The following is a 72,089-nucleotide window of genomic DNA, read 5'->3' as shown; positions in this document are numbered from 1 at the left end:
GGATATGACAATATTTCAAGTGTGGTGCAAAAGCTGGTGTATTCAATTGCCCACAACAGACACTTGAATGTTGGTCTGCTGATCCTGGAAGAACTTGCAACCAGGCTAACTATGCCCCTGTCAGCTAGAGGTAAGGAAATTTTCTTCCTTAGATTTATTATGTCCACTTTAAATAATAAAGTAGATGACATACACCTACTGAATGGTATAGATAGTACTAAAATAGGCAATTGTAAGCAAGTGTCCAAAATAATATTTGGCTCACTTACTATAAAGAATAAGGTCAATGTAAGTCTGAAAATCACTTCATTTATGTAGGAGAGGTTTAGGACTTACCCTTATCATATGCCGGGCATGAGATCTAGTACACAATATATCACAGCTATGATTCCTGAACCTGTGGAAGTACAAACACAGGAACTCCAACAGGGATCTTCCCAAGAAGCTTAGCTCACCACCCAGACACGCCGTTTAGATGGTGAGAGGCTACATACTGGGGTAGACCTTGATGACACCATCACAAACATGGGGGATTCATCAGTTTTTACTAAAGACCTCATGGATGCTTCTAATGCACCTTCATGTGCAAAACAGTCTTCACATACTGAAAGGTTCGAGGGTAGTACTCCTGAGGGGGAGCTATCTAAATCCTCTCCAATTCAATTGGAGGTTCCTCAAGTAGAGACAACTCCCCTCACAACCCTAGCATAAATTTCCTTGGCAGTTGAAGCTAGGAGTATAATTTCCCATGATCCTGTCATAGGGGAGGCAAGCATAGCACATTCAAGTGCCAGTGTGTTGCAAGACACACAAGGGTTTGAGTCTGGTGTACATAACAGTAACCCAGTCAAATCTCCTCCAATTCAATTGGAGGATCCCACTACAAGTGGAGCACAACACACTGTCAAAACCACAGAGCAATCTGTGAGTCAAACTGTGACCCCATTCATAGGTGTTTCTGATGAACCCTTCACCTCACAACCTCAACAACCTCACATACTCTCTCAGTGGCTACAAAAATCTGCTTCTCAACCAAATTCTATAGATGATCTACTAGTAGAGCAGATATCTAGACTGGCCAACATCGCATAATATAATATTCGGGAGATCGCGTGTAATTATTTTTATCAATAAATAATTTTTATATGATTATTATGTGATTTTTGGTGAATTATGTGATGACTGGTATAGATATGTGGGTGCTTCTATGTGATAAAATATAAGTATGATAATTTTATTATGCCCAGAAGAAAATATAGATAATTACGGTATTTTTCCGATATTTTTTGGACTGTTATATGATTTTATATTGATTTATGAATTTATTAATTATTTTATGAAAAATTATAAAATTATTTTATAATGCCGGGAATCGTCCAACTTCAACCATTTTTACGTTTTTACAACCCAAAAATTTTCCAAAAACTCCTTTCTAACCTAATCTCGTAATTCCGGACATTTTTGGTGTTTTGACTTTTTCAATTCGAATTACGGTTTGAACCGTGCGCGACCCGGTGTAAAATTTTCGATACGATAATCATTTCGGTGAATCAACAAAACCCGTATTCTCAAAGTACGGGATAATATTATGTTATTTTCGTATAAAGTTTTTATAAGAAGCCCGGTTTGGATAATTATCCAATACGGGTATTAAATCGTATCATTTTTACAGTTACTTAGCGCCTAAGTAACTAATTTATCGATCCAAAACGATCCAAAATGAACCAATATTCCAAAAATATATATAGCCCTTTTATTATTTCATTTTATTCGTATAATCATAATCAGTCAGTAAAACCCCATAAAATACAGGGAAAATGTCGAATTAATATCGTGTTCTTGAGAATCAAACGTACGAACGAAGGCGTTATCGAACTCCGATTCGGGCGTGCAATATATCAAAATGAAGCTCTCGAAAAGTACTTTCATAATCAATCATCCGTTTTTACGCAGAAATCAAGGTATTTTTGTTATTTAATTAATTTATTATGAATTAATTAAAGAATAAATTATGAAAATTTTTTCTTGATGTTGTTGATATAATTTGATGATTTCATCATGTAGATAATATTTTTCTGGTCAATTTGGTATATTATATGTCAAAAACCGAGTTCAATAACATGTAGAAAAGGTGGTTTGATTCTTGAAAATAAAAATTAGGGTTCTTGATATGAATGTTCTAAATTGAAAATTGGGTATTTCCGGTTTAAGGGTTATTGTTTAAAATTGATGTTACCAGCTTGTAGATCGTCCAAAGACGATTTGATTGGTATGTAGTAGGTTAACAGAGGGTGCCAGGAAAGACTTCGCCGGAGTTCGAAGCACGAACGGCGGCGAACCTTTGGCCCGATTTTCCGGTCAAATCGTGCACTGGTTGTTGAAAATGGTTGTACAGATGAGTACCTGACGTTGAAGCGAACAGAACCCGTGAATCTTGTGTTGTTCTGGGTCAGTTTCCGTTGGCCGGAAAAAGCTCCAGGCGGCGGCTATGGCTGCCGGCCGCCGGAGTTGACAGAGGTGGGGAAGGAGGTAGAAAATTCCACTACTACCCCCATGACTTTTAGGTTATACAATTCAGTCCCTATAGTTTGCAAAACTTGCAAATTCTGGATTCCTTTTTCCTAAACTTTCAAAAATTATACTTCCTTTTATTTTAATTTCAGAAAAATGGTTTTTAATATTTAAAAATTTCACAAATCATTATTTTAATTCCAAAATTCCTTTTTGTTATTCAAAAATAAATCTAAATTATTTATTTAATTAATTTTAGTTAATAATTAATTAATTAATTAACTAGTCAATTGATTTAAATATTAATTGATTAATTAGTTTAATTATTTATTAATTGATTTTAATTACTTATTTAATTGGATTTAATTATTTAAAATTGATTTAAAAATTTTGAAAAATAGTTTTGAGCTTTAAAATACTATTTTAAATTATTTTAAAGGCTCGATAATTATTATAAAATTATTTTAAAGTCAGATTCGGGTGTTCGAACCATATTATTTAATTATAAAATAATTCGGAGACCCGTTTTACTTCCGAAAAATGTTTAAAAATTCATAATAAATACCTGGAAAATCATTTTGACCCAGAATCTTCTTTTAAAAATTATTTTGATCAAATCTCTTGTGTGTTATGTGCTACGTGCTATCTGATTGATGTGTTATATGCCTATGTGGTTGTTGTTTGACTGTTTTAGTCGTAACTTTCAATCCGTAAATCGGATTTGGGTAAAACAAAGGGTAGATAAAAGCTTATGACGTCTATGTGACGATTAGAATAATATGAGTATGAATAATTAATAGGTACTTGTGATGCCTAGCAGAGTCAGCAAGGCATAAAAAAGGAAACCAGTGATCCATAAATAGAATCGAAGCGTAGAAAGAGAATGCAAGTGGTTGATAAATAGAAGCAAGGCATAGAAAGGGAAGGAAAATGGTTGATGAGTAAAACTATTAGATGAGTACAAGTAAAGTGGAAATCTTCGCTGATAAGGCAAGTACTTCTGAACCTTTTTCGAGATAGATTGCAAATATTTTTGAACTATTTCATAATATGTCGTTATTATTCAAAATAACTCATGTTTTATACTGCAAGCACTTTAAACCAGTTAACCTTGAACCCTGATTCTTATTAATCTTGAGCCATAAGCTTTATTCTTCATAAACCATTGATTGTTGAATTCTCAGATACGAGCCAGACACATACGATACTACTCCACAAATACATATCTACCATATACTGAATTCTGATATTAAATTGCTTGACATACCAACCCTTATTCCGTGTTTAACAGAAGACCAATCCTTGTAACCCTTGAACCTTGGTCTTCTACTTTCTGATTCTTTCCTTGATTGAAAGCCAATCTTTTTGAATTTCTTGTTATACCTTCATGGTATTGTGAATCACCCTATGTTTCAAGAAAAATGTTGTTTATGATTCAGCTTATTGAATTACATTGGTTATAATATTGAATTGTTTTAGAATTTGATGGTTTTATAAATGTGGACCAGATTCGTGGTCATAATAGGCCAATGCGTGCCTTGGATCCAGTTTATAGAGCAAAGCTGGGAGCCTTGCTCGGGGTTAGTACGTGACTGATCAGCAGCCTAACATTGGTTTTTAAAATGAAAAGTGAATATCCAATTCTAATCATTGCTTATTCAGAAACTTGATTTTTTTAAATCATTTCAATTGGTTATTGTTTAACCTCGGTTATTTCTATTATAACTTGCTGAGCTAGTGTTAGGGCGAAAATACGCTAATATTCACGCAAGTATACGCGTTCGCAAGTAGTATAAGATATAAATCAGATTCGTTCCCACAGAGACTGGTTTAGGTTAAGTTCAATTTATGCACCTATGCAACAATGTATGGTTATCGCTCAATGCTAAGACAAATAACAAATTGGGTTTTTATTAAACTAAGAGATTATACTAAATAACATTAACTAAGAGAATTGAAGTTGAATTACTATATATGACAAACATGGGATCCTAACTTCATTAAATACTTCATTCAAAGTCATTGTTCTTAACCTTAGCATGTGATGGTGATGACACTAATCAGATAACACGAAACTGATAAACGCCAACTTTCATTGCATGAGTACCATTCTACCAGACATCCACAAAAGAGATAGAAGCTGAATAGGCACCAATTATATTGAGACCCTATATGTCTATAGAATTTGACAACATAACGGTTTAAGAACAAGTTATCTATCTTGATTACATAGGGCAAGTAAAACGGTTAGAGTTACCTACGAATCATGTATACACATACAAGAACCTATGCTAGCATGGCAAGTTCTAAACCTCTATATTCACTGTCGCTTCAATAGAGATTAACACGCTATCTTATATGTTAGCTACGCACATAAGATGAATAAGCACAACCAATACTAGGATATCATACAATCACCATACACCAAGATATCGAAACAATTAATTATTGAAATCCATAAGTAAATCCGCTAGAATCCCATGACAACGATTAGCCCATAATCGAACTCATCGTCACCATGGGTTCCAATGAAAGCATGGTATAAACAAGGTCTTAATAAACTAAATAATAATCAAAGTACGAATAAACGAGATCTAGGTTCAACAAGAACGAAAACGAGCATCCAAAGTTACAACTAATTCAAAGAATCACAAGTTGAAAACAAGATCTTCTTTTTCGGAGTTGTTCTGTACTTCTACGTCTTCTCCTTGGTATCCCAATCTTCACGAATGATGAAAACCCTTTTTTTAAGTATATATACGCCCCTAGTGGACCTGGACCCTTAAAATCGTCAAATTCTACTCAAAAAAGGCTTTTTCAGCGAAATCAGCGACCAGCCGCGCCCTGAGCGGGCGCTCAGCTCTCTGAGCGGGCGCTCAGCTACTGACTGGGAAAAATATTCTGATGAATCTTGTTTTGGCCATAACTTGAGTTCTACTCGTCAGAATTAGGCGATTCAACTGCCCACGCGAAGCTATTGAGATTCTCTACAACTTGACAATGGCCTTGGCTTCCAATTCTGATCACTTTTAATCATATTTCCTTTAAAAGCTCTTTTCTTCATTTAACTGATACTTGAAATGCATTAACACAAAAACACATCAAAATACCAACAACTTGAGTCCAAAACACCAATTTAAGCTTGTAATAAAGCATTCCAAGTGGATATAAAATCCACTTATCATACCCCCAAACTTGAATCGATGCTTGTCCTCAAGCATAAACAGACTCAAAACTACAAAACAAACCTAATGCATGAATGCAACTACATGAATGCAACTAAATGACAATGCAATCGATTCCCTCAGAATAACCATAACCAAATGAATAAGCCAATGCCTCTAAGAATGCAATAACTTGAAACAGAGTTCAAATAAATCCCACAACCAACTCACAAACCAGAAACGTGCGGGTGTGGATGCTTAACAGATATACTCTCGATACTAGATCAATAACCATAACTTATCTATCATCGAAACAATCAAAAGTTTATAAACAGAATAGACAATAAATGCATTATGACTCACAACACCTCCTTTCTACTAGAGTTATACAAGGATTCACATTATTATTGAACACATAGCAAAGATGCTTATTTGATCGTGCAATGAATGAGGTCCCAAAAGACTTATACAATAATACTCATGTAGCGAGCGTTAGGTTAGCGGATCCCAGACTATAAAAGCCTTAGGTCACTAGGCACAAAGTCCCCTAGAACTTAATAACTCGAGTATTAAAGAGCTCACTCTTGATCAATTGTGCATAAACACATACTTTTTTTCTTTCTTTTTTTTTCTCTTTTTTCTTTTTTTTTTCCTTTTTTTTCAACACTTTCTGAATGAGTGCGTTTCGCTCCATCTCATTCAACCCTAGACTACTCATAAAAATATGAGCCGGCTACTAGCCATTTGACACCTAGTCTTACAACAACTAGCAATGAAATCCAAGTTTTTCTCCAGATAAAAAGAATCAGTGTTTTTACGTCACTACGAGAATATCACAAATTCTAAATATAACCAAGTGATTAAATCTCAACAACAAACAAGTATGATCATGATCTAGATCAAAAGCAACCCTATAAGACTTTGTGAAAATATTTATTTCTGGCATGCAAATCAATTCATTAAGACTTAAACATCCCTCTATTCCTCATCACCACACTCAAATCAACATCAACTTATCCAATATCATAGTTCATCTTAAGGGATCATGCTAAATATGCATGCAAATGCAACTATATGAAATTATATAAAAACAAACAAATATGTCCTAAATGAACAATCATACAAAAATATGAATGAACTACAACTAAACATGCAACATAAATCTATATGAATCTATATGGACACACACTACTAATCCTTACATTATCACCCCCAAACTTAAAATTTTCAATGTCCTCATTGAAGGCAATAATAAGGATTTCAGGCATACCTAATTAGCGGGAGATTCACCCTCATCGGGTGGAGGATCAGGTGGCCAATCAACCTCGCCACTAGTGTCTCGGAAAATAGTACCGAAAACATGTGTCAAATCTTCAGCAAAATGACGGTGAATGTCGTGCATGGCCTCCATACGCCTAATTACTCGCCTGTACTGCTCATCACCAACACAAGTCCTATTAACTACCTGCTGCACATGAGAAGAACCCTCTATAGGCACTGGAGGATCCGTTCGGCTACCCTCTACATCATCAAAGATATATCCCAACCCCTTGTCAGGGGGTGCACCTAAGAATGAATAACTCAAGTGATATGGTAGTGGGTGAAGCTCAAGTGTGGAAACATCTTCAATAGATGGCTCGAGACGGTCTCGAGAAAATTTCAGCTCTGCTAACCCAAGAGAATCGAATGGCACATCCAACTTCCTCTTCCACAGAGGTGCATTCAAAACCTGAATTTGCTCTACTTTAAAGCACTCCTCTTTAGCTGTGGGTAATTTTATTTCCTTGAACACATTGAAAGTGACCTTCTGATCATGAAACGTAAGCTCTCCTTTTTGCACATCGATCATAGTTCGGCCTGTAGCCAAGAATGGTCTTCTCAATATAATGGGAATCTTCTTATCTTCCTCGAAATCAAGAATTACAAAGTCAGCAGGGAAGAAGAGTTTATCCACCTTGACCAAGACATCCTCCACTATACCTCGTGGATAAGCGATGGAACGGTCAGCTAGTTGCAATGACATGTATGTTGGTTTCGGCTCAGGCAGACCAAGCTTCTTGAAGATTGATAAGGGCATCAGATTGATGCTAGCTCATAAATCACATAAACACTTGTCGAACGACAAGTTTCCAAGGAATAGTGAAGCTTCCAGGATCTTTAAGCTTCGGAGGCAACTTCTGTTGTAGCACAGCACTGCATTCCTCCGTTAGAGCAACGGTCTCTAAGTCATCGAGCTTCACTTTCCGAGAGAGAATACCTTTCATAAACCTCGCATAGCTAGGCATCTGTTCAAGAGCTTCAGCGAAAGGTATGTTGATATGAAGTTTCTTGAACACCTCCAGAAACTTCTCAAACTGTTTATCCAGCTTTTTCTTCTGCAGACTTTTAGGAAAAGGAGGTGGAGGATAAATCTGTTTCTCCCCTGTATTACCCTCAGGAGGAGTGTGTTCCACAGTAGTCTTCCTTAGTTCCACCTCTACTTCCTTCTGCACATCTTCTTCAGCCACAACTGTATTTTCTGAATTTTGAGATTTTTCTGGCTCTTCGTCTTGCTGAACTTGGGGGCTTGCGACCTTTCCAGACCTTAAGGTGATGGCGTTCACCTGTTCTTCAACTTCCCTCTTGCCTGGATTTGTTTTTGTATAACTAGGAAGCGTTCCTGGTGGTCGATTCAATAAGGCATTAGCAATTTGCCCTATTTGGTTCTCCAGATTCTGGATAGAAACAGCCTGGCTTTGGCATATAAGAGCCTGGTTTTTGTACATAAGCCTCAACTCCTCCAATTCATATTTTTCATTCGAAGATAGACCTGTATCATTAGTTTGTTGTTGAAGTTGGAGTTGTTGTCTTGGTGTAAATTGTTGCTGAAAACCAGGAGGGTTAAATAGCTTATTTGCAAACTGCTGGAATGGCTGTTGCATCGCATTCTGATTGTTGCTCCAGCTGAAGTTAGGATGATTCCAGTTGTCAGGATGATAAGTGTCTGGAACTGGTTGCTGCGATCTCTGAAAGTTGCTCACAAACTGAGATGAGTCGCTAGATATAGCGCATTGTTCTGTCGCATGCGGACCTGCACACAGCTCACAAATACTAATTATCTGCTTAACACCATAGTTAGCCAGAGAATCGATCTTCATAGACAACGCCTTTAGTTGAGCAGTGATAGCCGTAGCTGTATCCACTTCAAGAACTCCTGCTACCTTGCCCTGTGGATATCTCTGGGTTGGATACTGATATTCATTAGCAGCCATCAGTTCAATTAGATCATAAGCTTCCTTATAGCTCTTTGTCCATAATGCTCCGCCTAATGCTGCATCGAGCATGGGTCTGGACTGTGCTCCTAACCCATTGTAAAAACAAGTGATGTTCATCCAATCAGGAATTCCATGATGAGGACACTTCCTAAGCATCTCCTTGTAGCGCTCCCAAGCTTCACTTAGTGATTCTCCCGTTTGCTGCGCAAATTGAGTAATAGCATTCATGAGTGCAGCTGTCTTCGCCATAGGGAAGAATTTAGTAAGAAACTTCTGAGCAAGATCTTCCCAAGTAGTAATCGAACCAGCTGGTAGAGAGTGTAACCAGCTCTTAGCCTTGTCCTTCAGAGAGAATGGGAACAGTCTCAGCTTCACAGCATCTTCAGAAATACCGTTGAACTTGAAGGTGTCGCATATTTCAATGAAATCCCTAATGTGTGTATTGGGATCTTCCGTTGGAGAACCCCCAAACTGGACTGAAGTCTGTACCCATTGAATTATGCCAGGCTTGATCTCAAAGGTATTAGCTGTGATAGCTGGCCGGACAATGCTAGATTGAATGTCATTGATCTTGGGTTGAGAAAAATCCATCAAGGCTTTCGTTCGTGCTGCTGGATCTCCCATTGTAATGAGTACCTGAAACACAAACAAATAAACTGTGAAAGTAAAAGAATCCGAGTCAATGAACTTTAACGACCACTGATGACAAGCACATAAACTAAAAATTAACACCGAGTCCCCGGCAGCGGCGCCAAAAACTTGTTAGGGCGAAAATACGCTAATATTCACGCAAGTATACGCGTTCGCAAGTAGTATAAGATATAAATCAGATTCGTTCCCACAGAGACTGGTTTAGGTTAAGTTCAATTTATGCACCTATGCAACAATGTATGGTTATTGCTCAATGCTAAGACAAATAACAAATTGGGTTTTTATTAAACTAAGAGATTATACTAAATAACATTAACTAAGAGAATTGAAGTTGAATTACTATATATGACAAACATGGGATCCTAACTTCATTAAATACTTCATTCAAAGTCATTGTTCTTAACCTTAGCATATGATGGTGATGACACTAATCAGATAACACGAAACTGATAAACGCCAACTTTCATTGCACGAGTACCATTCTACCAGACATCCACAAAAGAGTTAGAAGCTGAATAGGCACCAATTATATTGAGACCCTATATGTCTATAGAATTTGACAACATAACGGTTTAAGAACAAGTTATCTATCTTGATTACATAGGGCAAGTAAAACGGTTAGAGTTATACAAGAACCTATGCTAGCATGGCAAGTTCTAAACCTCTATATTCACTGTCGCTTCAATAGAGATTAACACGCTATCTTATATGTTAGCTACGCACATAGGACGAATAAGCACAACCAATACTAGGATATCATACAATCACCACACACCAAGATATCGAAACAATTAATTATTGAAATCCATATGTAAATCCGCTAGAATCCCATGACAACGATTAGCCCATAATCGAACTCATCGTCACCATGGGTTCCAATGAAAGCATGGTATAAACAAGGTCTTAATAAACTAAATAATAATCAAAGTACGAATAAACGAGATCTAGGTTCAACAAGAACGAAAACGAGCATCCAAAGTTACAACTAATTCAAAGAATCACAAGTTGAAAACAAGATCTTCTTTTTTGGAGTTGTTCTGTACTTCTACGTCTTCTCCTTGGTATCCCAATCTTCCCGGATGATGAAAACCCTTTTTTTTTAAGTATATATACGCCCCTAGTGGACCTGGACCCTTAAAATCGTCAAATTCTACTCAAAAAAAGGCTTTTTCAGCGAAATCAGTGATCAGCCGCGCCCTAAGCGGCCGCTCAGCTCTCCTGAGCGGGCGCTCAGCTCTCTGAGCGGGCGCTCAGCTACTGACTGGGAAAAATATTCTGATGAATCTTGTTTTGGCCATAACTTGAGTTCTACTCGTCAGAATTAGGCGATTCAACTGCCCACGCGAAGCTATTGAGATTCTCTACAACTTGAAAATGGCCTTGGCTTCCAATTCTGATCACTTTTAATCATATTTCCTTTAAAAGCTCTTTTCTTCATTTAACTGATACCTGAAATGCATTAACACAAAAACACATCAAAATACCAACAACTTGAGTCCAAAACACCAATTTAAGCTTGTAATAAAGAATTCCAAGTGGATATAAAATCCACTTATCAGCTAGTTAGCTCACTCTTGTAAACCTTTTTATGTTTTCAACAGTTGAAGAAGAAAGTGTTGATAATGAGGATTCCCTGTCTAATATGCGAGCTAGGGTTTCCGGTTAAATTGGATCGAACTAGAAGGAGCTTTATAGTGTAGGTGAGTTATGCAATATTGTAACAACGATATCATTACCAGTTGTAAGGTGAACTAGTTGGGATTTGGTATAATGTAATAAAGGATAAGGTTGTGGCATGTTTTCATACTTGAACCTGTTGCGACCCATGATTGTGAAAAGAAGGCTCAATATATATAATATTTTATATACATGTTTATATATTGTGTGTGTGTGTGTTGTGAGCCCCAAACTTCTGACTCGGGTTTGGAGGGCGTTACACATAGCATCTCCTGACTTCAAATATGAGCAACCAGGACTATCAAGCTATCATGCTTGCTTACAATGAAGAGGTTGAGGAGCAAAAGGAGAAAATTGCCAATGATGCTGAGCAAGATGGAAATATGGATGCATGGCTGTCTGATGATTTTGCCTTAGAGATGAATCAAGTTCTCCCAAGATCCAGAGAAGAGTATGTTACTATTCTGGACAACAATGCAAAAGACTTGAGTCCGGAAGCTGTCTATGATGCCATTACAGATGTATACAAAGCTCAGGTCAAAGCATTTCATCTGTTTGGTAAGGCTCTTGAAATCAAGCTTACTGGTCATGAAGACAGAATCAGAAAACTGGTGAATTAGAAAATGGACAAGATCATACCATCTCAAGAGAAGATCTCTTCCAAATTCAAGCATTTTACTGAGCAAATGGCTAGGATGGATCTTGACTCTATTGAGAAGGAAGTCAAAAACCTCAAACTATCTTTCGTCAATCTCCATACAGTGGTCCAGCAACAAAATACACACTCAAATGAGATCAAGGTCCAGCTGGATCAACTTCACCAAAGCAGATTTAAGCCTTCATCTTTGTTGATGAAAGGGATCAAGCAGGATGTAGAAGAACACTTTGGCACATCTAGCAGCTCTTATCAGACTAGATCCACTTCAAAAAATCTGCAAATTTAGTCTCTACAGGGTCAAGTCACAGCATTGCAAGACTTCAACTCTTCTCTCACTGCACAAGTTCAGACTTTGACATCTCTTGTCAAGAGCCAACAAACAGATATCCAAATCCTGGTGGACTCCCATAAGCATCTTCAAAAGCATAATTCTATAGCTTTGGGAGCCATCATGGGTAAACTCAACATACCACTACCTTCTTTTCCTGAACAAGTAAGGCATGAAATCCCTAATCTCCTTCTAATGCCTGTCAACAAGACTAAGGGGGAGATAGAGGCTAGGTTGACACGATCAAGTTCATCTCAACAACAAGTTCAGGGTGCTGAAAATAAAGCTAAAGAAGTTGATCAAGTCCAGGGTGAGGAAAAAAATCTAAAGAAGTTGATCTTGACATGAAGAGACTTATTAGGGCTGCTGAAGGACCTAGTCTAAGAAGAGAGTTTGATGAACTACTCACAGCTTTAAAAGCCTCTCTCAATAATAATCAATTCACATTTAAGAAGGATCTGGACAATACAATTAATTTCATAAGAGTGATCAAGGTCAATCAGGACAACTTAGTGCATAACAGAATAGTGATCAATGCAAATGACTCTGGGACAAACAGATGTATGCAGGTGTCCCTAAATTACCTTATCTCAAGGAGGGCATCTGAGTTAGATATCTTTATCAGCAAAGTTAGAGCTATAACTCGTGAAGATACCAGGCTATTAATTGATTTGAGAGACACTCAATTGGCTGCCTTTCCTGAAGCATATCTACAGCCAAGCAAGGGTATAGCATACATCTATCCAACCACCAGACAATTCAGACATTTTAATATCCCTAAACAGTGTGTCATGAGCAACAAGAAGCTTATCATGATCCTAGGAACTAGCTTAAAAGCTAAGAAAAACAAGAACAATGATGATATGGAAATGATAAAGCTATTGAGGAGATATCTGGAAAATGCAGAAGCCAACTTGCCTTAAACACAGTTCAACAAGGATGACTTGGATGATGATGAGCAGAAGAGGAATGATCAAAATCCTTTTGGCTCAAATCCTAGTCAGTCCAGTAAGCCATCTGGGAGCAAGGGTGGAGAGAAGAAGAAGGAGGATGACAAGAAAGATGAAGAAAGGAGTAGAAGAGGTGAGAGGAAGAGCAGAAAGCCTCATGATGATTCAGAAACTCAGAAAACCCTAAAATTCAAACACAAACAACTCAAACCTCAGCTCAACCTACAACATCAACTATCTCAAACATTAAACCTTCTCAACCATCTAAGCCAAAATTTCTGTATAAACAAACAGCAAATTCTTTCCTAAAAATTCCAATCACCTCAAGCCAAACTAATCTCAAGAAAATGACAACCCTACCTTTAGCCAAACCTTCACTAAAATTCAAGCACAACTCTGTTGGGAGAAAGCCTAAGAAAGTCAAGCCTGCAAAGAAAGTGGAAGTCACTGAAAGGACCATCTGGAAGTGCTTTAAAGAATCTGACTTTCTACCTCTAAATTGGTGCATCTCAGATGAAGACCATTTCCAACATCTAGCTGAGAAAATTGTTAGAGTCTGGATTGTATCCCTGAGAGAAGTTAGAATTTATTTTAAGGATGGTACATTCACTCTTTTAAACAAAAATTTTATGAATTCTTTGGCTCCCACATAAATTAAGAGAGTGATAAGTTTGTTAAAGGACAAGGATACTGCTATAAGGGCATAGAGATAATCTCTAGCTAAATGGTTGATTGAAAGGGAGGAAACAAAGAAAAGAGATGAGGCTGAAGCTGAAGAAAGAAGAAGGAGGCATGATGAAGAAATAGACATGTTCATAAAAAGATTAGAAGAGTTGAAAGCAAAAGGAATGAGCAGAATTTCTAAAGATGGGAGATTTCTAAACATCGGAGCTGGTGGATTCTCAAGATTCTACCTAGAGGTTCTGGACAATGGTTATCCTAAGGTAGCAAGACAAAAACTTGTAGAATCTCTAAGTGGAACACCTATCATAGAAGAACTTGAAATTCTTGACCACTTGAAGGATAAACTTAGAGAAGAAGCAGATGTAAAAATTGTCTTTACCTAAGTCTTGTAATCATTGAATCTTGTGAAGCTTATGTTGTACAAGTTGTAATTCTACGAAGCTCTATGTATTAATTTTATTCTCCATCATTTCAAACTTGGGGTTAGTCTTGTTAACAGGCATAAATTTGTGTTAAGCAATCTTCTCACAAATTGGAGGAGATTGTTGTAAAAGACATGCTTGTACTTTAATAAGACTAAGACATTTTGTCAATCCTAAGTAAGTTGTATTGTTATCTAAATTTGTATTTTGTACTTGTAACATTTAAAGTCTATAAAAATGTCAAAGGAGCGGACTGGAGCCTTTTTCTATAAACAGTGTCAAGCCTAAGAATTCTATTTGGAAGAAGATCAAGAAGATCATGCCTCAGAAGAATTGTGAAGAAGCTTGGAGTTGAATAAATCTATTTTAGGAAAAATACTCTAAGTCAAGATCTCTACAAGTCACATATTTAATGTTATAGAGAAGTCATTCGAGAACTCCAGAATGGCTTATCGAGAAGTCAGGAAAGCTATTAGAGAACTCAGTGAGATATCGACAAGTCAAGAAGACATGAAGGTTAGAGATATCGACAAGTCATTTCTTCACTAGAGAACTCAGAGTTATCGACAAGTCTACATTCATTAGAGAACTCTGAGTTATCGATAAGTCAAGTTCAACTAGAGAACTCAGAGATATCGATAAGTCAAAATTCACTAAAGAACTCAGAGATATCAACAAGTTAAAATTCTCTAGATGATTCTGAGATATCGACAAGTTAAATTTGAGTAGAGAACTCTGAGATATCGACAAGTCAAGAAGCTACTAGAGAACTAAGAGTTATCAATAAGTCAAAGTGAAGATGTGAAGACTAGAGATCTCGACAAGCCCAAATTCTCTTATAGAGAACTGAAGACCTCTACAAGCCAAACTAAATATAGAGTACAAGAGATCTCGATAAGACAATATACTTATAGAGATGTCAAGTGTTCTATAGACTTAAACTGAAGATCTCGAGGTACAATCTCAAAGTACAAATTTGCAGATCAGTTCAATATCCAAGATAAACAATCAACAAACAATCCAAACAGCTGGATTGACAAGTCTACAAAAAGCAGCTTGAAGAATGTGCAAGATCAATGGTAAAGATTAACTGACAGAGGAAGATCAAAGTGAACACGGGGTGCTAAAGATATGCTAAGCCAGAAATGGAAAATCTATTTTTCTATAAATAGAAATGACAAGTGACAGTTTAGAAAAGCTAATAGCATGTCTTATTACACACTGTGTAAACCAGTCGTTAACTAAGTTATAAAGTTAACACTGGCCCTAAGTCAGTTGCAACAATTTAGATCAAATTTCTTGTAACACTCTCAAGGAGAAGCTAAGCTCGTTATCAACAAAGAGCCTAGAAATTTTGTAGCAAAACAGTCTTAATTTTAACATAAAATTAAGTGAGTTTTGAAGATCCGTGTTCTTTATTTTCTGCAAGTTTAAATTCTGCATGAACACATTTCACTATAAGATTTAGTTTACTTTGTTCAACCATTAATATTCAAGAAAAGTACAAAAACAGTAAAACACATTCACCCCCTCTGTGTGTGTTATTCATTTCCTGCCATATAAGATGATAAAAATAAATATAATAAAACATGTAGAAGTATAAGATAACAAAAATAAAACCAAACTTAACAGAATTAACACGTAGAAGTATGAGATATACGAGTATAAGATATAAATAGAGGAACAAAGTGTGTAATCAAAATTTTAGTAAAATTAAAAGACATACAAAAGTAGACTTATAAAATATGCATGAATGAATAAGTGAAATTAAAAGTTAATGTTACCAAAAATTGATTTTTTTTTAAAATTAATAATTGTGTACTACGAAAGGTTATTAATTTTGGACGGAAACTTATAAAAAGATAAAAAAAAACTGATATATTTCAATCTTCCCGCATGCTATGCTGATTTTTTACCTTACAAGAGCATGTACAACTTGGTAAAGCTTTAAATATGAAACCATTTCAAACAAATTATAATCTAGATAAAGAAAAAAATACTTATAATAAACTTGCCGGTTTAATTCCGACAAAAAAAACTTGCTGGTTTCAGATTATAAGACAGACAAGGGAAACTAAAAAAAAGAGAATTAATTTTTTTTATCGTAGGTAGCCGCTACTTTTAGTTGCGCACGAACGCCACGCAATAGCCTAATCACGTAAATCAAGATAAATCACATTTAAGCAACAGCCTGCCTCTGACTCGGGAGGTATAATCATAAATTCTTATTCCGTAAATATGATTGTGAGATAATTATCCCATCTTTAACCTGATGGTGTTTCGGTCTTAATCTTGGGCAATTTTTTGTAATATTTACACTTTGGCAGTAAGATAAACAAATTTTGCATGTTCAACTTATATCTTCTTTGTAAAAATATATACGTTAATTAATTTAAATCAGCAATATGAAGCCTAATTCTCATGAATCATCTTGACATATATCATCAATCATCATTCTCATGCATTCTTGCATGTTTTGGATATTTGAGCAAGCTAGTGATGACTCAGAAGACCTACTGTTTTACAAGAGATGCAGCAATATATATATATATATATAATCCTTGTGTACGTTATTATCAAGATAATAAATCCACATTTAAATATTAATATATGTAACGTATAGGTATATATAGTCAGTGACTCGGTGCCTATAAATATGAGTTAATTCACCTTTCTAATGGTATTCGTTTCGAAGTGTAGAAATAATAAATATAATCAAGTATCTTAATCTCTGAGAGACTTGACTCTTGAGAGAAACAATATAAAATTAGAGATTGAGGTTGAAGATACAATAACTCAGAGAGAAAATGGGATGGTCAGTGCATTGGGTTGGCTTAGTGATTATAATGGCGACGGCCTCGGTAGCTGCTGGCAGAGGAGGTAGTGTTACATACGACGGCAGATCATTGATAATCAACGGAAAGAGAAGTATTCTATTTTCCGGCTCTATTCACTACCCTCGAAGTACTCCTGATGTACGTATACATACCAATGTTTCAACTTTGAATTATGAAATTTCATTCTGTAAATCAAAATGACTTCTCTCTCTGGTTTTTATATATTCTCATTCATTTACAAGATTGAAATTTGATAAGTCAGATAAACACCATGATCATGTTCTCTTCATGATTTGTTTTTTCATCATGCTTCATATCTGGTTAATTTATAGTCTAATCTTGGTCAACTTTATTAAAAGACCTACATGATATGACTGTATTTTTCTTTTTGCAGTCTTGTTTTAACCCTTTACTGCACAATTTCATATGAATTATTTTTTCAAATAAAATTTCATATAATAATAAGTTGTACTGTGCACTTGCAGATGTGGCCATCTTTGATTTCAAAAGCCAAAGGAGGAGGATTACAAGTTATACAAACGTATGTTTTCTGGAACCTCCATGAACCTCAGCCTGGACTGGTGAGACCATCTTTACAATTAACATATAAATTCCTATCTTGTGTATATCTGTTACATACCTGAAATGATGCATGAATATAGAATTTTTATGTGAGACGAAGAAACATAATGAAGAGGGGTGATTTGTTTCAAGATATATCAGGATCCTGACATGCATCTTTAGTAACTTATGATACAAGAGTTGTTTAGATCATATTATATCATCGACATGATTTAGGTCGAGTAGTTAAAATTCTCCTACACCTTATAACTTACAACTAATAAATTCTCGGAAAATTGTAAAAATTCTTGTCAGCATTATGTTGTTAAAAAGTATCTATGCAATGTTTAGTACTGGGCCTTGAGTTACTCAATATCATGTGAGTGTGTGTGCACATTAATGTATACCCGACCCTTATTTTGGTGAATTAATTTGCAGTATGATTTCAGTGGAAGAAAAGATATAGTGGGTTTCATAAAAGAAATTCAAGCACAGGGATTATACGTAAGCCTAAGAATCGGGCCTTTCATCGAGTCTGAATGGACATACGGGTAAAAGTTATTGATTTGTTTTTTCCTAATTTATCACACCGAGTTTGACATAAAAATACAATGAACTGGTTTCCTTTTGCAGAGGTCTACCAGTTTGGTTACTTGATGTCCCCGGTATAATTTACAGAACAGACAATGAACCCTTTAAGGTAAAGATTAAGTTAATATTGCAATATACTAGCATACAAGGAAAATTGACAATGATTTGGATTTAGTTTTTAGGGAACTAATCTAAATGCAGAATAAATGAGGACCAGTGATGTTATAAATGCAGACTACTTACATTTGTTATTGCATATGTTCACTGCAGCTTCGGATGCAGAACTTCACAGCAAAGATAGTGAACATGATGAAGTCAGAGGGATTATATGCGTCGCAAGGAGGACCAATCATACTATCACAGGTACAAACTGCATGAAAAGATGTGAAGTCTTTAACTTTTTATTAAACTAAAGAAATGAAAGCATGTATTATGCATAGATCGAAAATGAGTACCAAACTGTAGAAGCTGCATTTCATGAGCAAGGAGCAACTTATGTTCGTTGGGCAGCACAAATGGCTGTGGGACTCCAGACTGGTGTGCCATGGGTGATGTGTAAGCAAGATGATGCTCCTGATCCGGTGGTTAGTTTCATGTCATAGATTTCACTTCACGCACTGACATGTTAACTTCATAGTTTTGAGGCATCTCTGGTGCAGAGCCTGCAGCTAACTGATGCAGACATTCAAGATTTTTCTTTGTCTGACCTGCAGATAAATGCATGCAACGGTTTGAGATGCGGGGAAACATTTGCAGGACCTAACTCGCCGAATAAGCCTTCACTCTGGACAGAGAACTGGACATCTAAGTAAGCTCTAGTTAAATATATGTATATTAACTTAAACTACACATTTGTGAGAAATGATAATTACAAAAAAACTTTCTTCTAACTCTTATGAAGCTTACAAACATATGGTGACAACCCCGTTATAAGATCAGCCGAGGACATTGCATATCATGCTGCACTATTCATACTAACAAAGAACGGGAGCTTCATAAATTATTACATGGTACACGTCACGCAAACTATCTCAACACCAAATGTAAATTTAACTACTTGTTTCACTGCTTCCCAAAACGCTTTACAGAGTATCATCCCTTATCACAAATTATCCAAGTGCACATTTTTTGAGATTTGAGATCAAAGTGGTCAAGTCAATTTCTTCGTCGTAATCTGGTCATGCCATGAATTCCGATTTTTTCCCATCAAGTGAACTAATCATTAATATCCATCTTTTACATGATACATGTGTACTTTTACTGTAGTATCACGGAGGAACCAATTTCGGGAGAACAGCAGCAGCCTATATGATAACAAGTTATTACGATCAAGCTCCTCTTGATGAGTATGGTATGCGTTGCAAAAAGTCTGAATAGCATAACAGTGGTATATTCAGAACTGAAAGACTAATAAAATCAATTTCTACATTAAGGTTTGATCAGGCAACCTAAATGGGGCCATCTAAAGGAACTACATGCAGCCGTAAACTCGTGTTCAGATACAATACTTTCAGGAACACAAACCAACTTATCTCTGGGTCAAAGCCAAGAAGTGAGACAATTATAACTTATAAGTCATGACAGATATAAACTTTTATATGATTATATCTCAAACTTTGATTAATTGAACCAGGCGTACGTATACCAAGGAAAAGCAGGAGAGTGTGCAGCCTTCCTTGTGAATACTGATAAAAGAAAAACAATTGCGATGGAATTTCGAAATTCTTCATATCAACTGCCACCAAAATCAATAAGCATTTTACCTGATTGCAAGACAGTAGCATTCAACACAGCAAAGGCATGTTCAATTACTAATCAATACAAATGCAGACTTTATAAGGGTTGTAATTTATATAGAATTCTGCTTCACTTGTCCAACAGGTAAACACACAATTTAATACACGTTCAATTATACCAAGATCGAGGTTTGGCTCTGCTGAAAGTTGGGAAATGTTCAGTGAGCCTATTCCCCAATACGATGAGACCTCAATTAAAGCAAATATTTTGCTGGAGCAAACAAATGCTACAAAAGATGTATCTGATTATCTTTGGTACACTTTCAGGTAACTGAGAGTCGGGTTTACGCCTTTATTAGATTGATAAATAAATTAGTCTTTATTTAGCTAATTACCTAGTCTTAATCACTATGTGTCACTAGTCTAGCCGGAGTTATCTTAATGTCCTTAGTACTCCTTTCTCCAAAGTGTTTGTGAGAAACATATAACATCAAGTTTTAATGTACTATATAGAGACTATTGGACAACATTCTTATAACTTACAGTAACAAATTATATTTTGTGACAGCTTTCAGAGAAACTCCTCTAATTCTAAATCAACACTCAGTGTTCCCTCTCTTGGACATGCTTTACATGCGTATGTGAATGGAGTATTTGTAGGTAAGCATCACTTTCACCCCCTACCTTATACTTTGATAGTGCTAATACTCAAACATCTGATTATAGGATTGTATTCAATGTTTTTCACCTCCTGAAAACAAATCCCATAAAATCTGCTTCTGTTAAGATTCATTAGTTCACTTTTCTTGATCTCCAGGCTCTGCACATGGCTCTCGTACAAGAACTCCGAGTCTGCTGACCCAAATTCAACTAAATACTGGAATCAACAAGATATCATTGCTTAGTGTGATGGTTGGATTGAAGGTAAGTTTATTTTAGGTCTTATACATTTGGATAAAATTTTAAAAAAATATATGTGTTCAGCAAGAAAATCTATTTTACATTTTTTAGTAAAACAATTTTACTTCAATCTGTGGCATAAAGGATTCAGGGGCCTACTTAGAGCACGTATATACTGGAATCCGAAGTGTGAGTATACAAGACAAACAACAAACTGTAAATTACACAAACTATCCTTTGGGCTATCAGGTTAGTAAGTTTTCTTGCTATTACAGTTACATCCTTCATGCATTCTCATAAATGTGACCAGGTAGCAATATGGACTGAAACCCGTTTATCCAACCCAAACCGATCCATCTTTTAGAGTCTTGGATCAATTTAAAATCACATATTAAATATGGATTTGGATTGGGTCAAATAACACATATTTTTGATTTGGTTAGGGTCTAAAAATGTGATTACCCATATTACCCATATTTTATGAAACTTCAATCCATTCACTTGAAATGACTCTCAAAATTGGGCATTTCACTTATTCATGTGGGCTGCTATAGGAGCCCGAATTGATGATGGCTGAGTTGACCCGGTAACTCGATAAAAAAATTAGTTTATATTCTATGTGCAGGCTTTTTTGGTTGGGTGTTCTATAACTTAGTTGTATGTATATGCGTATATACACATACTTATATATTTGTGTGTATCTGAAGCTTGTAACTAGGCAGGTCAATGGAGCGAAAATCCGATCCGACCCGACCCGATCCGATCCGAGGCCATTTTAGCGGATATGGATCAATCTATTAAAAATCCGATCCGGATCCGATCCGATAAGAAATATCCGATTATAAATGGAATGGATATGGATTTAGGCCGATCTGATCCGTTAATAACCCGATCCGGTTATATATATATATAATTATAATAAAAATATTTTTTAACAATTCTATTTTTAAACATATTATCCTCGAGTCAAGTTCCATTATCTATATTTCATTCGGTTCGGTCTCAAGCGTACAGTCCATAACCTCATTCTTATAATCCTAGTTCTTTTATCTTTTAGAGCCACATAACCCAAAGTCTCCATTCATATAACACTTCCATTTCGCAACATCAATTTTTTCATAATTAGCATTAAAATATTGTACAACTCGGTATGTTTATTTCAAAAGGGAATTTTAGTTTGTTAATTTTTTGAATTTCGTTGTATTTTACTTGTATTTTAATATTTTTCGGAATTGTAAATTTTAAATGAATTTTGTAATAAGTTAAGTTAAAAAAATAAATATACATAAATGGAGCGGATATCCGATCCGAAATACGTGATCCGAACAGATCTGAATATGGGTCGGCCTAAAAAAAATCCGGAGCCGATCCGATCCGAATCCGAAAATATAAATGGATATGGATATGGATTTAGGCCGATCCGATCCAAACCCGATCCATTGACATGCCTACTTGTAACAACTGACATCCCAAACTAATTTGCTTTGTGGAATATGTGGGCTCCATTCATAAAAAAATAATCTAACAGTAATATTTTCACGAGTCTTCGGTGATGTAGAAGATGGTACAAAGTATAAACTTTTTTTATATAGCATTGTGCAGTTATTATTTTAGCTTTTAGTTTCATATTACATCATACCAAATTTTGACCCCGAACCATTATAACCCAAACCAAATTTAACCCATTTTTTAATTAAATATGGGACAAATATAATTTTGGGTCACAACCCAACTTAATTTCATATTCACTGATCCAAAACTGAACAAAACCCATCTTTTGCCACCCCTAGATGTGACATTCATAATCTCTTCTGAAGTTTCAGATGGTTTATTGATTACCAAGTTCGTTTAGTATAACATCTTCGATATTTGATAATCCATAACTGAACAGTTTTTGATGATGAGAACAGAACCAAATACAGTATCTTCATTTGGAAGAGCCAATCAAGCATGGTGTAAACTGAGCTGAACTCTTTAACTTTTTGTAGGATTTTAAGTTATTACTCTAGCACCTTAATATTTTAGATGAGTGGGTTACTCAATATGGTATCAGAGCTTAGACTAGCGGGAGGATTAAAGTTCGATTTCCGGTCTCCCCCAATATTCTCACAATTTATTGTGGACACTAAAGGCAATTAATGCCCCAAAGATGAGCGTCAATTTAACAAATTCAAATTGTCAGAACGTCAGGAGTTCAAGTTGATTCGAATTGTCAGGAAATAGAGTCACCAGAAATTATTTTGGTTGATTTCAACTGATTTAACAAAACATTCGAGAGTCTATGAACTTGCTAACAACTTGAACTATAGTTACTAGATGCTGCAACAGAATCGTACCTAAGATTTATTATATTTGGCCCTATGATTCACTGCACACTGCTCGAATAAATCTTCAACCCTATGATTTACTGCTGCCACGAACTTGGACCATGATTTATCACGTCTATGTCTTCTACAACCTTGTATACTTCTCCCCTCCTCTTCAAGCACGCATAATAACATATTGTTCTCTTTGCTAAATGGTTCCTTAACAAAAGGAGAAAATGACTAGACCTTTGTACTAATTGAATTAATGAAATGTTATAGGTCGGATTACTTGGTGAGAAACTGCAAGTGTATACCAGCCAAGGATGGAGTAAGGTCAAGTGGAACAAGTATAATTCTTCAAAGCAGCTCACATGGTACAAGGTAAAAAATTACTTATTCGACTGTCTCTGTGATCATTAAGACGATAGAATCTCATCAGAAGTCATTATATAACAACAATTTTACCAAGAAAAGTTTTATGAGCAGTCATAACACAATGCTGTCTTATCTATTTAGTCCATATTTTTGATAGGCTGGTAAAAGATTTTAAAATGATTAAAGAAAGAAAGCCTTTAACAAGTCTTGAACATAATCTAATACACCTTACCTTTCCCATGGTCCTAAATTGACAGACAACATTTGATGCACCTGGAGGGAGTGAACCAGTTACATTAAACCTTGGTTCCATGGGAAAAGGAGAAGCTTGGATCAACGCCCAAAGTATTGGTCGATATTGGGTCTCATTTCATACCCCCGCGGGAAAGCCTTCTCAGTCATCGTATGTGATTACTAGAATAGTTATACACGTAGATCTTCTACTTAAAAATTCAATTTTTCTTCCTTCACTTTTTATATATGGTTACAAGTTTATATGTCAGTTGTTGATCGATATTTAACATCACATAAAGAGTAAGAAGCCAAAATGTTATGCTTGTAACCTTTTATTGTTTATTTACAAGGTACCACGTCCCTAGATCTTTCCTGAAACCTACAGGAAACTTATTAGTGTTATTAGACGAAGAATATGGCAATCCTCTTGGTATCACCTTGGACACTGTCTCAGTCACGAAAGTGTGCAGCCATGTCTCAGATTCAAGCCACCCAATAACATCACTAAAGGGGGGAAAGAAGGTTGCAGAGAAGCATGAGGAGGCCAAAGCTCATCTGCGTTGTCCCTCAAATAAAATTATTTCCAGGATCTCATTTGCAAGCTTTGGTACCCCTTCAGGGAATTGTGAAAAATATTCAGCTGGAAGTTGTCATTCATCTAATTCTAAAGCAATTGTGGAAAGGGTGAGTTTTTTTACACTTTTACGTTCTTTCTAAATTGATAGTCATAATCAGATGCATTAATCAACTAGTTACTAAAATTACATATCTCCATCCAGGCATGTGTAGGGAAAGGGGAGTGCATGGTAGCCTTGTCGTACACAAAGTTTCAGGGTGACCCATGCCCGGGGATTCCTAAAGATCTTCTGATTGAAGCTCAGTGCCATTCTCATGAGGAGCTCTCTTTCAACTTCAGAGGAAGGGAACCAAGTAACCTTCTTTTATAGGCATAGGAATTCTTCTAGGAGGGAAAAAAAACATACATACATTTCATTTTAATTAGATGAATAACGTAATAGTCATGTATTTAGCATCACGATAAACTGCAATTACACAGTTTTTATTTAGCATCATGATAAACTGTAATTACACAGTTTTTCCTTCTTAATCAGCACCACACAAATATTTGAATCTTTTCCAGAGTTTACATAACTTACTTCAGAGCACAAAACAAAACTTGCCAAACCAAACATCATTATTGTGTATTTGTGTTTCATGAGAATTTTCAGACCTATAATTTCACAGTAAGGAATTAAAAAAGGGCATATATACATATATTATCCGATACATCAGAACCACATGCACTAAAAAAAATAGAGTAAAAATTGTAAAGATGACTAAAGATTCCATAAATTAACAAAATGTTGGCCCAAGTTTAAAATTAACCAATTGATTTTTTATATATTAAAAATTAACAAATTGATGATCATATATTATTTCCGCTTTTTAAAATAATGAAAAAGGGAAAGGTCGATTCGATAAAATAATCTTGCTTTTGGTCCTTCTAAAGGTACTATTAAGCTTCGCATTCACAAAGCTTTTGACTCCTTTGACTGAGATTTTCGGTTTCAAGCTATGGAGCCTATGTCATTCCCTGCTCAGCCTCAATTTATTGTGCAGGTTAAGATGTATGTCACTGTCGTGGTACGTGTACAAATTTAGTCACAGAAAAAAATTTAAAAAACTAAAGTGATAATTAAGATAAAATAGTTTAATTGGTGTTATTTATGTGAACATATGAGACCTGTTACCATCAAAACTCTCCACATACTATTTTGTGATAAGTTTTTGGCTGTTTGTCTCTGGTATCTGGTTTTTAGTTTTTAGTTTTTTTTTATCTGTGTTGAGGGAGAGTCTCTACATTATAAGTTAGCAAAGAATGCATCAGGATATGTTACATAGCTAGCTCATACCGATTATAATTTTCCAAATATCATAAATCAGGAGATTACTAAGTAAATCGTTTTCCAAATAAGACGTGATTTTTATATCAAAGAAACAAACAAAAAATTATATGATTTTCAACGACTCAGTCTCTTTATAATCAAAAAGAATTTTTACTACTAAAGTAGTGCTAACATATAGTCAATTCCCAGAAGCACCTACAACTGTGTAATATACAATACTACAGTAGTTGTTCTGTATACAAGATCTATCATAATAGGTAAATTATGGTAGGTTTTACTCAAAGGGATCATGCATTAGCATCAAGTTTACACTGATCTTGTTTGTAGACTTGCGTATAACTATCTAACTACATCCATGCATATTTATATTCTCACAAATATTATACATGTAGGACTGACAGTATTCATGCATATAATAACAACCTTCTATCTAGGCAATGGAATATCAGCAAGATCTTCTCTGTAAGGAACTTGATCAGTCATTCCACTAAAATTTCCTTGTCCAGTTTCCATACTCGTTTGAACCATATTGTCAAGCTTTGTTTTCTCAACGAAGGTAATGGCCACGTCTTTTCGGAACATAAGATAGATAACTGACATAATATAAATGGCCATCAAGGGAAATACAACTATCCCTATGAAGACATTTGCAATTATTTGCAAATCATTATGAATCATCCAATCAATGAATGTTGTGGTCAGATAATAGATATTGATGCCGATTATTCCAAGCCCTAGTATCCATGAAATCACTATAATCTGCATATAAGGGTAGGAATGAAAAGGAGTTGAAGTCTTTATTATAAGCTAGGAAACAAGGAAACTGTTTAAAAATATGCTGAAAAGTAAAAGCCCTAACAGTCCTGTTTCCACAAGAGGGATCAAGTTAATCTGCAAGAACAACTTACATATATTGAGTTCTTATGTGGACCCATCTTGGTAACACTGCTACTGAATTTAAGGAGTGGAATGAGTGCAAACGGAAGTTCAAATGACAATATCATCTGCAAATTGTAACAGAAGGGAACTTTCATGTCCTTGTATACTATTTATATGGATGCTTCAAAAACATCAACATAAATATGTAAATCTGCTTACAGATGCAATGATAATGAGTCTGCCAGCCCCTGAAGTTCCACCGATTATTGAAACTATAAGACTAGGTGTGATGGCAATGCATCTAGTCAACAAATTTCTAGCCCAAGTCCTCATTTTGAGATCCAAGAAACCCTGGTCGATGCATCAGTCTAAGATATTAGCTACCATGTTGTACTTTTCAGATAAGGATATAACTGAATGCATGTTTTAAAATTTAACCTGCATGATATATTGTCCGGCATAAGTTCCTGTAATGGTGGAGCTTTGCCCTGATGCTAGTAAAGCAATGGCATAAACTGTCGAACTTGACTTACCAAGCACGTTCTGCAAAAACAGGGGCAGGATGCAAGATTTATGTATGTGGTAGAGACTAGAGATAATAAACACAAAAGTTAAGTTCAGAATCATACCTTGAGAAGGAAAGAGGCTGAGTTAAGGGTTAAATCACTGCATCTATCTAGATCAATACTTGAGAGATTTTCGCTTGAGCAAACAGTACCCGAAACCGATATGATTGACACGTTGATCAAAAATGCAACCGCTAGTGCAAATCCGCTCTCGATCAGAAAGTATTTGCAGGCATCCTGTGTGATATTCGGAATATGATTAATTAAAAGGAGCTATACATGCATGATGAACATAATCTTAATCAACATTGTTATGAAAATTGAGATGTGTGTGTGAGGGAATGTAGAAATAATAATTCGGGTTTACATTGATTCCCTGAACAGAGTCTGGGATTTTCCTGGAGAGTACAAGAGCCGAATGAAGGAAGAGATTATGCCTGTTGACAAAGGAAGATGACATAAATATACAATAATATAGAGCTTATAGGAGATCATCTAATTATATTTGCATGAATATTGAAATTGGCAAAATATAGGAGATGAGAAGAGATGATACGGCATAATTAGAGCGCCTAAGAGTGCAATGGCATCCCCTGTGGCGCCTTGGCCTTTAAGTTTTGGGATGAACATTCCCTTGATTACATCTACGGCAGGAGGTTTTACATAGCTCAGTTCTCCAAAAAAGCATGCGGCCATCACAAACACTAATATTGTGATCAACAATTCCAGCTTTCTCACCTAAGTAAAATTAAGGAACAAAAACATACATTTAACTGGAAATATATATATGTTATGCCCGCTTTCGGCCATGGCCCTAAACAGGTCCCTGTGGGTGCACTAAATAGCTGGACTCTTGTGTGTGGGCTAGAACCATGGATTTATATGACTTGGGCCAGCACATGCGGGCTGGGCTCGCAACATGCGAGCTGGGTTCACATGCGGGCTGGGCTCGTAACATGCGAGCTGAGTTTACATGCGAGCTGGGCTCATGACATGAGAGCTGGGCTCAAACATGCGAGCTGGGCTCAAGTGAGGACATGCGAGCTGGGCTCACACATGTAAGGTGAGCTCATATTTGTCATTTGGGCTCTCATATGCGAGCTGAGCTCGGTTGTGCCCACGCGAGGTGGGCTCAGGTGCCTTCATGCGAGGTGGGCTTAGCTGCCCATACGCGGGCTGAGCTCATGAGCCCACATCTTATAGAAACAGAGGTAACATTATATTTATTATTTGAAGGCGGTGCGGGCCGAGGTGACTAGGCCGGGCCGCATCGAAAGACTTTGTGTGCAACATGAAAAGTGACTCATAGATGACTGAGTTGCTCGTAGATTTCGGGGTCGATACGGGTTGTTCCTACGATCACGGGAAGGATTGCGGAGATGCCGCGAGATTGTAGGAAGCGTGTGGAGCCGATCGAGATTTACGTGACTAATTGGCTGAAGGCCTGACTTTATCGTGGGCTTGGGCTGCACGGGCTGAAGAGTCCTAACCCTAGCCTACGTGACTTGTTCCCCAAGAACTACGTAAGGCTTGATCCCTATAAATAGGGTACGTAGGCACTTGTATGAGACATGAGTCGACACTTGATAGAGAATAACAAACCCTATTCTTTCTTAAGGAGTCCACATACAAGCTCAGCCACCACCAAACCACCTTCCTCCGCCCTCAAACACTGTCCTTGATCTTTGTTCCGCCCATTAACCTCCACAACATTGTTATACGAAATTCTCCCTATAACATTTGGCGCTAGAAGGAGGGGGTGTTCATCTTAGGGAGAAGGATGACCAAAGAAAGCAAGCAAGCGACGACACCAGGGAGCGGAGGCAAGAAGGACCCTACTTTCGAACACACGCCCCCAGAGAATCAGGCGCCACCTCCACCAATTGCAACCGTGGACGGGCAGGCTGTGATGACGTATCTCGAAGGGCTGGCCGATCAGATGAATCAGATCAATGCCCGAATGTCAAAGGTAGAAAGAAGCTCGGTCCGGAACGCCAAGCGTAAGGCGCGCCGCCTCAAGGTCTCACAGCGTAGCTGGAAGGGCAAAGGCCCTCAGAAGAAGCTGATCCACGATTTTAATGACGTGGCAACCGAGACCAAACAGAAGAAAGAAACATCACGCGAAAAGGAAGATATACCCCGAGGCCATGATGAGCGGGGCAGCCAGATCTCTACGAGATCGGGGCCGAAGCCAGCTTCATCTGAGGCAAGGTCAACTAGCGTGCTAGACCGAGTGGGTAGAAAACTAAGCGAACATGACCTCAGGCTCAAATTGGAGAATTGTAAGAAGGAGAGAGAAGAGAAAGAGCCCATGGATAAAAGAGGCTCAAAAAGGGAACGGGCAACGACCCCTCCGGAAAGACGTCAACACACCTCACCCAGGAGGGAGGAGCGACATAGACGCAGATACAATCGTGAAGAGGAGTCGCAGGACCGAGCTAGAGGAGGGGGACGCCGCGAACGACCTCAGGGCTCACATCATTCTAGTAATGCGGGAGGTGACAGAGAAGGAGAGGTTGTTAGAGTAAGGGACCTGGGAAGGATCTTAGATGAGATGGAGCAAGAGAAGAGAGGGCCCCCTGCTTCTGCTGCCCCCTCTCCGTTTACGGCTGCTATCCGATCATCCCCCCTACCTCGGGTGTTTAGGCACAACCCCGACCTTCTATTCAACGGCGAAGCCGACCCGGCGGAGTACCTTATTCAATTTAACACTGAGATGGAAGTCTATCAGGTGCCGGAGATGACCCGTTGCAGACTCTTCGCGGCATCACTCAGAGGTAGTGCCCAACAATGGTTCTCCAAGTTGGGACCGGCTAGCATAAGAACGTGGAGGCAATTAGAGGACTTGTTCGTCAGACAATTTCAGTCGACCCTCCACTATTCGCCTCCTGTGGCCACGTTAGCCAACATCAAGCAAAGGGAGGGGGAGCCCTTGGCAGAATACTTTCGTCGGTTCAACGCCGAGGTCCCCAAGGTGAGAGGAGCCAGTGAGGAGACCATCAAAAATTTCTTGATAGCAGGGCTGAAAGAAGGATCGAAATTTTGGAAGAGCCTCCAAGCGAGTGAGCCGAGGACCTTGGCCGAGTTCTATGAGCAAGCCGAAAACTTCAAGAGGGTAGAGAAATCGATGAGAGAGCTGAAAATCAGCGAAAGCTATCGAGACAAGAGGGACCGATCCTCAAGCCCTGACGAAAGGAGGAAGACATATCGGCGTATTTCGAGCCCGAAAAAGTCTGCCCGTGGCAAAGAGACCACTAAAGATTCGGGAAGACCTTATACAAGCAAATGGCAGACACACACCCCTCTGGTAGCCTCTATCGACCACATATATGCTACATATGTGGGGAAGGGGGTATTCAGGAAGGCAACTCCTCTCACAGACTACAATAAAAGAGACACTTCGAAGTATTGTGCATACCATGAGGCCACCGGACACGATACAGCTGATTGTAGACAACTAAAGGATGAGATCGAGACTTTGATTAGACAAGGGAAGCTTACGGAGTGGGTTGTCAAGGAGGTTCGAAGACACAGGACGGATTATCATACCGTCCCTCCTCCACCCCCAGAAGACAAAGAAAGGATCCCTCGGGCTGGTAGTATTCATATTATTCTAGGCGGGTCTCACATTGGTGGAGACAGCCGGAAGGCGATGGACAGATATGCCCGGGAAGCAAAGGACAAGCCGCTCACCAACGTCAATCATCTAAGCCAAAGGCCCCCGGAGCTCTTTGAAAGGGAGGTCGATGATATCGTGTTTAAAGAGAATGATGCAAAATGGGTGCATTACCCTCATACCGATGCCCTAGTCATAAAAATGAAGATTGGGACGGTGAATGTTCACCGAGCAATGGTGGACACCGGGAGCTCGGCTGATGTTTTGACTTATGATGCCTACAAAAAACTGGGATTATTGGATAGAGAATTAACCTCAACAGGTGGGCACCTGTACGGGTTCACGGGAGACTCGATCGGAGTGAAAGGGACAATTCGGCTCCCGGTGACCATAGGAGAGGAGCCTCATGTGGCCACCCAGATCGCTATGTTTACAGTCGTAGACCAGCCTTGTGCCTACAATGTTATAGTGGGCAGACCCCTTATGAGGGCAATGAGAATGGTGACCTCGATCCATCATATGACGATAAAATTCCCAACCCCCACGGGGGTAGGCATCTTGAAGAGCTGTCAATACGAATCCAGGGTCTGCTACAACCAGGCACTCAAAGCGGCCGAGTCAAGAAATGCCTCAAGGGAGATAGCTGAAGCAGGTGAGTGCGACATCCCCATGGAAGAGGCAGAGGGCAGGAAAAGAATACGTTCTGAGGGCCACGAGACTTGTAATTTGATTTCAATTGAGGAGTTGCCCGAGAACTACTTCGAGCACATGGGAATTCATGTGGAACCACGCCCAGGGGCCTTACTAATGGAAGCATCTCAGCCCATCATGTTGATACAAGAGGGGATTGTAGAGGAAGCAAGTGATGAAGAAGAGAGCCCAGAACAAATTACTGCAACACTTAGGAGAGGGAAGTGGGCACACAAAGAAACAACAATCACTATGGACCCACCCGACGGAATCACTCGAACTGTAACTGCGACCTCTGAACGCTTGATAAACCCGACCCAAGCTCACCAAACCGAGCTCAAGGATGCGGAAGGTTTGGCAATCACGGAAATGGAAAAAACTAGCGAGGCTCGAGCAGATCTAGACCCGAGAATGCCCTCAATGGTCGAGAGGGCCGGGGCCGCAGAGGACACAATCCCGATCTTGGTAGACTCAAATGATCCCTCCAAGGTACTCAGAATAGGCTCTAACCTAAGTCCTGACTTGAGAGAGGATCTAGCCCGCTTCCTAAGGGAGAATTTGGATGTCTTTGCATGGTCACACTCCGATATGATAGGGATTGACCCAAATGTCATGTGCCACCGGCTCAACTTGGACCCGAAAAAGAAGGGGGTTAGGCAAAAGAGACGGCCAATTAGTGGAGAGAGGGCAGAGGCCCTCAGAGAAGAAGTGGATAGATTAATGGAGGCAGGACTTGTAAGAGAAGCCTTCTACCCCGTGTGGCTGGCCAACCCTGTGCTTGTCAAGAAGCCCAATGGCAAGTGGAGGACATGTGTAGACTTCACCGACCTGAATAAAGCTTGCCCGAAGGACAGCTTTCCTCTACCCCGAATCGACCAGCTGGTTGATTCCACGGCTGGGCACGCGCTGCTTAGTTTTATGGATGCTTATTCGGGATATAACCAAATCCCTATGTATGGGCCAGATCAGGAGCACACCTCCTTTATTACTGATCGGGGCCTTTACTGTTACATCGGGATGCCCTTCGGGCTCCTTAATGCGGGGGCAACCTATCAGAGGCTGGTGAATAAGATGTTCAAACATCAATTGGGGAAGACTATGGAGGCCTATGTAGACGACATGCTGATGAAATCGAAAGAAGCGAGGGATCATGTCCGCCACCTGGCAGAAATGTTCCAGATCCTAAGGGAGTACAGAATGAAACTCAACCCCCAGAAATGCGTGTTTGGGGTTGAATCGGGGAAGTTTTTGGGATTTATTGTCAACCATAGAGGCATTGAGGCCAACCCAGCCAAGATACAAGCCCTACTCGAGATGAGATCCCCTCGACGGGTGAAGGATGTTCAAAGCTTAACGGGACGAGTGGCTGCCTTAAACCGCTTCGTCTCAAAATCCTCCGATAAATGCCAAGAGTTCTTCAAAGCAATCAAAGGAGTGGGGAGGAACTTTAAGTGGACCGAAGAATGTGAGGAAGCCTTTCAGAACATAAAGAAGCATCTCAGTAGCCCTCCCATGTTGTCCAACCCAAAAGCAGGAGAAACTTTGATCCTATACTTGGCCGTCTCCGACTTTGCAATAAGTGCAGTATTAGTCCGAGAGGAGGATGGTGTCCAGCTCCCGGTATATTATGTGAGTAAAAGGCTAGCCGATGCCGAGACTCGATACACAAGCCTCGAAAAGCTAGCGTATGCTCTGATTCTGGCCTCCCGAAAACTCGGGCCCTATTTTCAGGCACATAAGATAGAAGTGCGAACCTCCTACCCCCTCAGACAAGTGATGCATAGACCAGAATCTTCTGGTCGAATGTTGAAGTGGACGGTTGAGCTCGGCCAATTCGAGGTGGATTATAAGCCAAGGACTGCGATCAAAGGCCAAGCCCTGGCCGATTTTGTGCTAGAATTTCCCCCACATCAAGAAGTGGAGCCGGGAGCCCTTATAGTTATACCTAGCACAGAAGAAGTTGGACTGGAAAGACAAAATAGTGCCCCATGGTGGAGCCTATATGTGGATGGTGCCTCTAACGGTGATGGAGCAGGAGCTGGAATCGAGCTAATCAGCCCAGAGGCTCACAAAATCAGACATGCGACCCATCTGGCCTTTCATGCAACCAACAATGATGCTGAGTATGAGGCCCTGATCAACGGTCTCAAGCTAGCTTTGGAAATGAAGGTCGAGAATTTGAATGTGTTTAGTGACTCCATGATTGTGGTCTATCAGATAAATGGGGGGTATCAAGCTAAGGGGTCGAGAACAGAGCTTTACCTGAAGTGCGCACAGAGGATAATCGCAAGATTCAACGAGGTGAGGCTGGAACTAATCCCGCGTGGACAGAATGAAGGCGCGGACGAGCTAGCTAAGCTCGGCTCACGCCGCGAGAGCACTTTGCTAGGGACCGTGCCCCTTGATATACAGAGGCAACCTAGTGTGCCCGAGCACGAGGTGGGCAGCCTCAATAATGAGCTCAGCCCCACGTGGATGACATCTATTCTAGCATACATAAGAGAAGGTTCACTTCCGGACGAAAAGAATGAGGCAAGGAGAATAAAATACAAAGCAGCCCGCTATGTGATATACGACGAGATTCTATACAGAAGAGGGTTCAGTGTTCCTCTTCTCAAATGCATACATGGGGATGAATGCAACTACATCCTAAGGGAAGTACACGAGGGTATTTGTGGCAATCACTCGGGGGGTAGCTCTCTAGCTCAGAAAATCCTCCGTCAAGGCTACTACTGGCCAACGCTGAAAAAAGACGCCTTTGAATTCTCCCGAGCTTGTGATAAGTGTCAGCGATATGCCAATTATTACAACAACCCCGTGGCCTCTCTCACATCCCTCATGAGCCCCTGGCCCTTCTCCATGTGGGGAATTGATCTGATTGGGGAACTCCCGAAGGCCAGGGGAGGCGTCAAGTATGCGGTAGTTGCGGTAGACTATTTCACTAAGTGGGCAGAGGCCGAGCCCCTAGCCACTATCACAGCGAGAAAGCTCAGGGAGTTTGTATACAGGGCTATTGTATGTCGCTATGGCATCCCTTACAAGCTGATATCTGACAATGGGAAACAATTTGATAGCAAGGAGATGCGAGAGTTTTGTGAGCAGCTGGGGATTCAGAAGAGCTTTAGCGCAGTCTGCCACCCCCAGAGTAACGGGCAGACAGAGGCTGTTAATAAAATCATTAAGCATACCTTAAAGGCAAAGCTTGAAGAGAAGAAAGGAGCATGGCCAGAAGAACTCGCCCAGGTCCTATGGTCTTACAACACTACACCCCGAACCACAACTGGAGAGACCCCTTTCTCTCTGGTGTATGGGTGTGAAGCTATGGTGCCCGTTGAAGTGGGAGCAGGATCTTTTCGAAGGGACAACTATGACTCAGAGGCAAACGAGGTCAATCATCGGCTCTATTTGGATATGATCGAAGAAACTCAAGAAGAGGCTCAGATCAGGATTGCGGCATATCAGCAGAGGACAGCTAGGCATTACAACAGTAAGGTTCGAGCCCGAACTTTCAAGGTGGGAGATTTAGTTCTGCGCCGGGTCATGCCAAATACCAAGGTGGTGAGTCACGGAGTCTTGGGAGCAAATTGGGAAGGCCCTTACAAGATAAAATCGGTGCTCTGGGAGGGAACCTACCACCTCAATGATATGCAAGACAAGTTGATCCCAAGAGCCTGGAACGCGGAACACCTTCGCAAGTATTATCAGTAATATTATTCTTTTCAGACTTAGTATTATCTTCAAATATTCCTAAGTCTCGGGGGGTAGTGCCATATAGGTGCCTCCCTGAGACCAAAAGCATGTATTCCTTTCACTTCCCATTATCTATGAATAAACGATTGATCTCTATTTGTACACTTGATATTTTAACTTCTGTTAATAGATTAAATACCCAGCAGGGGACCCCATCCTTGGGAACCCATGCGAGGACAGAACAGTTGTTTTATTAACATGTTAAATCAAGCTGGGCCCCGACCCGCTTGATGCCAAGAACATGAAACGAGCCGGGCCACGGCCCGCTTAGACAAATACGAACACATAATAGATAAAAGATGTGGATAGAGATATAGGCCCGCGATGCGAGCTCATACCCTGGCCCTCAAAACCATAAATGCGACCCAGGGGGCCCAGCCCTCCATCAAACATACTCAAAGTCGCATGATGCGAGGAGAAGACACATGCGAGCTCCTAGTGCGAGCACACCTACAACACCTGCGAGTCGATGCGGGCTTGTTCCACTTGGCATTCTCTTTCAATGGTTGTTTGATTGAACAAATGACACGAGCTGAATAAATTGGGCTCGCAGTGAAGGGGTAACGCTCGCCATAAGCGGCCAGAGTTATGATTACTTTTTGGTCAGTAGAAGCATGGTAAAAAAAAAACAGCTAGCACCGTAAAGACATACGCGGGCACAAAAAACTTAGACATTTTATACAAACAAAAGTTAAATAAGTTATGCCCCGAGGCAGAATATTTCAAATACAAGCGCGAGGCGAGAGGGGTGCCCGCTTACCCAGTCAAAAGTCTAGTTCTAATCAAAATTACATTAAGGGTTATCAGCCTCTGCTCCCTCACGATTTTCACCAGCGACCTGGGCCTTCTCGGCCGCGAGCCTAGCCTCCTCAGCAATTTGGGCATCCCTCTCCATCTCCAGCTTCAACTTGTCAGCATGCCTTGCTGTGCTCGCACCCAGAGCCGCCCAATCGAAGTCAGGAACCTTCTTCATAAAGAATTTCATGAAATTCCTGGCCCCCAGGTTCCTAGCATCAGCGAGGGTGGCCTCACGGCCCTCGGTCAGGGCAGAAACTGATCCCTCCAGCTCGAGCACCCTCTCCTCGAGGGCATCCTTCTCCTTCTTACATGCCTCAGCAGCCAGGTCATGAGCCTCCTTCTGCTCCCTTAGGGCCTTGTCGTGAGCAGCGTTCAGGTTAACTATCTTCTGATTATAGTTGTTCACCAGCGTAACTTTCTCTTGCCCGTGCTCAGAGACCTTACTCTGAAGGGACTTGACTTTAGCCTCGAGCTTTGTGTTGGTCTGGCTGAGGGCTCGCATCTCTCGAGCCTTAGATAACTGACGATAGTATACTTCGGCCGCGGCTCGGGAGAGTGCATCCTGGTTAACCTCGAGAGCAGAAGAAGACCAATCCTTTAAATCCTGCTCGCTGATGTGACCTTGGGCGAGCCGGCCGAATGTGGTCGCAACCGCATTGGCAGAAGAAGAAGAGGGAAGAGGAGCATCAGAGGGAGCAACTTTCTTTGGCTCAGGCTCGCCAGTTTTTCCTTCTTTACCTCTATGTCTCTTTAGTCGAGGAGAGGGCCCTGAATCCTTGAGATGCTCGGAGAGAGTAGTCATGCGGGCCGGAGGATTGGCCTGAGATCGAGCCCTTGTGCTCGCAGCTGCGGGCTGAACTGGGCCCGAGGCCGCAGCCTGCTCAGCCTCTTCCATGAAGGGGATAGGGGAGATGGCCATTTCTAAAAAAAAAAAAAACAACAAAGCAATAGATTAGTCGCAGCATGATGCAAAGGAAAGAAGTAATGCGAGCAGGTGAAAAATACGGAGAATTAAAGTGCGATGTGAAACAAGATGCATGCAGGAAAAGTGAGCACACGAGCTCGCGCATGCGAGCAGCCAGGCCCGGACGTGCGGGCCCGATATTCTTACCCTTTCTGGATCTCTTCCTAGATTTCTTCTGAGGAGTCAGCCTCACTCCTTCCTTCAAAAACCCACATGCGACCAGATTGGAGGTCGTTATGAGTTTTTGGATGTCCCGGTCCGCCTTAGGAAGGTTTAGAAGACTGTCCGCGTTTATCTTTTCCTGTCCCACAAGGACAGTGCGAGGCGGGGTGGCTGGAGATGAAAGAAATTCTTGTTAAAAGGAAAGAGCTATGGTAGAAGAGACGAGAGCGGGCAGGAGAAAACTTACATGGATTATAATAAAAATGAGTCTGGACTCGAGGCACCTCGTGGATATAGAAGTAAGGGCTTTTCCACTTCCCTGAGTTGCTCGGCCCGTTGTGGATGAGGTTCTTCTTGTTGAAGCACGGCCAGACAGAGAAGTAGAAATATCCAAAGTCGTTAGGAGAATGCTTCAAATGGAGGAAGTAACCCAGCTGCCTCGCGGTTAGAGAAGGGTACCCGCATTTGTGGTACATGATGTACAATGCGAGGGCGGCCCGGTATCCGTTTGGATTGATCTGAAGGGGTGCGAGCTGGAGGTACTCGCAAACATCTTTGATGAAGGGATGAAGAGGAGAGGAGATTCCCAGCCTTAATAGGAAGGTGGACAAGACCATGCGAGGCACCCTGCCTCCATTCTCCGAGTGATTGAATCTATAGCATCTCATATGAGGTAGGGGCAAGACAATATGGCCCTCGAGCTGAAACTGCTCAATGTGCTCGGCCAGATGTTTCTGAGTCAGCGAGGTAGGCAGGTCGCGGCAAGCGAGCACCTTAACCTCCTCGTTTGCAGTTGAGCTCTCCTCCCCATCAGGAATGATCTGCCTTTTGAAAACAATCTCACCCTCGAGCTCGGGCTGGGCAGGAGGCACATAAGGCTCAGGAGAGGCCGCGGGGGCATAATTATAGTTACAAATCTTGTACTGACTTGTAACATCTGCCACCTCCTCGCTCTGAGGAGAGTCATAGGACCAATGCGAGCCGTCCTCTTCACCCTCGAGTCCCAGGATAGGATATTCAGCAGCTACAGGCTCTTTTCCTTTCTTCCTGGTGTCATAGTATGCACTCCCCAGGTCGCTGTCAGTTGATTCTGAGTCAATGTGAATGGGGTCGAGGTGGTTAGCTGCTGCTTGCCTCAGACGGGCTGCCCTCTCTTCAGCCATTTCTCTTAAAATCTCCTCGGCTCGGTCTTTATCCAAGGGAGCAGGCTCGCGGTTTAGCAGCTCTTCTACCCCAAGGGAGGCTGGAATATGAGAGAGGTCCACGGGCCTATTTCTCCAATTATATATATTCTTCTCTCTGGTAAAATCCTCAGGGTTCGGGTCGAGGTGAATATCAAGCGAGCCGGATCCAGCTGCTCGCATCGAGTTCTCAACTCTGGCAATGTTCAAAGCCCCTTGAGGGGTGATAGCTGAGCCGGGAGAGATAGGTTGGCTAAGACGACCAGAAAGAGAGGTCAGCTCGCGTTGGAAGTCCTTGGAGCCTCGCTGCTCAGGAGGGTATTGGTTTAATGGAGATGGAGTAGCTGAAGAGCAAGCCGGGCTAGCAGAGGTGCGAGCCGGGCTCGAGGAAGAGCGAGATGATCCATAGGAGCGGGCTGAAGACGCACTCGACATCTGTAAAAGATGGTGAAAATTAGTGTGTGGCCCTAAAAAAAAAGAAAAAAAGAAAAAAAAAACAAGTATGGGATCGCACCTAAGTGTCCTCACATCTCACACGGGATCGCACCTAAGTATCTAAACGAGCAAAAGGACTCGCATCGCGCGTTGTGGTTGTGTGTGAACTCGCATCGAACAGGTGGTGTGTGCTCGCATGGTGTGCGTGAATAAAGCATGAATAAAAAACGGGCTCGAACCGAAGAGTACCTGTGGGAGAGGTGTATGAAGATCCTGATGAATCTGGTCCCGGAGAATATCGCCGCCGGTAGACGGTTCTTGTTGAAATGATAATCTTCGCCGTGGTAGATCCTTGAGCAAATTGAGCAGCAATTCAGGAAGTGTTCTTGGAAATGTGAGAAATGAATTGAAATCTCACATATTTATAGGGGATAGGAGAGAGAAAGGAGGAGGCGACACGTGTCGTTATCTCATAAGATGACACGAATCCCCACGCCAGCTGTCCAACGGCTGTCAAAATGAATGCAAAGATGAAAGGCATGCGAGGCGAGACACGCGAGGCGGCTTGGTGCGGCCTGGTGGGCTCACACTTGCGAGGCCATAAAAAGATTAGAAAATACCTAGCCTCAAGATGCGACCAGGAATTTTGGGGGGTAGTTGTTATGCCCGCTTTCGGCCATGGGCCCTAAACAGGTCCCTGTGGGTGCACTAAATAGCTGGACTCTTGTGTGTGGGCTAGAACCATGGATTTATATGACTTGGGCCAGCACATGCGGGCTGGGCTCGCAACATGCGAGCTGGGTTCACATGCGGGCTGGGCTCGTAACATGCGAGTTGAGTTTACATGCGAGCTGGGCTCATGACATGAGAGCTGGGCTCAAACATTCGAGCTGGGCTCAAGTGAGGACATGCGAGCTGGGCTCACACATGTAAGGTGAGCTCATATTTGTCATTTGGGCTCTCATATGCGAGCTGAGCTCGGTTGTGCCCACGCGAGGTGGGCTCAGGTGCCTTCATGCGAGGTGGGCTTAGCTGCCCATACGCGGGCTGAGCTCATGAGCCCACATCTTATAGAAACAGAGGTAACATTATATTTATTATTTGAAGGCGGTGCGGGCCGAGGTGACTAGGCCGGGCCGCATCGAAAGACTTTGTGTGCAACATGAAAAGTGACTCATAGATGACTGAGTTGCTCGTAGATTTCGGGGTCGATACGGGTTGTTCCTACGATCACGGGAAGGATTGCGGAGATGCCGCGAGATTGTAGGAAGCGTGTGGAGCCGATCGAGATTTACGTGACTAATTGGCTGAAGGCCTGACTTTATCGTGGGCTTGGGCTGCACGGGCTGAAGAGTCCTAACCCTAGCCTACGTGACTTGTTCCCCAAGAACTACGTAAGGCTTGATCCCTATAAATAGGGTACGTAGGCACTTGTATGAGACATGAGTCGACACTTGATAGAAAATAACAAACCCTATTCTTTCTTAAGGAGTCCACATACAAGTTCAGCCACCACCAAACCACCTTCCTCCGCCCTCAAACACTGTCCTTGATCTTTGTTCCGCCCATTAACCTCCACAACATTGTTATACGAAATTCTCCCTATAACAATATATATATATATATATATATGCAGGTTGGACGGAAAATGAACACGTAATATCTCTTTAATGGAATGAAAAAGAAGATACCATTTGAGCTGAAAGATACAGCGAACATACATATGAAGTTGAAGATGCATATAACTAAAGAAAGGTGTCACGTATGAATTGTCCAAGATGCAAGTAAAGAAGATAGGTTGTTAGAAAGCCCATCATATGCAGGTGCAAATTCGTTAAAGGGCCTGTACATTGTCCAAGAGTGCAAGTCAAAGTTGGAGACTAGTATACAGTTGCGGAAGGCAAATCCAGACTCCATATATACTTTAGTTCAGATTCATGCATTTTCGAAAATTAATTCATGCAAATTTACTCCAAATTTTAATATTTACTTGGGAAAAAGTTTGGAACTATAATCTGATATTAAAAGAACATATAGAATTTTAGAAGAAGATGCGTGAGAGTAAGATAAGTCTATAAATATAAATATTATCAATTATTTCCCAGGGTTAAATTCTATGCACACCACTTTTTTTTGGAAATTTTGGAGACCACTTGTGTGTTTTGCAAATTAAATATTGCATAAAAATATTGTAAAATATGTTATTTTTTAATCGTGCTCTACAAAGATCTTTATTTTATTCAAAATCTTGAATATCATATATGTACTGCATGTAAAATATTACAAAAATATTTTATTCTGCAAAACATGTTAAGTTTGCAGAACATTTGTTCAACTTACAGAACATACACATTCTACTTATTAAACTTAAATGATCTTCAATAATTTTAATGAACATACTTCACAAAATAATACTCCCTCCGTCCTAATTTATCTGTCTTATTTGACTTTTTACGGTCAAATTGACTCAACTTTGACCAAATAATTCACATATTATAATATCGAAAATACTTATAAAATTTATATTATTAGAAAGTATGTTTAATCTACTTTTATATGTATATTTTAATTTTTCAAAATAATGAAAATATGAGTTTTATTTACAGTCAAAGTTGAGTCAATTTGACCATCAAAAATCATACAAGACAGATAAATTGGGATGGAGAGAGTATATTTTATAGTGTTTTGATTGCAGAACATATGTGTTTTCAAAATCTCCGACAAAAAAGTGGTCTTCATATAATTTTTCTCTTATTTCCTATTGTTGAATTTCAAGATAAACGCTAATATCACAAACCAGAGTATGATAAGGTAACTAAATTGTAAGTGCTTCATTTTAGTCGTCCATAATTTTGAATGTGGTTTTTATTCAAACATAAGCCTAATTATTTGAAAATAAATATCATGAAAACAATATTAAGTTGAATTTTAGAGTTTATTACACTTTGCACCATATTATTATGTTTCAAAAATAAATTTGTACCAGAATTTTGGAAAATTCAATTTGTACCCTTACACTTTAAGTTTGAGATTCATTATGCACCCTTTTCTAGAATTTTGTTGAATTGAGTATAGCTAAAACCGGAAATTCAGCAAAAATATTAAGTAAATTAATTTCATATCTTTTAAAATAATGTTAAAAATTGAATTCTAATACAAAACCGTAAGTTTTAATTTTTTTAATGATAAAAGTAATTTCAGTTTTGATTTCATTTTATATAATTAATGCTAGTATTTTTTAATTCTATAAAAAAAATCGAATGTAAAATTAATAGTACTATTTGAAAATAAAATAAAAATTATTATTTTATAGTTGATATAAAATAATATACAATTTTTAGTAATATTTGAACAAGCTAAATTTTATTTTGATTTAGTATTTTGTTGAATTTCCGGTTTTACCCATATCCAATTTTTACAAAATTCTGAAAAAGTGTGCATAATGAATCCAAAGTTGAAGTGTAGGGATGCAAACTGAATTTCTCAAAGTTCTAGTACATATTTGTTTTTGAAATATAATAATAGGATGTAAAGCGCAATTAATCCTGAATTTTATACCATAGTACATAGATGCACAAAAAACCTGGGCCCGAAAATCTGGCCCGGCCCGATCCGGTCAAAACTCGGTCAAGCCCGGCCCGGTCAAAGCCTGGCCCGGTCCCGACCCGGTTAAAAGCCCAGGTTTCGGCCCGGCCCGGTCGGATTAAAAGCCCGAAAAAAACCCGGTTAAAATCTGATTATTCTAATATATTTTCTTATATATTTATAAATTCACATTTATTATAAATATAAATAAAACTTTAAACACATATATATATATTTACATATTTGTGATTAATAATATTGTTTATATATTTCATTGCATAAATAATGAAAGAAGATATAGTAAATACATTATATATATTTGGATAATAATGATAAAACATATTATTCTATACACATATTTATTTTTTGCCGAACTTAAATATTTTCAACGAAGTAATGTTTTCATAAAATATTTCACGTAAACTAATACATTTGATCTAGTTGCTAACATATGTAGTCTTCGAAATCTCTAATAAAACTCGATCCAATTTAAATTAGAAAAAGCCCAGCCCAATCCGATCCGGCCCGAAAAAAGCCCGGTTAGGCCCGCCTCAAAGTCCCAAACCGGGTCTATATTTTCGGAAAACCCGGCCCGGTCCGGTCAAAGTCAAAATCCGAAAAAGCCGGTTCGGTCAAAGACCGGATTTTTTAAGGCCCGGTCAAAACCCGGTCCAATAGGCCTTGTGTGCATCTCTACCATAGTATATTTAAGGGTGTAAGTTCAACAGGGGTTCCTTCGTGTCCTCAAGTATTACTTAATTAATAATTAATAATAAAATAATAATTGGTAAACGAACTTGTAAAAGGCCATTGAGAATATCGAAAGCAAAAAACATTCCAAATTTCTTGAAGAGACTGTTGATATTATCTGAGGATAAAAAAATGGAAATTAGGGTTCATTTGTTAAATCTGAATAGTCATTTCTGGATAATAAAAATTTCTGGATGATGAGATTTATGAAAATTTGAATGAATGATGTTATTTGTTAAAAAAAAATTATACATTATCTGGATGATGATAATTTCTTTTAATATTGATTTTATTTAAGATTTTTTTTTTGAGATTGATATCTATATTAATATTAAGATTAGAATCAATATATTAAATTAAATAAGTACAGGAATAACACATGTACTATAATCAATTTTAACACATGTCAATCTTAACAAAAAGAATGTCTAAAATACACCATTTTTCACATTCAACTGCCCAAAATGCCCAGATGCGCGCGAACCGTTTAAAATACCCACGAAATACGCATTTTAGGGATGCGTAGTCAACCTTTCAAATTTTAATAAAGAGTACGCATGTTGCGTATTCACTTTTTGATTTAAGAAAAACACGCATGTGCAACATGCCTATTCACTAAAATACAAAAAGTGAATCCGCATGTTGCACGTGCGTAGTCTTTATAAAAAATTGAAATGATGAATACGCATCTCTCACATGCATATTCAACAGGTATGTTGGGCGTGCAGTTCCGCCAATTGGCATTTTGGACATTTTTCCTCAAATTGTGTGTATTTTGGTTTTCCACCCTCTTAACAAGTACTATAATCATTATATATAATATCATTATATATTCTAATAAAAAGATATTATAATAGTAAAACTATCCAATAATATAATATTATTATATATGCTAACAAGAGAAACTATATTATTATTTTTGTCATTCGATTTACCTATAAAAAAATTAATTTTAATAAAATAAATACAATTAAATACATGTTACAATAACTTCAATTACACCCAAAAAAAGTCAAGAGAAAAGACCAAGAAGTGAATACAAATCATGTATTTTGCTTGAATACCAATATTGTATATGAGAGCAGCATAAAATATTTTGGAATGTAATAAGTAAACGAGTATTTGAATAACAGAGGTGAGAAAGTGATAAGTTGGTAGTCCATAAATTTTTTCCTTTAATTCAGATTATATAAAAGTTAACAAATAATCTTATCCATGCCGTATTCTGGATTGGACTCTAAAATCTCTCATTCAGTTAGTTATCAAATAAACCCTTAGTATACGACGAGAACTTACCCCGTATCTCTGCAGGCCAAGCAGTAACAAAGTACTGAGTCCAGTGAGAACAACTCCACCCCACACTGGGATATTAAATAATATGTTCAATGCAAACGCTGTTCCAATCACTGCACTTTCAAATTATATTTATATATATATATATTTTTGGTTAACTCGTTGTTATGCAGTTTTGGTCGTTAAGTAAGTAATAATTTGAATGTACTCTGTAATTATTAGTTGATAGATAGATTAAGGAAAAGCAAGCATGCCTTCAGGAATGTCAGCAGCTATAACAGCAACCTCAGCAAGCAACCATAAACAGTACTTGACAAATAATGGATATTCGGCTCTGCATAACTCTGATAGGTGCATTCCTGTACGTATTCATACCAAAACCCCAATTAGCTAGTGACAACTGACAATGAATGAATATTAAAATATACTCCATATATATATTTATATTTATATAAATTAAATATATACGAGGCCTACCGGTTGTCACACCAAGATTCGCGGCAAGCGATTGTATGATGAGAGCGAATATAAGGCCGATAAGGATAATCCAGAGTAACTACAAATTCACACCCAGTCAATTATTTGAATCTTTATCCCAAACTCAAAATTACTACCTCCAATATTACTTATTCCATCAAGTACCACACTCACATATATACCTACCTCCTATTATTAACAAAGCCCAACTTAAGATTCTTTCCACTATTATTAATAGAGAGTAGAAACGAACAAGGATTCTTTATATATATAATGAAATTTATTTCAATTTTAATTTAATTATATTATTCCCTCTGTTTTAATATAGTTTATACATTTTTACCGCATTTAAGTACATTCAATCACATAAAATACATCACTTAATTATTTTTAAAATCTTGTTTATCTAAAAAATAATTTATGTAACTCTACAATCAATTAACTTTTTTTTGTACTAACATGGCGTATCATCTTACAATTTAGTATCTATTCCAAGAAAATTTCCGGTGATCGTTTAAATTTAAACTGAAGACCCGGGACAATAGAGGATAAACCCTTAATCATTTGACTTATTCAATCGTTTTTCATTCATTTTAAAATAAGTGTACAAATATTTAATAACTATTTTGAAATCTGAGACGATATAATTTCAAGAATTGATTTGACATATTTATACTATAATGATTAGTTGGTGAAAGTGATAAATAAAATCTCCTTGTGAATTTAAGTTGGGTAAATGTGCTTTAATTAGGTCAAATGACAGCTTGAATATATGGACAACTCAAAATTAAATAAAATAGATTGAATGAAATCAAAATTATATATAGCATGTAAATTTCGCATTTAGGATGGTTTTATAGCCTAAAATTAAGACTCCAATTGGTTGATGAATGAACTGATGGATATAATTAGTTACCTCAAATCGGTGGTTTGCTCCGGCCTGCAAATCAGTTTCTACTATAGAGAGAGAGAAAGAGAGAGATTTGATTTATACTTCAAATCATTGAGTAAATTAGAATCATGTGTACGTGCAGATATATAAACGTAATTGATGGGAAAATATGAACTTACAGTTTCCAGGATCAAGGTAAGCCAGTGACACTAGGAAACCAGGACCAACATATGACAGGAAATCTTTCCATTTCGGTTTCTACTAGTTTACCACATTATTTAGTTAGAATTAAAAAAAAAAATGAAATTAAATGCAAACATCATATGATGAATGGCTTGACTCAAGTGTATATGGGAATGCAATGCGGTAGAAAGGAAAGAATATGAAGGAGTAGAAACATGCATGAGAAAGAGTAAGCAACCTGTTTACTAGAATTATGCTCATTGTCTCTGCTGTTGTTTATTCCATTTGCTTGCTCTTCTTGCTGCAGGCTCCCCATCTCTATATCTTCCTGACTTTTCACTGACCGCTCTCCACTCTCTCTCTGATCTCTGTGTGTGTGTGTGTGTGTGATGGAGAGAGCTACTAAGACTAATTAATCTGCGAGGAAACTGCAAAGGGGCGGCTAGCTGTACGTAAGTTGGCCTAAAAACAAGATTATCTTATGGACTTGCAGGGTTTGTTAAGCAAATGTCAGTTTAAAACTATATAATATGTTTAGGACTCCCAATTGTATGAGGAGGACAAATGTGTATTTTCGTGTAATCATATGCAACTCCTCTGTCTGTCTATCTCCTCCTCCCATAATTTGGCTGTTAGCTCCCTCGTCATGTCTTATACTAGTTCTATTACTACCAATCAAACTTCTCCTCTCTACTACCTCATTATTTTTAAATTTAACTTTAATAATAATATATATTCAACCTCCAATTATTGTTGGGGGGACGATGAGATCGGGCAAACCAAGATATATGAAGATTTTCGGTCAAGTATGGTGTTTCTGATGCCGAATTCAATTTCTTAATTACTTTCCGTGCAGATACATCTACTATAATTGTTAAGAATGAATTACACCGAATTCATGTGTTTCCAAATTGATTGAGCTTCTTTTCTCTGAAATGAGGATATGTTTATTTTTCGAATATCTCATCTACTCGTAACGTTACGTATCATTTCACTAAACAAAATTAATTTTCAGATTATCAGGAAATCATTTTTTTAAAGTAGGAAAATTTGGAACCAAGTTGTATTGTACACTTGTACAACTGCTCATATTTTCAATAGTTTTCCAAAATTGTAGAATATATTTGTACTGATTAACCGACAGAGCATACATAAACGAACATATACCAATAATTATATAATAAATAATATAAATTTATTATAACGAATTTTAAGTTAAAATATATTTCTCAATATTTCTATAGAAAACTCGTATAAAAATATGCTCAATATAAAGGATAATAATAATAATAATATAATATATACTAGTTGGTAACCGGTGCGAAGCACGGGTCCGAAATTAAAAATAATAGTATTACATTATTATTTGCATAAAACTGAAACTTATAATCCGTGCAAAATACAGATCTAAATATAATATATAAAATGCTTTTAAAATATGTAGTTAAAAAAATCGAAGTTAAGTGTAACTCTAAAATTTCACTTTATAGTTTTAGTTATGCATGTACCAAATTATTTACTTATATATATATCTGACATGTTAACTTACTAATACGATGATTTTAAAGTAAACCAACGCTTGGATGTTCAGTAACAAATAAAAATTTAAGGAAAATAAAATTTACAGAGAGTAAAAGTTAATTTTTGTCGGTTGAGATTTTATTACATAAAATTTTAAAAATAGTTGTATAATTTTTTAGTGAGTACCAAGATTTGGGACCTAAACATGGTATAGGGTATAGATAGTTGATAATCCGTGCAAAACACGGGACTGAGACTAAAAATATCGAATTAATATTTGTAGAGAATTATTCATAATTCGTGCGAAACATGAACTAAAATTAATATATTACTAACAAATATTAAATTGGTACTTGTAAAAAATAGTTATGTACTTAAAAAGAATCGAATCAGTTATGAAATTTTCCACTATAATTCTAGTTTTATATTGTTTTACTTGATATAAAAAAAGATAACATATTAATTTTATTTCTGTGAAACGAATTGTATTTTTATCTTATGAACCAAATATCTGTTCTTTAAATAATTTAATATTAATTAATATAATTTGATAATTACCTTATAATTAGCCTTTTCAATATAGTTTATTTAATATTATCTAATTATCGATAAAAATTAATTTACAAATTAAAATTAAATAGATGTTATTAAACTTAATTTAATAATACTAAATATAATCTAAATACAGGCCATAAATTTGTTACTGTTAAAATATGTTTATTTTTAATTTAAAGTATATAAACGTTGTGATGGACAGTAACAAATACGGTCATTAAATCAATAATTTTCAGTTTATAAGTTAATAAATGTTACTAAAGTCATTTGCTATTAAATGATAAAGAAAAAAGTGCTTAGGTTCATTGGAAAAACCAACACAAATCTCTCAGAGAATAAAAGTCAATTCGTGTTAATAGTTTACTTTGAAGTTAGTAGTTTTTCAAAATAAAAGTAAATATATGTTATTTTACTTAATTTAACGTAACTTAATAAATTTTTAATATAATTTATTAATAAATAAAGTTTACAGATAATATAAGTCAGTTCGTGTTAGTAGTTTATAGTTTTTCTAAAATTAAATATAAATATAAGTTATTTTACAAAGAATAGAAGTCGAGTTGTGTTAAAAACAAAGTTGATAGAGAATAAAAGTCAACTTATGTCATATAAGTACCGATATTTGGTATTTTTGATACTTTGGTAGTTTTAACATCAAATTATACATTGTTTCAGTTATTAATAAATAGTATAGATTCTAACACATATAAAATATTTAAAATTAGTAACTGATTTGACTTATATTCAATATATGTTATATATATCACATGTCCTTTCATATTGGATGATTATATATATCAATATTCAAATTGATCCAGGCATATTCGATTAGTTTAATGTCAACTGGGCTTCATCGGATCTAATGAAGTACCAATAAACTATTATTTTCATATTTAATACAAGTTGATGCCCAGCCGAGATTCAAATCCAATGAAAATAAGCAAGACAAGCCTAGTTCAAAATACCGAATGTTCATTTTATATTTGTTAAATCTTTTTTCCCTCCAAATAGGTATCACTTCAACGCTGCATTTGTACATATATTGAATATATGCGAATCTTGTACTTGTACCACATTGATAGTCGAAGTCTTGACAGAAAGATAGGATTGATGAATATGAAATATCATATTCATATGACCATAAAACCACACAGTGGATTAGGGGTAAATGAACAAATTTGCAACCGTTTAAGAAGTAAAGATGTAAGGTCATTATAAGAACTGCTTGGGATTTTTTAAAAAATATAACTTATAATTTAAAGTTGAAAAGTGTTATATGATATGAATATGTAAATGATAAGTTATTTATGTGTTTGTGTTGACGGAGGATCTGGTAGTAACAAAGTTTGAGGTTCGTGACCGGAAACAAGATTTATGACAGTGATTCTTTATCGGAAACGTGAACAGGAACCGGTAATCCGATGAACAGTGTTCGTCGGGAGGTATGAACAGTGTTTGGTGGTGGTTATTGGGGGCTGAGATTGTTTAGGGTTAGTGGTGGCTCATTTGTGCTCTCGCTTTCAACCCCTTACAATTTGCCTACGTATCCCTATTTATAGGGAATCAAACCCACGTAGTTCTTGGGGAACAAGAAACCTAACGGGCTTAGATTTCTTGTCCGGAGGCCCAATGGGAAACCCACTGGAAACCGTCTTCTACTACCTTTAGGAATGTCCGCCGATGAGGCCCAACCACAAAGGCCCAAGGCTCGTCCACGGCTTTGAGACTTCACGGATAACGCATCTCCCTGGCCAAGGATAACCCTCAGCTACCGGCTGTTTCTCTAGTCTGTGAACGCAGGTATAGTCGTGGTTCACCCCAAATGTGGGACGCATCATTTTCCCCCGATAAGGAGCCCCTACCAGATTATAGGACAAGTGATCCCAAACTTTTGGGTGCAAAGTGCAGGATACTCCGAAGTCTCCCAACGAGGATACCCGTTGACTACAGAGATAGAGCTCCCAAAACACACACCAGAATTTACCCCACATCCCCAATGAGGACACTCATTGACTACAGGAGGAGGTCTTCAGTCCAGGTATACCACTGGAGGTCTCTGACCACGGACACCGCCTTTCCTGTAGATGTGCTACAGGAAGGAGTTCTTCAATAGAGTACCTGCATCAAATAGGTTAGTAATAATAATTCTCCATCTCCCTTGGATCTTCCAAAGAGTCTGTCCAAACAATCATGTTGAAGTCTTCCTAAAACATTTTATTAACTCAAGGCGTGCCCTAAGGGTTGCCTCAAGGAAGGACCCAATCAGGAAATCCCTCATCTTTTTCTCAATAATAGGGCGCGCCTTCTTTCCTTCATGAGGGCGCACCTCCCCATACATGGACAACTTTTACAACTTTCCACCAGCCATTTTCACCATAATGCGCGTCCTGCTTACACATAGGGCGCACCTTCTTTCCTTTTATAGAAAGATAATCTTATTTGTTTATCAATTTTAGGCATTTCTTCCTCAATTTTGACTATTTTATCAATCTCAATCTGAATATTGTTTATAACAATTTTTGGGCATAACAGTTTGGATAATTTTACGTATAAGTTACTTATAAGTTCATGATGTTTTTGGTAAATCATAATTTGTGATATTTTCTTTAAAATAAATAAAAATATTAATTACAAATTACATGAGTTAATAGTTTTGATACATGAATATAAACTTAAAAAAATAAATAAATAACAAGAATAGTTATTTCGGGATATAACTACGTCATATACTATTTATTCCGGTTAAAATAAAATTATATTATTAATTGTAGCGAAAACACTATATATTATTAGTTAGATTTAGTTTTGGTCGGTATAACGGTCTGTAACTAAAACAAAATAACATATACTATTCACCCAGATTAAAAATGTATACGCTTGAAACGGGTTAAAAAATTATAATCAAAAGATAAGTAATCATCATTTAAAATATTAAATGAACACATTTTATATATTAAAAATTTGTTCAATGAAATTTTAAAAAATTAGATATTTTAAAAAAATATTATATACATCCACTTAAGGTAGTACGAATATAAAAATATAAATGGACAACTGAGGAAAATAAATGTGGGGATGAAGAATGAAAAAGCAATGCTAGGATTTCTCACTTTCTCGTGATGACTCAAAATTGATGATATATGACCGTTTTATTTATTTGTCAAACAGGTCAGTCAAGAATAAAACGAGTATAAAATCTAAATGATCCTTGGAAATGAAGTGCCAAACATGAAACATGCACTAAATATCCAAATGAAATTGGTACCAAACAATTTTTATGAACATCCAAATGAAATTGAAACTGTTAAATATAAATTGTTAAAAACGGAGCTTAATTTAAATCAAAAAATTGTAAAACTAAACCGTTGTAAGTAGCTCAATTACCTTTTTTTACAAAAACCGTGTCGAAACAAATATTATATATAAGCCTAAAAATCATGTGAAGCACGGGCGAACATAAAATATAACTACATGTTATTAATTATCTAAGTTACTTCCTTTCTTTTCTAATTTTATTTCATTACTAGCTTAAAATTGTTGATTTTAAATTTTTCTAAAAATTTATCATAAGATGTTTTAAGATTTAATGAACTTCTAAATATTATATATTTTTTAAGTCTAAATGCTTCTGAGTTTTGCTGGATATTATAATAAGATGTATTTTTAAGTTTTCATTTCTTTTGTTATAGGAAATAAATCTATAAATATATAATAGACTAAAGTAATAAGAAAATTTAAGGAGGTACACCTGACATTAGAGCCGACAATTCGTTCGTTTCGTGTACTCGCATGTCGTGTATTTTCGTGTTTCGTATCATGAATGCCTAAACCAAATTTAAACCGTCAAGTATTCATTTCGTTATGTGTTCGTGTACCTTTCGTGTTATGTTTCGTGTAATTTAAAATTAATAATAAATATTAATATAATATATATTTAAATATTAAGTGTTTATAAGTCAAGTTTTAAGTCAATAAGTCATAAAGACACAAATTCAGTCAAGTCTTGTGAAATTCATATTTGAATCTATTTTTATAAAAATTATACGTAAAATATTATTGTAAAATATATGTATTTATATAATTTGTTAATTTAAATATTTATTTCGTGTACTTTCGTTTCGTGTCGTGTATTCAAGGGTAAACACAAAATCGACGCTAAATTCGTCGAAATACTTTCATGTTCGAGTACCAAAAATGTCAACCAAAATTCGTATATCCTATCGTTTCATATCGTGTTATCGTATCATGTTTGAAATTGTGGGCTCTACCTGATATCTCATTTTTATTATATATAAGCATTCTACTAATCTTGTACCTAAAATAAAGATCTCGGCTTCATTACTGATGTTTGTTTTCCGTACAATTATACGAAGAAAGGAATGGAATATAGTGATGATATTCTACTTTGCATTCATCTTAGAGAGTTTATTTTGAATTTCATGGCTGCCAGAAGTAATTGAGCTTCAACACATGTTTCCAGATGACTGAATTTCCTCGTCGAAATATGTTTCTATTTTTTTAAATTTACTACAATTTGTTATATAAAAAAAACTATGTGCGGAAACTGCGCGGAAAAAAATATATGAACAAATATATTATAACTTTAAGAAAATCTTAAATGAAGCAATTTTAGTGAATATAATTAGTTATTACGTAAAAAAATTATTTCTAAGTAATTATGTGTTAATATTGTGTTGGGTAATTAATACAACACAAACGGGGATCAATGTGTTTTAAACAATTTTAATGTCTTTTTGAATTTTTAAGAATGGTGAACAAAGTAATCGATATTATAGAGATAATGTGTTTTTACAGAATAATTAAAACATGCACATAAACACAATTATCTTTCAAAACTCATTTAATTTTATATTAAAATCAAGCTAGTGTTTGCTACAAATTTCTGGGTTCTTAATATGTTACGAACTCAGCTTCTCTCTTGAGAGTTGCAAGAAATTTCAGATCTATTTGTTACTTTTAAAACAAAACATCCTGTATTTACTTTATAGAGCAGTAAACCCTGGTTTTTACACAGCATGCAATAGCATGTACTAAACTCTATGATAGGGAATAAAATGAATCCTGAATGTGTAATTAATATCGTATTAATTATATCAGAATTGGGCTGAAAGCTAGGCCCATTTGAAAGGGCCCAAAACCCTGAATATTAATTAATTTCATAATTAATTAATAAGGGATAAATCAGCTGTTAAGATGAGTCCTAATGAGGACATAATCCTTGTAGATTAGCCTCCAAGGGACCTAATGGAATAAGGAATCAGTTTCCTTCTTTCTAGGACTCCAAAGTCCATTCTAATTCAGAGACTTGCCCACCAAGTCTCCTAACCCTAGTCCAATTCAAGGACTCCCAACATCTATATAAGGGGTCTCACCCCACAAATCAGAACTACGTTTTTTGACTTGATCCTTGGCAATCAGCAAGGTACGTAGGCATCTTGTTAAGGCATATAGAGTCACGAGACACGAGAGCAGTCAAATCGAGTTTTGAAGCTCACGAACCCTAGTAGTAAGTACAACGATTAATATACCTTAGTTTTTGATCCATAATATTTGGCGCCGTTTGTGGGAAAACACAACAACAACCATGGCGAGAACACGGAGAGAAAACAGCGCCCCTGAAGGAGGAACACCAGCAGGGATGACCCAAATGATTTCATCAACGTTGGAGATACCTCCGCATTCAACCTATGCCGCCACCCAAGGAGGAGCCCAGGCAGGGGCAACTGAACCTCAGCCACAAGGGACGATTCCCCCGGCTACTCAAGGGACAAATTCCTAACTTCAACAGCTACATACACCTATGAATTCTTGACCCGTTGGGTATGAGTATTCAACTGTTGTGACCACTAACCCCCCTTATGGGATGCCCCTTTACCCCGAGGTTGGAGGAAGTGGACATGCCAATCAGGGTGAAGCACAAGGGCAGACGCCCCAATATATACGTGGTTTGGCTCCTGTCCCTGAGGATCAAGAATTTTCTGGTCCATATACTGAGAGAGACTACGAATATTTGGATGATGATGTGGCCCCAAAAAGGAGGCGTGCTGGTAAAGAGCCGATGCCTGATGGTAATCAGCGTCCTAGGAGCACCCGAGGGATGAATCCCCAAGAAGTGCAAGAGAGAATCAAGGCTCACGAGGCTGAGATTCAAAGGCTGAAGCGTGACTTGGAGGCGCACCAGACCACCAGGCCCCCACTACCTCCAAGGGGGAGAAATCCTCCTCCAATCATAGACCTGGATGGTCCAATACAGAGAAGGGTTGTTGTCCCAAGGGCTGATCCAAGCAATCTTCTTCCCCTTGGAGATCCTGATGATCCTACTCCACCATTCACTGAAGAGATAATGAGTGCCCATATCTCAAGGAAGTTCAAGATGCCCACCATCAAAGCTTATGATGGCACTGGAGATCCCGCTAATCATGTAAGGACATTCTTAAATGCACTGTTATTGCAACACGTGAATGACGCTATTAAGTGTCGGGCCTTTCCTCAAACCCTGTCGGGAATGGCTCAAAGATGGTATAGCCGTTTGCCCCCGAACTCTATTGGATCCTTCAGAGAACTAAGTCAGGCTTTTATTAAGCAATTCATCAGCGGGAGAGTGCATGAGAAAATTTTAGCATTCCTCATGAGCATTCTGCAGGGAGCAAAAGAGTCCTTGAGGGACTATCTGAATCGGCTCACCAAGGAAGCCTTGAAAGTCCCAGACCTTGACGACAAGGTAGCTATGATAGCACTGCAACAAGGAACTAGGGACGAGTTTTTTAAGATGTCCTTAGCCAAGCGCCCCCTGAGAGTATGTTGCAGCTCCAAAATAGGGCCGGGAAGTACATCAAAGTGGAGGAGAGCATGAGTAAGACATTAGTAAATAACGAACCCGCTGGAGGCAAGAAGCGAAAGACTGATCTGGAATATATTGTAGTATCTATCTTGGTTCTTAATTTCCTATCCTTCAATATTGATACTAAACCCTACAGGTCTTTCTCTCGACAGGACGCGCCTTCTTAGTATAGGACACGCCTTAGGTAAAGGTTAACATAGGTCACCCTAAATATAGTGAATACTATCTTCCCAAACTTTCCACTTCTTATTTATTTTCCTCTATATTTTCTTCTTTCATTCTTTCGAATTGGGCGCACCCTCAATATTTTTTTGGTTTTATTGACAGCGGGAAGGCGAGGGCGCGTCTTCTCCTTTTCACCCATTCAAGGGTTTCCTTATCAAGTTGGGAATCTATTCGCCTCCAAACACCTACTTCAAACCTCAGCCTCCAAACGCCCACCATACTCCCGAGTTTCTGAATCGGGTGGCGCGCCTTGTTCAAGATTCCAAAAAAGGTACCCTGATGGCTGACTCTTCAAATGGTTCTTCCATGGACAATGTCCCCTTATCTCGCAGGCATGGGAAACAAAAGCTAATCCAGAAGGAGAGATCTCCAACCCCTGTTAGCACATAACTAGATGCTGATGACTGGATGGAAAGTTTAAATGCAGATAGGTATAGGGGCGTTGAAATTGGTGTCAACGTTGGTGCAGGGCCATCCAAAGTCTCATACAGGACTGTTTCTCCAAGCCTTTCTCCACAACAACCACATGATGCGCCTACTTTTCCCATTCCTGAGGGCGCGCCTGAAGAGAATATGTCGCCCCTTCGTGACGAATTAAATTTCTTTGATGAGGACTCTCTCCAGTTTTCCACCTCATCTGAACCTTCTTTAATTCCTTTCCAGCATTGGGAAGTCTCCGACAGTGAGTTAGACTTTGACTGGGATGAGTATGAGCCGTGTAGTGAAGCCATGAAAAAACATTTCAGGAAAGAACACGTGAAGCTCTTTTGCGTGGGCCTATCCTCAGCTTGTTCCGATGAGCAGCTAGAATGGCTCATGGAATTTTATGACATGGAAGGCATATGGGCACGCCCTCTAAGCATGATGCACCCCCATATTTTCAACTATGGGAGAAACTTCAGGATCCTTAGGATGGTAACCAGCCCTAAGCTGGTTTTTTTGGGTATAGGCGCGCCCTTGCATCCCTACCTTAGGGAAGTAATAGAATTTATGATGTAGCTCCACTCCAACTATCTCCCAACAGCTACAAATTTATTCTATCCCTATTTATTCTCTATACATACCTGGGCTTCCCCCAGCCTTTAATGGCCGAAGTCAGCTATTTTTTCAACTTAAGGAAATCTGACCACAGATACTACTACTTGGTTGCAGACAAGCAACATAATAAGAAAGGTTTCTCATCTGGAAAACTCAGCCATGAAAAAGGCTGGAAGGAAAACTTCTTTTATTTGTATGATATTCCCAGGTTGAGAATTAGATTCAACACGTCTCCAAGTAAGGGCGCGCCTTCTCACTCTCTTTTCCTTATCTTATTTCTATTTTCTTTTTTCTCACAACCTCATTCTCTCAGACAAACCAGTGGCCAAACTTCTTAAGGGCGAGCCTAAAAGGTGAGCTGAAGCCCTTCTCAGAGTGGCCGCTGAAAGGTGGAACCTAAAGACTTTGGTTACTAGGACCAATTTGATGCGAGTTGGAATCCTTTCTGACCAAGTGGGAGTGAAGCGTAGATTTATAAGATTTAGGAAATGTGTCCCCGTTTCTCATGTCATTGACCTAGATAGTGAAGAAGAAGCTGAAGAAGAAGAAGACGAAGCAGAAGACAACTCTTTTCCAGGCAAGGCCCCTTCAGGTTTGATCATTTCAGAGTCTAAAGGCGCGCCTTCCATAGTTGGCGCGTCCTCATTTCCTGATAAATCTTCCTGTTAGTTTTAATCTTGGCATACTAGATTATTGATAGAACTTCCTGTTAATTTTACTTGACAAACTTTCTGTTACTTACGGCGCGCCTTTTACTTGGGGCTTAGCAAGTTACATGTCTATATTATTGCTATAATTACTTATTGCTTTTGTTTATTGCTTTGTTCGACGCGCCCGATTGTCAGGCTTAACTAATATTTTCTTGGTTTTGTGCAAAGATGGCTCCTCCAAGGATTCCTAAGTCGTTCGGGGCGCGCCCCAGCGACAAACCCAAGCCCAAACCAAAGAGAGACGCTCCTATAACGCAGACATCCATACCTACTCCTACTCCTGTCCCCCAAACTACTCCTGTCCTGAAAAGGTCTATTATTGATCTAAGATAGAAGCAGGGCGTGCCTAAAAGGCCCAGAACAGATGGCACACCTTCAGGCTCTTCTGTTGCCCTAAACTATCTTGGCCCACTAGGCTCCCTTCATGTTACAGATGAGGAGGTGGAGTAGTGGCAAGCTATAAGCTTGGAAGATGCTGTCAGGGCTTCCATCAATGCCTCTTGCCAATTATTCATCTATTCCAACCAAGTGGTGGATAAACTTCTAGAGGAGAAGGCGCGCCATGAGAGGCTACAGGGTGGCAACAATATCCTAAAGAATACCTTAAAGGACAAAGAATTCCTCTATGCCAAGGATATTAAAGCCAAAGACTCTGAAATCTCATTCCTCAAGGATGAGGTGGCTAATCTGACTTCCCAGCTGGAGATTGCCAATAAAAAGGCTACCTTTCTTCACACCGAGCTAGGAGGAGCCAACCCGAGGATCGAGTATCTTGAGGAGCAACAAAAGATGGGATGGCCTGAGGAGAAGAGGGACGTTACTGATGAAGCCTTTGCCAACGGTTTTCACTTCTACAAGATTGGTTTTATGGCCAACGACCCTGATTATACTTTTGAAAAGTTTGGGGAAGAAACTGTTGTGAGATGATGGAGTTTAAGAGGGAGCATGCTACAGAAATCAAGGCGAAGAGAATAGAGCTTGGGCTAGAGGAAGATGATGAGGGCGCGCCAACAGAGGAGGTCTCTAAGGACGTGCCTGAAGCTGATCCCACCATTCCTATCCAGACCATTCCCCCAACAGATGAATCTCAGGGCGCACCCTGATTTATTTTCATGTTTAAACTGCATTTGTACTCAAGCTTCAAATACTTCTGAGGAGCCGACCCTCTTTTGCTGTTGTGCAAGGTTGTATGACTTATATTTTGCTACTCTTTAACTTTTGCATCATGACATATCGTATGGTTTTATATAATTTTATCTCTTTCAACATGCATATAAAATCTGTTAAAGCGCCTCAATCTTTTAGGGTGCGCCTTAAGTTTATAATTTTCTGCTTTGATATACTTCTATTATATAAAAACATTAGGTGCGTCCTTCCATAATGGCGCACCCTTATATTGTGTTTTCATAAATATTCTTTAGTCAAATTGTTATGGCGTGCCTTACTGTAGGGCGCACCCTTTAGTATTTATAGAACATTATTTAGCACGTTCATGAGTACTTGTCTTTTTTGCAAGATTTTTAAAATTGTTCCTATGTCATAGGGATCTATAGAATTTCTTACCGGAGCATTTTGAAATCGGGGCGCACCCTATTTCTTTTCAACGTGCAAGTGCCAAGTACTCCTTTCTTATCAGTGATTCTTTTTCAATAATTTAGCTAAGTACTAAACTAATGGCGCGCCTTGATCAGAAGGACTTTTCCTTAATTTATTTGATCAGCCATACACTTTTACTTCTACGTTATCAATTTGTTAAGTGCCATATTTTTTTAGGCGTGTCCTTTTATGGAGGCGTATCATGGTATCCTGATTATAAATTAGTAATTCCTCAATTGGGCGCGCCTTAACATAGGGCGCATCTCAGATTTTCTTTGTCTGAAAATTTTACATTCCAAGCAAATAAAGCAATTTGAAGCAACTTTTTTCTTTTATTGATAATGCGCTCTAGTGTACAAATCACACCTGTCCTATGGATATTATGCTATGTGGGGGAATTATTTGAAAACTTTATTCTTCTGCTAGTTCAGAGGTTCATAGTCATGTATACTACCCCCTAGGCTAGGAGGAATTTATTTGCTACTAGTCTATTATATAGGATTCATTCATAGGAATGAGGGGGACAACGCCACACCCTACTGATAATACTTCCGTAAATGCTCCGCATTCCAAGCTCGGGGAATAAGTTTGCCATCCAAATCTTCCAGGCGATAGGTTCCCTTTCAAAGTATAGCCCTGACCTTGTACGGTCCTTCCCAATTAGCTCCAAGCACTCCATGTTGAGCTATTTAAATGTTTGGCATAACCTTTTGAAACACGAGATCCCCAACCTTGAACGGCACATATTTTACCTTCGTATTAAAATATCTTGCGATTCTCTGCTGATATGTAGCAAGCTTTAACTGAGAGTTCATTCGGGCTTCATCTAGCAAATCCAAGTGGAGCCTCTGGTTAACTTCTGCATCTTCTTCAACAAACAAGTCACTTCAAAAGGGATCTGGCTCCTACCTCCACGGGAACCATAACCTCATACCTGTAACACACCCCAAATCCGGGGTCGGGGATCCGGGTTGTCACGAGTTCCATTTCCCTTAATAACACATAATCTTAATAAACAACCAACTACTGCGTACTGTGACCCCACAATAAACACACACACCACAAGTTATAGTCTCAGAGATGAATACCAAAAATAACACAAGGTATTTTATTCCACAATTATAAGTCATTACACCTCAAAAGGGTTTCTAAATAAATTTACATATTCTTTGCCATTATTACATTTCATAATATACATAAGTCTGGTATATCAACAGTTGAAAATCTAGCCTATTGGTAGTTCTTACCTCAGCTACAGTGGCATCAAAGCCTTCAGGAAACTGCGGAACGTTTCCTATCCGCTCACGAATTGGGAGCTTGGTCCTGTTCATCTTGTCTATCTGTTGTTGTGTGATGAAAGAAGAAAGCAAGGGTGAGCAACAAGCCCACCGAAATAATATGTATAATAATTAACAATATATGAGCATTCCCATAGTACTCATGAAAGTCTTGGTCAAGAAGAAATGAACCAAGTTGATATCGTAACGCGACCAAGTCGCAAAATATTCAGTATATATATACATATATACTTTTCAAAATCTTTGAAATCCTTTAACATGTATAATATACACAAAGTTCCAGTTTATAACTGTATAAAATATCGTTGCAAGGTGATCTTATATATCTAACCTTGTCTCAACATTATTCTGAAAATCCTTGTCATGCATAAGATAATCATTAACCAGATATAAGTTGAAAAGATGAAGTTACGAGATACTCCAATATACTTATATCTTTTTCGAATACTACTTGAACTACCACCGTTCAAGGTATAATCAGTTTCAAAAGTTCATCACATAGATGAGACTACAAGATAAGACTTGAATAGATTCAATCTTTGAAATATTGTTCAAAATTAATGAAGTTACGAGATACTTCATTTAAGTCCCGATATATATATACACCTATATATATATATCTCGTACATTCCCTGAAAACCTCAGTTATAAAAAGTATAAACAGGGTTGTCATATCCAATGAATTTGGAAAGAAGAGAATTTTGGCATAAACCTGATATCTTGCTGATCAGACAAAGATACCAATAAGTAACCTTTTCTACTAGTAGATGAATGAATCCCCCACCGGTCATCACCCTGACCGCATTAGGACCTTGTGCTGGACTGCCACCCGGCCTCTTACGTGTTGATGGACTTCCAGCCAGCCACTTAAACTTAGATAGACCGTACCCCGGCCTGTCGCTTATGCCGACTCAATTAGATGGACTTACTTCCCGAACGTTGGGTAAGTAATCAATTCATTTCTCAAAACAGCAAACTCGCTGCGAATATAAAATACACCACAGTGCCGGATCCCTTAGATTTTTGAGCGAGTATTCAAGTCCCTTTCGAAAAGGAAGATCTTAAATATAAAAACGAGTTTTGGGATCTGCTCTAACTTTTAAAATCATTTTGAAGACTCGAAAATATTTTTAAGAATGTTTGGAGTAATGCTGATTTAATAAAATAAATCAGTCCCGATATATTAGAAATTATCTGAATATTATTATTTAAATAATATTCCCATAAAGATAATCTTTATAAAAATAATTGAAGTAAAAGTTTTAAAAACTCATACTTGAAATGAATAATAAATAACCAAAGATATACTTATACGAAAGTACGATCTTTATTTGAATAATCGAAAATAAGTTTGAAATATCGAAACATTACTCTTTAATAAAATAAAGAATATTATTTAATAAAATAAGTGGAATCATAAGTCCTCGAATGAATATTTAAAATAATATTCATTAAATAAAATAAGCGGAGTCATAGGTCCTCGAATGAATATTCAAAATAATATTCATTAAATAAAATAAAGTTATCGAATAAACCTTATTCGATTAATAATTTTGAAAACTATTTATATATATATATACATATACTATACTCCGGAACATCGACTCCCGGTTTAGAAAAATGTTCACCTTCGGGTCCCCTATACTATGGGTATACTCAACTACTGCTTATCTCTCGCATAGGTATTATGTATTTTATAAGCATTTGAATCAACAATTAGATATCAAGATTACGAAATAGGCATGCATATATACCATATCAGCATGCTCCAATATATCGCAAGATTTGCTAATAACAATCATGCACTTATCACAAGATAATGCATATACATATATACATTACAACAACAGTATAACGGGTAGAAAACTTGCCTGAGCGTTCCGGGGTAGACTTAAGCTTAGAGTGGGTCCGGTAACCTATGAAAAACAACATAAGCCATAATTAGACCACTGTCGCTTAAGAAACTAGTAAAAACTCACTCATACCCTAACGGTCGCTTATATGCTTAACGATTTGCATTAATCGCTCGCGTACCCTCGGCTCCACTAATTTTAATAAATTAACCGTTACGAATTTTAAGGCGACTCTTTCGCGAGTACTTTAGCAACTTCCTAATCCACCTTACATAATTGTTTCGTAATACAATTAGTCTTTTAATGTCCTTAAACAAGGTTTCAAAGTTAAGAGAGGGGTAAAGGTTCATTCGCGAAACACCGTAACTTAAAATGGTCGTTTCTCCTAAACCGTAAATCGGATCTAAGCGAACCACATACCAAAATGAAGCTTACGACATGATCTAACTAAACATGTCAAATTTACAGATTGGTCAGTGAGTTATCTGGTCCGAGATTCATGTACAACAGTCTAAGGAAAACGGGCATTACGACGGCTATGTTTACGAGTTTTCCAAGTTTCTCACTACACCAAAACCTCACCAAACAATCCACAATTATTAACACATCAAAACCTCAACTAAATAATACTATACCAGTCTTTATTCTCCAGATTCTTCATCTCAACCAACCACAATCAAGTTCTATTAACTATAACAAGATTCATTCACCAAATCACTCCAAATTCAAATCAAACCACTAATAATCAAAGATCATGCTTCTCATTTAGAAAACCAACCATCAAACTCACTAATAATCAAAGTAAAGGCTATGGTTTGAAGTTTATACCTTCCTTGGGAGGTGTTAAGTTGCTAGGAAGCCTTAGGGAGCCTCCTACAAGCTTGATCTTTCCAAAGAAATCAAGAACACAAAGTTATGCTTTGAAGTTTCTAAAAGTACGATTGAAAGAACTGTAAAAATGAGGGTCTTACCATGCTTATTTGGACGAGACTTGTGAACAATAGTTGTAGGCCATCTCAATACCTTTCCAACGAACTATAGAACACAACATTTGAGTGAGTATTGAAGGAGATATGACAGTTTGAAGTTGCTGGGTTTGTTTTGGCCGAGAGCTTTGAAGCTTGGAATGGGGGAGAGAAGATGAATGGTGCTTGGTTGATTTTTTGGAAAGTGAAATGAATTTACTTGGTTGTAAATCAACCTTGCAAAATGTCTTGCTTTTGCTTTTTGATTACATCATTGCTTGCATCATCAATATGCCACATGTCCACATCTTGTGGTGTAAGGGTGTCTTAACCTTTAAACACATGTTTTAGCTTCTCTTGGAAGCTTCCTACCCATTCTACTTGTATGTGCTTATCCCTTGGTCGTTTATTTATTTTACGGTTCGCTTAACTCTCGTTCTCATTGATCGTTTGAAGGATCATATCCAGGATCACATTACTTGGGTTCCCCTAAACCTTTTACAATCTTTTATATTCCTTTTATGATCCTCTTTTATAATCCTTGAATTTAAATCCTTTTAATCATGTTACCTTATATTCAATTCTTTCGATATTTGGTGGATTTTCGGGAAAAATCAAAGTGTTCGAATTTGGCTTCTGACGATCTTTACATACACTCATTTACTTTATGGAATACTAATACGATCTTAGAATTTCCATAATAGTACTCCTATATAGCGTGGTCTGATAATTTTCCTTAATCAGCATAATCAGCAAAAGTTACTATTCATCAGTGTCTCATAAATTCCAAAATTTGGGGTTATTACAGTCTCCCCTCCTTAAAAGGATTCCGTCCCGAAATCAGATAAAAAATGAATAAGGATACTCTCTTAGCATTGCACTTTCTACCTCTCAAGTAAATTTTCCCACATTGTGGTTCTACCACCAAACTCTGACTAGTTTGATAACCCTTCTCCTAAGCACTTGTTCCTTTTCGATCTATAACCCTTCCTGGTTGCTCTATATAGGTTACGTCTGGTTACATGTCTATGTGCTCATATGCCTCTATATGTCTGGCATCCGGATTACACTTCCTTAACATTGATACGTGGAACATGTTATGAACTTGCTACATGTTCGGGGGTAGGGCTAGCTCATATGCTAACTTCCCAATACGTCTTAATATCTCCAAGGGTCCAACAATTCGTGGCTTAGCTTTCCTTTCTTTCCGAACCTCATCCATCCTTTCCAAGGGATATCTTTAACATCACTAGGTCCCCTATTTCATACTCTTTGTCCTTTCGAGTCAAATCAGCATACCTCTTTTGTCCATCCTGGGGTTGATGCCATCCGTCCTCTGATTAGATCCACTACGTCTTTGGTCCTTTGGACCACTTCGGGTCCGAGCATCTTGTGCTCTACAACTTCATCCTAACATAAGGGAGATCGACATTGTCTTCCCTCAAGGATCTCATAAGGTGATATCTCGATACCTGACATACGATTTATTGTCGTGAGAAAACTCAATCCGCGTTAAGTGATCGTTCCAAATTCTTTCAAGTCTATTGCACAGTCTCTCATCATAGCTTTTAGCATTATAGCTTTTGCTTCTCAATACCCACTCTTTTCCAGTTTGTAATCATTACTATCTTTCGCACCTAATATTATACTGGTTACACTCTTGCTTGTTAGCGTTCTATAACCTTTTAATAACCGCGTCAATCTTAGTATCACGAACGCGTTAAATTCGAAATACCACCTTACTGATACCACTTCATCTCTAGCTGCTTCCATCTTCGAAAGCTTGGTCCTTCATATAGAAGTAAAAGAATTTATTGAGAGATCACTATGATCATGAATACTTGTTATATCGTATAGTTAGTATAGAAGGTGGCCAGCCTTTAGTACTTGACAAGCAATTAAACAATAGATGGTATCCTACTAGTCTTCTATCACACAGATAGATAGTCATTCGGCAATACCTCCCCTTCTGGAAGGGTTGTTCTTCTCAGTTTACACGAAAATGAAAAGAAGGGAAAAGAACGAATTGATGAGAATTGTATAAAAATACTGCCACAAAATATCTGGCTTGGAATCTACCTATGAACTATAGAGGTTTGACATAGGAGAACAAAACATATATGTATATATATCAACATCCAGTATTATAACATCGTATTTCACATGCCTAAATATTTTTGCTACTCCGTCCATCATTCCATGGACCCATGCTCTTGCTCGAGCTTATAAACAATCACCTCTGAAACTCCATCGACATCGAAAATCAAATAAGGGATTTCATTCTAGCCATCATCGTTACTAGAATCCATTGCTATACCGCAACCTTCTTCGTATAGTAATACTACTCTTTATCGATAAGAAGGGATACATATATCATAGGTAAATGATTGGCTTAGCTAGTCTAACGATGATTACTTATACATCACCATGACCCGATTAGTGGTACTTAATCTCAACATTCATTACAATACCACTCTCATATTTGTAATCGGCTCATTACTCGCAGAATCATTGCTGCATTACTATAGTCCACCGCGGACCTACAGTAGTTATTCGTTTCTCTTGGAATCTTTATAGCTAACCATACGAAGTCCATACCTGCCGTATCGGATTCTTCTAAAGAGGTAACATAATCACCATTCATGATTCATGAAGAACACTCCAGATCCTGGCGTACATACGTGACATGAAGCGGATAAAATTGCAGAAGAGTTTCAATCAAAGCAACGATAGCAGGTTAATACCATTCTTAATCATATGCCTTCAATAGAAGACTTAACTCAAAGGTTCGTTTAGTCCTTTTTGAAACATGGTCCCGGCTTATTCTCAATATATGACCTTCTAAGATAGATAGTCCGCTCACGGTGATTACATGAATTAAATCTTTACTAAACTACTATTACGGTTGAGTATCACACAATCATCAGAAGGAATGTCAATCTTTCAAACCATAATATAACCTTCACGGCTTTAACCATCATCACTGTATTCCTCTGGCACGAGCGCCTATAATTGTCCTCTTACACTTAAAGTGTCAGCCAACTCTTTGGCCTTTCCTGATAGTAAAATTTCCTTATAATCAATGTCATTTTAACCACCTCCAACTAAATTTTCTACCTCATTTCAATCACTGCTTATGTGAAAATGCTTTTCTTAAGTCCTGGTGAGAAAAAAAAATCACCATTTTTCCATAAGTCATTGCCTTAGTCTTTAGATGTGAACATTGTCAGGACTGACTCTCGATCATACATACGACGTTTCTTATCTAGGGTCCTTCTTATTTTCACCAATCTCGACCCTCATTGGGTCGATCTATACTTTCTTATGGTTCAACACGTGCCCCACCTGGCATTATTATAATTACGTCATATTTCCTTTATCAAAATTTCTATTCTTCAGAACTTTGAATATTACCCTTTTTCTTATAAAACCTCTAAGGTTATCCTTGAATCGTTCCTCCTGTATTCCCTAGAAACAGGGCATATCAAAATACCATTTACTAATACTAGAACCATTGTTTATATACTTCTGAAAAATTTCTCCACTGATCCTTAAAGGTTGTTGTTACCTTAATCCTTCATTCCGTATTACCCAAACTCATAATGTCCCTATTAAGGGTGAAATGCCAACCTTTATGCATTCCCCCATGGTTCATCTCAAGTTATCGAGGTTTTATCCTTAATTCTACCCATAAAAGGTACTTGCATCCTTCCATGGATACATCAAGTCATATATACCTGATAAGGGTATCTTATTCAATCATTTCCACCTCGATAGTCTATACCAAATTTCACAATAGCATCCTTATTCAAGTTGAGGTCAATCCATATGGCCTCCAAAAGATAACAGCGATTATCCGCCTTTCTTTCCTGCTTTGGTAATGATAACAGGGATGTTCTGGAATATATTGGTCGTATTCAACGTGAACTTCTTCGTACTAAATCCTCATTTACCTTTGTTGTTTATCTCAACAGTCATCTCAATGTTGGGATATCTTCTATACTTGGTGTCTCCCTTTTGGGTATCAAGTCACAGGTGTTACATACACTTCACATTCTTGAAGGTCACTTCCTTCATCCCATTTCCTAATTTCTTGCTTTCATGTCTCCTCAGTCCATCTGTGTTTCCTTATTAATCCATCGATCTATCTCAAAGTTTCATCAAATACTCTCAACTTAAAGGGGATTAATTATACGTATCGCTTACGCCTTCAAACCTTGACTTTATCTCATGATCAATCACCATCGTACTGATGATGACACATTTCTCTATATTTATTGCAAGGGTTTTTAGGGTTTCCCATACCTAACTCCCTTATCGCTTCTCAACTCTATTTCCTTTATATCCCTTTATCCTCCTTCCACTTTCAGTCTTTTATTTTCATTTCTATTACAACCATTTTATGAACCAACACAACATAAACATTGATTTTAAACATCCCGTCACTCTGGATTCGTGTCCTTCAGATGAACCTTAACGACTTTCACAACCTAGATTCATGATTCATCATACTTTTCTGCCTCTGGTCTGGCTCTAAAACTTCTACACCATTTCTCTATCTTCCTTAGCCTTCCACCAGCGGGTGGCCTCTCTCTTAGGAAGGTAAGTGGCAAAATAGTCTTTTGTACTTCGTCAATCATTTAGAATCTCAAATGATTCCTCTATTTCTTTTAGCCAGGCTCTTGCCTCGACTGGGTCAACTTGTTCCTTGGAACTCTGAGAGCTTAGCGACTTAAAGGTCCTGAAAGAATTTCCCCACCGCATTTTTTCCTCAGGGTGGTGGTTGGGGATAATAGTCTAAGTTCTGTTTAGACAGGTCCATGAATTGCCGTATAAGAGTACCGTCTCGAGTCTCCTTTCCTTACTCGACTTCTGTTTTCTCAGTATGAAATGTTTCATCCTTCTCCCATAATTGGGGTTATCTTATACGTTAAAAATCCTTGTTTTCCACTTCATTATATTCTGGGTTCCTTACATCTTGATTGCGACCTCCCTGATTATCACATTTAGGGTTTTCCCTTAATTTTATTCCTCGAACTATGGCTTTCATCTAAGATCCCGTCCTTAAGCTCTTGAACGTTTGGAACCAAAATTCCGTAGGAATACCTCATTATTGCCTTATCATCTTTCTCAGTATTAATCTCTGCTCCAGTCATTGGCTCTCTGCCTTCATTCATCACTTTTTCTTGGCACAATATGATTTTTTCCCATAATTCGGGCTGCATTACCACTTCAAACAGCCTTTCAGTACCGACTCCGATTACCTTCACTTCTATTCCCATTTTCTCGAAATCTTTTATCAACTCTTCCGAAGACATTATCATCTTGAGTCTCTCCTTTCTACTAAGGGCGTCAACCACCTCATTGGCTTTCCCTGGATGATAAAAATCTCATAATCGTAATCCTTGATTAGCTCTAACCACCTCTTCTGGCGCATGTTGAGCTCTATCTGCGTGAAAATATACTAGAGCTCTTATGGTTTGTATAAATCTTGCACTTCTCTTCATACAAGTAGTGCCTCCAATCGTTAGGGAAAAACTATTGTCGTGAGCTCAAGATTATGAGGGGATATCGAATTTCATCTTCCCTTAATTATCTTGACGCGTACGCGATTACCTTGTCGTGCTGTATAAGAACGCACCCTAATCCCTTGTGCGAAGCATCACTACAAATCACAAAATCTCCTTTTTCATCTGGAAACGCCAACATAGGGGCCGTCACCACTCTTTTCTTCAGTTCTTGGAAGCTGTTCTCGCATTTCTCTATCCATTTGAACTTCTCAGTCTTACGAGTAAGCCGCGTTAAAGGGGCTGCGATCTTTGCAAACTTGAACGAACCTACGGTAGTAACCGGCCAATCCTATGTCTAGTAGTCACCCTGACTACGGTTATTAATTCCTCAACGGTCCTTTCTTCATTCTTGTCAGGATCCTCCACGGGATCCTTCTCAATAACAATCCCTTTTGGGATAACATCCTTAATTGCTACATCTTTAATATGAACATCATCTGGTCCCTCGTTAGGACGCTCTATCGGATCCATAATCTGATCTCCAATATGTATTAAAACATCATCGTATTATTGCTTTTGAACTTCAGGGTTCGGAGTCCCACTACCATATACGATAAAGAACTACGCTTCTATCACGATATTTATAAGGGTTCCCATAAGGGTTTTAATTGTCAGTACTACGTTAGGTAGTCTGACTATGAACTTGGCAAGAGTTCTTATTATTTTAGTGAACTTCTTATCTTAACGTCGCATCATCTCTGAGGTTTATAACGCTGGGCTCTGATACCATTTCTGTAACACCCCCAAATCCGGGGTCGGGGATCCGGGTTGTCATGAGTTCCATTTCCCTTAATAACACCTAATCTTAATAAACAACCAACTACTGCGTATTGTGACCCCACAATAAACACACACACCACAAGTTATAGTCTCAGAGATGAATACCAAAAATAACACAAGTCATTTTATTCCACAATTATAAGTCATTACACCTCAAAAGGGTTTTTGAATAAATTTATATATTCTTTGCCATTATTACAATTCATAATATACATAAGTCTTATATATCAACAGGTGAAAACCTAGTCTATTGGTAGTTCCTACCTCAGCTATAGTGGCATCAATGCCTACAGGAAACTGCGCAATGTTTCCTATCCGCTCACGAATTGGGAGCTTGGTCCTGTTCATCTTGTCTATCTGTTGTTATGTGATGAAAGAAGAAAGCAAGGGTGAGCAACAAACCCACCGAAATAATATGTATAATAATTAACAATATATGAGCATTCTCATAGTACTCATGAAAGTCTTGGTCAAGAAGAAATGAACCAAGTTGATATCGTAACGCGACCAAGTCGCAAAATATTCAGTATATATATACATATATACTTTTCAAAATCTTTGAAATCCTCTGACATGTATAATATACACAAAGTTCCAGTTTATAACTGTATAAAATATCGTTGCAAGGTGATCTTATATATCTAACCTTGTCTCAACATTATTCTGAAAATCCTTGTCATGCATAAGATAATCATTAACCAGATATAAGTTGAAAAGATGAAGTTACGAGATACTCCAATATTCTTATATCTTTTCCGAATACTACTTGAACTACCACCGTTCAAGGTATAATCAGTTTCAAAAGTTCATCACATAGATGAGACTACAAGATAAGACTTGAATAGATTCAATCTTTGAAATATCATTCAAAAGAAATGAAGTTACGAGATACTTCATTTAAGTCCCGATATATATACACCTATATATATATCTCATACATTCCCTGAAAACCTCTGTTATGAAAATTATAAACAGAGTTGTCATATCCAATGAATTTGGAAAGAAGAGAATTTTGGCATAAACCTGATATCTTGCTGATCAGGCAAAGATACCAATAAGTAACCTTTTCTACTAGTAGATGGATGAATCCCCTACCAGTCATCACCCTGGCCGCGTTAGGACCTTGTGCTGGACCGCCACTCGGCCTCTTATGCGTTGATGGACTGCCACCCAGCCACTTACACTTTGATAGACCGTACCTCGGCCTGTCGCTTATGCCGACTCAATTAGATGGACTTACTTCCCGAACGCTGGGTAAGTAATCAATTCATTTATCAAAACAACTACCTCATTGCGAATATAAAATACACCATAGAGCCGGATCCCTTAGATTTTTGAGTGAGTATTCAAGTCCCCTTCAAAAAGGAAGATCTTAAATTTGAAAATGAGTTTTGGGATCCGCTCTAACTTTTAAAATCATTTGGAAGACTCGAAAACATTTTTAAGAATGTTTGGAGTAATGCTGATTTAATAAAATAAATCAGTCCCGATATATTAGAAACTATCTGAATATTATTATTTAAATAATATTCCCATAAAGATAATCTTTATAAAAATAATTGAAGTAAAAGTTTAAAAAACTTATACTTGAAATGAATAATAAATAACCAAATATATACTTATACAAAAGTACTATCTTTATTTGAATAATCGAAAATAAGTTTGAAATATCGAAACATTACTCTTTAATAAAATAAAGAATATTATTTAATAAAATAAGGGAATCATAAGTCCTCGAATGAATATTCAAAATAATATTCATTAAATAAAATAAGCGGAGTCATAGGTCCTCGAATGAATATTCAAAATAATATTCTGTTATTCCCAGTGGACTAACAATGAGATTTACAGAAGGGGGGGTTGAATGTAAATCTCAAAACTTTTTCAAGTTTTGAGCAATTTGTAAGACTAAGAGTTTGAGTGATCAAATGTGTGTGAATTGCTTGGAGCTGATGCAGACAGATATATATTCAAACACAAATGTAATGAACACAAAGAACTTAAAAACTTTTCTGGTGGATTTGTTGTTCCACCAGAGATGTGTTATTTCAGAAAATCTGTGATTCAAAAATTAAATCACAGCTGCTTCCTAGTATAAACTAGATGATTTTCTCTCTTGATATTTCTAAACAGCTCAGGGAAAATCCACATCTAATTACTAGCTACTACTTGGTTTATATAACACCAAGTTTACAAGTGAAGACAAAGATAAAGTACAATAAGACAATAGTTCTCCACTTGTTTCTTTTCCATTTTTATCCAGTGTAATATGGAATTATCTGTTGACTTTCCATTATGAACCAGACTAAAAATGGCTGCTTTTTCTACTGTTCCTGAAATAGGCTACCACATCTCTGTCAATCTATGTGCCTCTGTCAGCTTTGTTAACTGTCACTATCAACTGCTATGAGACTGAGCATCCGTTGAAGCTTTCATCCGTTGATGGCTTTATCCATTGATGCTCTAGCAGTGCATCCGTTGAAGCTTTCATCCGTTGATGACTTTATCCGTTGATGCTCTAGCAGTTGAAGCTTTATCCGTTGAAGCACTTATCCATTGATGAATATTATCTGTTGAAGCATTAGAGACATCCGTTGAAGCTTAGTTTCTTATCCGTTGAAGGTCTTCAATATCCGTTGACACTTCTTCACTTATACAAAATTACAAGGCATGAAATATTTACAATTGGCCCTCCTATTTGTACATCCATCAGTAGTCAACATGACTGATTATCTCCTAACAACATCTAAGAATTACAGCTTGAAACCAGAGAGTGAGATGTGCTACAATACCAAACTTATTGCTAAGTAAGGCTACTCCTTCAACGGATAGCCAAGATGGTCTTATCCATTGAGGCTACAAACACTAGATTTCTACTTAAGTGTTTTGCTTAACTTATCATCAAACTAATACACATATTCCTAACAATCTCCCCCTATTTATGTCTACTAGAACTTGTAGGCATAAATTTGGGTTTAGCTTGATGATAACAAAATACTTAACAAATATATAAACTGTAACAAAGCAGAAATTCAAAAGTGCTACAAAAGTGTATATGCTGAGATGAAATTGAAGAAATACATTGTTTCCAAGGGTGCTCCTATAGCCTGAGCAAATTACTTTCTTTTCCTTTGATCCCTGGTTTTCTT

The 72,089-nt window shown here is 37.9% G+C and overlaps 2 protein-coding genes and 1 non-coding gene across 3 annotated transcripts; 2 read left to right on the top strand and 1 right to left on the bottom strand.

The window, feature by feature from the left end:
• The first annotated feature begins 9,056 nt into the window (after positions 1 to 9,056).
• LOC141700330 (small nucleolar RNA R71) lies at positions 9,057 to 9,163 on the top strand. The gene has a single exon (XR_012566294.1). It is a non-coding gene; the product is annotated as a small nucleolar RNA R71 (small nucleolar RNA).
• A 7,905-nt stretch (positions 9,164 to 17,068) lies between these two features.
• On the top strand, positions 17,069 to 24,861 carry LOC141700328 (beta-galactosidase 16-like). The gene is made up of 19 exons (XM_074504129.1): positions 17,069 to 17,274; positions 17,622 to 17,717; positions 18,136 to 18,248; positions 18,331 to 18,397; positions 18,559 to 18,651; positions 18,729 to 18,872; positions 19,002 to 19,096; positions 19,190 to 19,298; positions 19,555 to 19,639; positions 19,722 to 19,840; positions 19,922 to 20,086; positions 20,170 to 20,351; positions 20,593 to 20,684; positions 20,842 to 20,948; positions 21,069 to 21,173; positions 23,510 to 23,611; positions 23,863 to 24,008; positions 24,190 to 24,523; positions 24,619 to 24,861. Exons 1-19 carry the CDS (start codon positions 17,107 to 17,109, stop codon positions 24,784 to 24,786), a joined length of 2,490 nt encoding a protein of 829 aa, XP_074360230.1. The 5' UTR covers positions 17,069 to 17,106; the 3' UTR covers positions 24,787 to 24,861.
• A 1,136-nt stretch (positions 24,862 to 25,997) lies between these two features.
• LOC141700329 (metal transporter Nramp6.1-like) lies at positions 25,998 to 46,556 on the bottom strand. The gene is made up of 13 exons (XM_074504130.1): positions 46,206 to 46,556; positions 45,964 to 46,042; positions 45,809 to 45,849; positions 44,893 to 44,971; positions 44,670 to 44,774; positions 44,419 to 44,528; positions 27,748 to 27,929; positions 27,559 to 27,628; positions 27,255 to 27,428; positions 27,064 to 27,168; positions 26,845 to 26,976; positions 26,655 to 26,750; positions 25,998 to 26,505 (listed from the first exon to the last, which is right to left on the bottom strand). The coding sequence occupies exons 1-13, from the start codon at positions 46,281 to 46,283 to the stop codon at positions 26,173 to 26,175; spliced, it is 1,584 nt and encodes a 527-aa protein (XP_074360231.1). The 5' UTR covers positions 46,284 to 46,556; the 3' UTR covers positions 25,998 to 26,172.
• Between the last annotated feature and the right edge of the window lie 25,533 nt (positions 46,557 to 72,089).

Source organism: Apium graveolens, unplaced genomic scaffold (genome assembly GCF_009905375.1).
Source record: "Apium graveolens cultivar Ventura unplaced genomic scaffold, ASM990537v1 ctg2163, whole genome shotgun sequence".
Lineage (NCBI taxonomy): Eukaryota > Viridiplantae > Streptophyta > Magnoliopsida > Apiales > Apiaceae > Apium > Apium graveolens.
This window is presented reverse-complemented; position numbering and strand designations above follow the sequence as displayed.

Coding starts and splice junctions, on each gene's coding strand:
- LOC141700328 (XM_074504129.1), top strand. CDS start 17,107: ATGGGATGGTCAGTGCATTGGGTTGGCTTAGTGATTATAATGGCGACG. Junction 20,949..21,068: donor GTGTGATGGTTGGATTGAAG/GTAAGTTTATTT, acceptor TGTGGCATAAAG/GATTCAGGGGCCTACTTAGA. Junction 23,612..23,862: donor AGCAGCTCACATGGTACAAG/GTAAAAAATTAC, acceptor CTAAATTGACAG/ACAACATTTGATGCACCTGG.
- LOC141700329 (XM_074504130.1), bottom strand. CDS start 46,283: ATGGGGAGCCTGCAGCAAGAAGAGCAAGCAAATGGAATAAACAACAGC. Junction 27,429..27,558: donor ACTCTGTTCAGGGAATCAAT/GTAAACCCGAAT, acceptor AATATCACACAG/GATGCCTGCAAATACTTTCT. Junction 26,977..27,063: donor CCGGACAATATATCATGCAG/GTTAAATTTTAA, acceptor TGCATCGACCAG/GGTTTCTTGGATCTCAAAAT.